Consider the following 60816-nt stretch of genomic DNA (forward strand, 5'->3'; position numbering starts at 1 on the left):
TACGAATACACGAGCACATATCGGTATGTGCCGATACGTATTTTAACCGACGAGAAAAACCCAGAGGTCTCGTAACAAGTCGTCCTCAAAAAGCTGCACGACAATTTATTATGAGAGGTACGTAGGAGCGCTTGTCCCTGATTCATCGACACGCTTACCTGCATGGCAACACCGGGAAACCCCAAACGTCGGTGTCACTTACATGAATAGACAGATTTTATTTGTGTATATGTAACGATGCTTGTATTAATTTTACTCATTGTTAAACTATGCCAATATTAGCGGCTGCGAAGGTGAAAACTGTCGAATTTCATTCAGCCGTTACGATTTATCTGGGTTGCCAAAACCTACCTGAACTTGGTGTATTATAGTATATATATTTTTTGACAACCTCTGTGGTCGAGTGGCTTTCAATTGATTGATTCATCAGTTTTCATGGTGGCGCCATCTCTGAGATCCCAGATTATCGAATCTCCATCGACCCGTTCGGGTCGACACCAGGTTAATGGAGAAACTAACGTTTCTATATTATCTCGGATCTGGGTGTTTGTGGTACCGTCGTTGTTTCCGATTTCCATAACACAAGTGCTTTAGTTACTTTGGGATCAGAGCAACGTATGTGATGTTGTTGTTATTTAACATCTGATTTTTTTTATTTATTCAATTTCAAAACGGAACAAAGAAAACTTGGAAAGACCCAAGGCAAAAAATCTAGCGGCATTTAAATTTAGTGGTAATGGTGATGGCTCTACATAAAAAAGATGGAAGTATTTGTATTCAATAACAGTGTACTTGCAGGATTTAAAACATAGCGTAACAGCAACCTGTTATGGCAATCTGACATCATCAATAAGGAAAATAATATTTTTCATACAACAATACATGACCTGAGTACCACATATGAGGTTATCAATAAAGATAATATCCATTAACGCAACAGTGACTCACGCCAGTGTACGTCAGAGGTATTCCCGTCGCATGCGCATTTACTGAGAATTATCTCTAATGCATAATGCACGAATGTCCATCCCAAAGTGGGCCTTGTCGGAGAAAGCCTACTTGCTGACGTCAGCCTGACGGCACATTTATTATACAACAACCGGATCGCACTAATATGTATCGTTTAGACTCATTCGGAATTTCATAAATCTTTAAAACGAAGGTAACGTTTATTACAAAAAAATCGACGAAAGATTTGCCTCCTTTGTGTGTAAATGTACCAATCTTTGACATTGTCCCAATGTATGACACTTCTGCAATTAATAAGAAAACAGATATTGATATAACTACAAAACCGTGTTAAACGTACTAGTATGATTGGTGCAACGGGCTGGTGTACTAGTAATGGCATAATATAAATTCCGTTTAGAAGCTTTCATCGATTCACTCAATATTTTTTCAATGTAGCGACTGTTTTTGCGAACAGGTTGAATGTGCGTTGGTGTTCTTACAAAAACCGTTAAGACTTTTGAGTTAAATAGTTTGAGTGCATTTATTAGTCGGAATTTTGTTTGTTATCGGTAAGTGTTTATTAAAACTATTAGATAACTGTACAAATAATTTGTTTTGTTGATGCATATCGTTCATTTTTTTTTTATTTTAGAGGCCTGTCAAACACTGGTGCAAAATTTCAAACTAGTGTCAGTCCAACCATGTCAAGCACTCGTACAAATGATTTTTTTTTTAGATCTTTGCGATTTAAAGCTCTGAGTGGCACTGCAACTGTAATGGACAGGCGTGTAGCTTACCGTCAGGTGCACGGCTAGTTCGTTCCGTCACTTGATATTACAACAAAAATTTAAAAAAATGTGTATGTATTGACTTTACACATTTAAGAAAATAAGGTCTCAAGTCTATTGATACCACCACCTTTCCCACTCTGTAGCTTTCTCAAGCGTACGAATAGTGCTCTGTACGGCACAATGACAGTATGTGAAAATACATAAGTAGCGTATAAATTGCACCTGTACTTCTGAGTGAATATATACTAACAAGCTATTGTCTACAGTTCTAGCTTCCATTGCATTGTTAGCCTATGTCATTGTAACGTATTATTAATATTTAACATTTTCCCACTTATCATTATGCTATTGCAATGAAAAGCTTACTGAATACAAAATTAAAATTATTTAATTTCATTTTCTATCGTCACTACGCGCTGATGCAGGGCAAAACCTTCCCTTCCATTCCTGCACTAATCGCGCCTTAACGCCGCTGCGTTAAGCATCATTTTTTTAAATACCAAGTGACGAGACGAACAAGTCGTACGCCTGGAGATAAGCGACACGCCTGTTCATAGCAGTTGCAGTACCACTCAGAACTTTAAATCGCAAAGATCTGAGAGACATTGGCACGACGCCCGTCACTTTGAGACATCAGTTAATAAGTTTCGTTTGCCAGTAATTTAAAAAAAAAATATCATGAAACATTTTCAGTTCTTTTACATTTTTTTAAATTAGTGTACAGTTCTTAACCTAAGATAGTTACGAACTGTCTAATGATTAAAAAAAAACACAATGCCGGCCGGCATTATTTTTTCCGACATCTTCAACATTTATAGTCGTATTTCAGCCAACTTACCCAAAACCTCAACAAATTACACACTTAAATCGTCCTCATGAATCACTCTGTCTATTGATCGAAACCGCATGAAAATCCGTTCAGTAGTTTTTGAGTTTATCGCGATCAGACAGACGCGGTTGTGATATATGGATTATACCTTACGTTATAGATATGTAACATCTATATTTTATACATAAAATGCCCGAAAGTGATTTAGGAAGATTATTATTATACGATGCGGTGCAGTGCGGCCCGCCATAATGTGCGTGAGCCTTTAGAATATTTAGGTACTTTGAGTTATTTTTTGTTATCATCAGTGAATATTTTGTCACGATTGGCGGCCCCTAAAATCTGGCCGCTCTGGGCCCGGGCTTACTGGGCCTTAGGGCAAATCCGCCACTGCATAAAATAAACATGTGTTTTAGTTTTAAAACAATAATAAATTTACATACGTTATAATAAATTTACGTTATATTTATGGCACTTCATCTCTCATCAACTTAAATTACGCAAGTATTTATGTACGCATAATGTTACAAGTAATGTTTCAAATCACTTTACAAATGTTTCATGTAAATATTTCCAATTAACTGTGTTTTACGTGTGAAAAGTTTTTATTTTCATAAATCACCAAAAGCTGTAGAACCAAATTAGCGTTCACATTGAAAAGGTAAGTCTTATTTTTTCTTTTTTCCAATCTAAATTTAAGGAGCTCTACCTTATAACAAGATAGTAATGTCGCTCCGTAATGCTGCTTAATATATATATCTAACGTAGATTCAGACTACTAAAAAAAAGAAACGATGGCATACTAATACCTTTCATTTCTAAATTATTTGTGTCACTGGTTTCAAACGAGTTAAATGTATTTTTTTTTTCATAAAGGCGAGGCCGCACCTGGAAGCGTAACGTTTGCATAAGGCCATCGTACAATACGCAGCTAGAATAATAATTCAGGCTATTTGTTCTACTTTAATGCATTTGAGGCCAGTATTTGGAATCCTTTTAAATAATAATTGTAAATTAAACATTACTCAATACTTTCATTGCAAAATGTAACAAAGAATAAAAAATAAAACCATTTAGTATTAATTACAACAGATTTCTATCATAATTTTTTTTACTATCACAATTTAGTAAAGAGTGTCTGAGTACATACCTCACGGTAACTATACTCATAGGCATATTTAGAGGCACGCTAAAAAGGGTAGTAGGTCTAGAGCTCCTTGTGAAAGAGTTCGTCCAGGAAATTACTGCCACCTTACCTATTTCAGGAACTTGTCAACTTAAGTCTCAGGGTGTCGGGCAATGCCTCTAAGATCTTTGCGATATCATGTAGCTTACCACCAGGCGCACGACTTGTTTGTCCTGCCACTTATATTATAACAAAAATGTTGATAAGATAACAATGTTCTTATGAATCACTGACCATAATATAAGACCTCAATGCAACCTGTTTTAGCGTTTCTCTAAATATGACTATGAGTATATATCGGTTTAGCGTATCTAAGTACCTACGTGAAATCCAACTCATGCCAAGTCAAATAAACAAGCAATCAACAGGGGAAAATGTTGCGTCACCAGATTCAATTACGTAGAACAATTTTCATTGACCTCATTAGATACAGGTTGATTAGAGGGATTCATGTGTAATATTTGTAGCTACGTCGAAAAACAGTTATGATTCAATGAGTTACCTGTGTTCCAAGTTTCGTAAAGTGAGCTATACTATGTTCCGGTTTTGACGGCCATGGGTGCTGGTGAAGTTACAGGCCAATGAGACTTGTCAACTTATGTCTCAGGGTGACAAATCTTTGCGATTTAAAACACTGAGTTACTCTGAGGTACTGCAACTGTTATGGACAGGCGTGTCATTTACCACCAGCTCACAGATACTTAATATGACTAGGTGCACGACTTGTTTTACCCGTCTTAGGGTATCATAAAAAAAAGACAAAAAAAACGTGGGGGTTGTAGATTTCGTTTCGCTGATTCCAGATCCGTTAACAACTCCATTTCGTTTAAAATGACCATTATATTGTTTATGAGAAGGACGGCAGACTTAACCTCTGTCTCACTTGATGGAAAATGGCGATGAGGTCGACGATGGAACATGCACACCTAAATATAATACCTGTTCAGTCACTCGTTGTTAAAAAGGCCCATGTTATACCGTTCCGGGAACAAGTCTGCAGGCAGGGAATTCCACCTCATAGCAGAGCTGTTCACCATATAAATCGTCGCCTTACTTTCTCAAACTCGTGTCTTAAAGCACAAACTAACTGAAATGGAAAAAGTGCATTGTATATACAAATGTTGCAGACTGATTTCATATCACATTTCCTTTATATTCACACACTAGCTTTTATCTATTCTTAAAGTAATGCATCCAAATTAACACCCTTGATAAGAAAGTTGAAATAAATAGAAAGTTTTGCCATCTCCTGAATAATCACTCTTTACAGGATACGTGTTTGAGAAAGTAAGGCATCGAAATGTGGAGGCGATTTGAAATTGTTTTGAGTTGTTAAATGTTCAACAATATTTTGAATTCTTTTACATATGAGTTCCCTTTTGCTTGGACTGTACTGACTTGTAAATATATTTTTTTTACTACCTACTACTACAGACTGCTTTGCATATTTTTGATAATTAATTTTACTATCACTCAATGTTTAAAAGAAACTAATAAATAACTTCAATGCAAAATACAGAAATATGCATATTTTTGATAATTAATTTTACTACCACTCATTGTTTAGAAGAAACTAATACATAATTTTATAGCGAAATACAGATAAATGCATATTTTTGGTAATTAATTTTACTATAACTCATTGTTTAAAAGAAACTAATAAATAACGTTAAAAATACAGACCAATAGTTGCAGAGATTTGTCTAGCTCCCAAACTAGAATCGTCTGTACTATGAGTAGGTCTTACGTCCGTCAAGTGTGTTGCCTCAAAACAACAATAACTAAGTCTATTATACAATAAACTTATAAAATATGATTAGTAGAACACAAAACAGACGTGGTTTATATTTAATTTTCGTACATTAATAAAGTTACATGATCCAGTTTCAATGTAGAAACACAACAAGAAACAGCCCACTTCAGTCCCAATAAAGAACAATCAAAGAAAATTTACAAAACAGGATAAACTGCACTATTGTTTAAAAAACTCTAAGGAGGGAGTGACGATGAGTGATACTGAGAAATGCATCACCCACTTACGTTTAAGCATGTTTTCTGAATAAATAACCTGTCGACCTACAACTGACGGCCATCATCAAAATCCGGCTCCGACTTTAACCATACACAATTAAACGTGACTTACAAAGAAATTTGTTTAGTGGAGTATTTATTTGACATACTTAAATAATTAATACTAAAGAACAATAATTAATAGCTGCGTTACTTATATGACACATTTCGCGGTCTTTATTAATAACTATAGAGATCTAATTAATTAGTTTGAAATGTAGTTATTAACCGATTTCAAAAAAATAGGAGGATCTCAATTTGACTGTATTTTTTTGCATGTATGTTACGCGATAACTTTAGGTAACTTATCATTAGTGAACCGATTTTGATGATTCCTTTTTTTGTTAGAAAGAGAGTACCTTAGTAGTGGTCTCATTTAAGAAAATATTCCACCGCTAAGGATGGCAAACTACGGGATCAATGACTTTTGAGGTCGGTTTTTTTAGTACTCTGTACTGAGGTTATTTTAAAACTAGATTTCATTAGTGTTGCCCAAAATCAGTCTTGGTCTTGCAGACTTGGTATTTTTCATGGTCTTAATTTTGTAAAAACGCAAGACCAAGACCACCTAATTGTAGCAAGACCAAGATCAAGACCGTACCCTCCAAAATATAGGCAAGAATAAGACTGAGTCTGCAAGATTCTAAAGTCTCGCAGTCCTTTTTTAGATTTTTGCTGTATTTTTATATTTATGTACAGTCAACGGCAAGTCAACCTATCGAAAAATGTTATTCAATTGACATTGAATTCTATGAGTACACGAGGAGTATGGACATACATCATAAAAACGCAAGGTGGCTGTCGTTAGTGTTGCCGTGCATATTTCGACGCTATATTGTTCTCAGCTCCACGCAAATATTATATTTTAAAATTAAAGTTTAAAAGAATCGTTATTAATCGTAATACTTTTTACAAAGCACATCATCGTCAGACATTATGATAACTTGCGGTTTAATAATCGGGAATGATATTTTTGCAGCTCTTCTAGCTGGTTGCAATACATCAATAAGCCTTCTTATTTTCAGGTACATATAAATTATTTTCGAGAACGATCGTCTTCATAATGTATGGAAGGTCATGGTACAGGCCTATCCAATTAACCTTTTTAAATGCTCTAAATGTGTCATATCAAAGTCAGTAAAATTGGAAAATTTTTAACGTGGGAAGGCTCCGAACTGCATTATGCTTGTATAGTGAAGCGTCATGCTTATTATGGGATCATAAATGTTTAGATGGCTACAGTATTCGTATAGACTACATTAGTTTTGATTTATCTATGGTATAGTGCATACGTAAACTGACAGATTTACGTCACTAAATATTGCGAAAATTATGACTTTTTTTTCCTTATTTTCTTTATTGCATTATCAAAACAACTGGAGTCGTTAACATAGATGTAAAACACTATATAATAAAAAAAAATACCGTTGATTAGTATGAATGAGAGCCGTGCGGGGCTAGTACGATGATTGTTGAAATTCGTCATAGTAAATTAGAAAGCGTGCTGGTCATACAACCGTCGATTTTCACTGGAAATACACAAATAAGGATCGACATTTATAGAATTACTATTTTATCTAATGAGGTATATAAACAGCATCTGACATATTACAATGCAGTAGTTAATTACGTAGTTTTTTAAACCAATTAGCGGAAGTTTTGAATAACTTATGTACAACTACGAAAACAGATTTTATATAATACATGCAAAATCGGAATATTTTCGATATACTTTAAAGAAACAGAGAACTAAAGATATATGATCACCTATTAACCACGTATTTCAGATTAGGTAATATATATGTAACATTGAAAAACTTAAATAATTGAACAACAAACAACTCACCGATAGTTGTTCTTTCGGACGCGCTCTTCCTTAATTATCTCCTAAACAACTTAAATTCACGTTTTTTCAAATATTCTATAATAAAAGACGTGCTTGGCACAATCGACAAATTGAAATGGCTATTTTATATCTCTATTTTGTACACTGTTATATTGACGTTGGTTAAATGTTTGCGACACGTAACGTGTTACCAGTGCTCTGAGGCAGACTGAATGAGGGCCGGTTGCTATCCCCTTTTATGTTTGTGTTGGTAAACTGGTATTCATTCGATCGATGCCAGCGCCGGCGCAGCAGGTAAGCAAAATGAAAACAGTTTTTGTTTAGTCGCCCACATAATGCGTATAGGCGTTAGAACAGTGTGCAGATTAACATCTCAGGTAACTAATAATACAAGTGCACCGTTACTTTAATCCATTGGAGTATTTTTCACTTTAAATAACACAAGAGAGAGTGTAGGTTACTGCGTTCGGTTTTAAAACAGAGCCAGTCTAGCCAGTACGTGATGTTATGCATGTGCGTAACAATCTGCAACGTATAAAATTCAATATCGTCGTTATTTCAATAAATCCCAACTCAAACATAATTCTAATTCACCAAGAAGAAAAATTCCCAGGTTTTCCCAATGTACAAGTAATCAAAGAAGAAGAAAGATACCCAGTTTATAATAAATTACAATAGCAGTAGAGGTCCTTGTGAAAAAGTTCGTCCAGGGAGGTACTGCCACCTTATCTATTTCTGCCGCCAAGTAGTAATGTGAGCCTTATAGCGTTCCGGTTTTGACGGGTAAGGGTGCTGGAGAAATTACAGGCACACGGAACTTGCTCACTTATGTCTCATGGTGACGGTCGCAGTGGGAATGTTCATCTGATCTTTGCGATTTAAAGCTCTGAATGGCACTGTTATAGACAAGCGTGTCGCTTTCCAACAGGTGCACGACTAATTCGTCCCGTCACTACTCCACATTTACATGGCGAACGGCTATGAAGTGGAATTCCCTACCTGTAGACTTATTCCCTGAACGCTATAACTTGGGCCTTTTCAAGGCGACAACGAATAGGTATTATTTAGGTAGGCAATGTGCGTGCTCCATCGTCGACTTCATCGTCACTTTCCATCAGGTGAGATGGAGGTAACAATGTGCACTTACTTTATCATAAAAAATACTAAATTAAAAAAAAATCAAAGAAAAAAAACGAGGCAGCTCGGCGAATTTGCTTACGTTTCCGGACATGGGTTTCAGATTTTTTAATGCTCATTTGTCTTAGTTTTGAGGCTCAACATGAAACTATCAAAGTTAATTTATACAAATCAAATATTAGCTCAAACAGATTATCGATTGATTTAATTTATTTTGTGTCTCAGAGAAAAAGTATCAATCAGTAAAAAAGATGACCGTTTAAATTTTCTTGCCTGCTGCTTTTGCAAATTTAAAATGATCATGTAAATACGTGCTTTTGTAAAGTACTTATAACTTCGCAGGACTGTATCATCATAAATAACAACTTTTGTTCGATGACTTTTAATAATTCATCATATTTTTCATTCGTACAAAAATAACAATATTTACACAACAATACAACATATTTATTCGCTAAAAAATGTAGTTTCACTTTTGACATAGCATGCATTTCAAATTAAGTTTTTACAACAGCATAAACAACAATTAGAATTTAATTATAGTAATTTATAAAAATAGGAAATAAAAAATATTACAAATATTAATTAAATTTTACATTTAATTTTAGTAACTAGCAAACTATGCAATTTCATTTTAAATTGTATAATTCAATTCTTTTATAGCATCCGGAATTCCTGTTTTAATCTTGTGTTTCTATGATACCTAGTTTTGACTAAATTAGTTGCCTATATTGTTTAACAAAAATATTGGTCTCATAAATGTACATCGACGGTAGGGTTACTATCTTCAGTTTTTTTTAAATAAGGTACGCAACTCTCTCACTGACTCACACCAAACATGGCCCGAACACATTTCATCTTTGGTTTAAACAGTGACAAAATATCTGTTGCAGCCACAGCGGCGTTTCCCCTTGCAGTAGTCACGAAGTCATATCACGAAGTTGAGGCTACATATGCGTGATAACCACATACATCAGTTTGTTGTGATGTCATTCTTGTCAGATTTTTAAGATCACATACGCATTTATTAAGTTTAGTACTTAAGTTATTGATATGTGTCTTCCAGCTGGAATATTACGGAGTAAGTGGCAAGGCTAGTCATACTTTAACAGTCATATAGAACTAGTCATATTTTAACAGTAGAATTCAGAAGGTACACATAAATGGAGTGACTTCTTTGGGTTCTCCGGTAAATATGGGTGTTCCGCAGGGCTCAATACTTGGACCTTTCTTATTTCTTATCGGTATTTTACAGGATATATCACGGAGAGTGTGCGTTTAACTAGGTAAACGATTCCTTTATGGGGAACTGTATATACATTTTTACAATAAGATTTCGGAGCATATATTAAGATTACCATTTCCACAGTTTAAACCTTATATTAAAAGTATTTTAATTGAAAAGTCATATTATAAAATTGAAGACTACGTGTTAGATAAAGATGTATGGAAAGATAACTTGAGTCTAGATTCCACACAAATATGATTCAAAGTGTATTCTATAGCATTAAAGTTTATTTCAAAAGAGCAATCCCTAGAGTTTCTTGCTCAAGTGTGAAAATGTTACCTATGGAATAAATGATTATTTGACGTTGAATCAAGAGTAATGCCCAAAAATGTTGTCTCATCAACCTGACCATCATTTAAAAGTAATAATAAAATTAAATTTTTTGGTCTCGATTGTGGCATATAGAATTGTATAAACTTTGACAAATCTAAATTGCCATTTTATAGTGTCAAATTTGATTAATATTCATTAAAATTGGTATTTCTATTTACCACAGAGGAATCATCAGCAAAAAGTACCATCTTTCGGTGAACGTGGTCTTGGAAATCGTAATATAGAGAATAAATAAAAGTTACCCGAGAATACTACCCTGCGGTACACTCTACAATTCTTATATGTGAATTAGCTACTTTGTCCGTGTATTTGTCCATGTATGTAATGTGTCTCGTTGACGATTTAAATAGATCGCTCTAAAAGGTGATAACTCCGTGCGGTAACTAAAGAAAGCAGAAGCGTAAATACCAGTCCGATGCAAAACGCAGGAACGGGGGTGGACGATTTCACGTTTGAACTTACATTTATACGTATGGCATTACTCTATAAATTTACCAAATACAGATCCACAAAGAGTTAGAGTACACAAACAATCTTAAAAGTTTATTTTTGGTAAATTTATAATATAGAAAATCTAAGAACTCGATATTTATATATTGTTTTATTAAAAACCTTTAAAACAAAAGTTATTATTTATGATGTTAGTAATATGGTACTGCAAGGTTGTTACTATTCAAAAAATAACCCAGTGTAAGTGCCCTCGTGAAGGCCGACGAGTTAGTTTTAGACACTGAAATTACGGCTCTAGTAAAGTGTCAAGAACAAACACATCGGTTTGACATTTAAGATTTAAATTCCACTCTATGCTTCTTAGTATAAAAATATAGGTACCGACTAGCGTTTAACGTCAGTATTTGTGTTGACGGTAGACAAGGTTAATTGTTAGTCTCTATTAAATTAATAAATATTGGGGAAAACACTAAGCACGTATATACGACGAAATTGTTTTCGTAGATAGGTACTTGCATTCCTCTATGAGTTTGTGTCACGATTATTCGAAAATGTTACATTAGAAATATAGATAGACGAATATATTCGTTAATAGTCCAGCAACTTTCAATGAAGTTGTGCTTTCTTACAAAACAATAATGAGTCATTATAAAATAAAGGTGAAAATCCATTGACCTAGGTCAATGTTAAAATCCAACATTTTTCAATCGAATTTCAAATTTGCTCGAAGCTCATTGCGATGGGGTTCATTTTTATAATTATTTATTTATTGAGCATCAGCGAAACTGCCATTAGATGAAAATTTATAACTAAAATTTGTAAACTCTAGTTTTTTTAAAAAAACAAAAACTTTCTGATATTTTTTGAAAATTCGAACGCTATCCTAATGTTGAAGCCTGTCTATACTTACTATTACAAATATAAATAAATTTGCATATTATTTAGGTTTCTGTACCTACTTTGTGTTTGGATTACATAGATAACTAGTAGTTTTTTTTTTCTATTGTATGCAAGTTATTACGGGAAAACAATCCGTACAAAAACCACGTAAATACTTGTCGTTTATGTGTAATTTTCAATGTAGATACAAAGGGTGATTATCGCTAAGTATGCACTTAGATTTACCTACACTACTTCAAAAATTATTACACATTTTAGATAAAGGATTCAGGCTTTGTGAATCACGGATTTACCCGATGACAGCATGTAACAAACAATGCCGACGCATAACATTGGCAATGTAATTAAGCCAGGCTAGTTTCAAAATGGCCACCCTAAAGATATAATGATTTCCAGCGAAAAATATTAGAAAATTAAATTATTGCCGAAAAATTACAATCTATCAATAGACATTTAGCATGTCCCGAAGGACGAAAAATTTATTACTATTCAACCAGCCTAAAAGGAACCAAATATAATCTCAGTACAGAGTACTAAAAAAACCGACCTCAAAAGTACGTGGAATTAAAAAAAAATCAAAACGTAATGTATAGCAGCCTACGCAACTGTGCAGCGCACATAGGTATAGGGGGGCGCCGAGCGTTGGTCGCGAAGCCTTAAAGCGCCTCCAATATCATGTATAATTGCACCATTTGCTCCCGAATTTAGGGAAAATACGTATGACTGTAAATATTCCATTTTGATTGCATACCTGCTAGAGGTCTCTACTAGAGGGCGCTATGGTAATCAATAACCTGGCACCCGTACGCTACATGGGCTAGAACCGGTGCTGCACGTACGTAAAAAGTCCTGCGCCCGATTCCCCATAAGGGCCAGCGCCAGGTCTTTTCGAAATAAGTCTATGCAATAAATAAACTGCATATTCGCACCAAGGCGCAGTATCCAGAAGATGACGTAACTCGTAGGGATAGACGAATGATATAATACTTATGCTCTATGGTTGTTATTGACATTATAAACGTTTTCTGTAAAAATAAAAAAAATGCTTAAATTATACTACCAAAGAGCCAACGTCAGGTCATTTAGACATATTAATTGCAGGTTATCAAGTAGATAGGTGGTTATCAGACATCGGTATAGCGTGGTTTAGGTACTAAAGCGGAAAATAATTATTGCATACGAGTTCACCCTTTATTCCTGAGTTGCAAATAGGATATAATACACTATATTGTGTTTAATAATGTAAAGTTTACACGACAATAAGTAAATCTAAATATAAGCAATAGTATCTATATTGAAGTCTATGGATTTAAGGGAATTTGCAATTGCATTAACGACAGGGGAATATGTTTAATTTTGCATTACATTTGTGAGAAAACAGCGTATTTTCTGTTTTCTACAACGTAATTTGTATTTCGGCAGCAAGACATTATTTTGCATCCTATCCTGGCGGACTAACATCTGCCAAATTACGTAAACCATAATATAGGTGTACGAAAATGATGGGTTTATGTAAATGCGCATGCGCAAGGTTTGCTCTTAAATTATGTAATGAATGAATTACATATTCAAATAATATGGCAGATAACATGAAAATAAGCAGCCCAACCAAACCGATATTATCAGTGTTGCCAGTAGCAAAAAGTTGCCTCATGTAGCATAAATCCTAAATCTAGAACTCCGAGGATGGAAAAAAAACGAAAATGTTGCAAATTATGAAAATTTAATGTTGTAGAGTACAGAAAATTGCGCTGTTTTCTCACAAATATAATGAAAAACGGTATATATTTTTCATAGCATTTGCTCGTACGTATGTATAACGTGCAACAAAACTTTAATCATACAGCCTAGGGTGTGATTATTTATTATTTTATTTATTATACATATTTATATTATAATGCGACAAAAAGCCGGCTCGGCTACCTCCGCGCCTAATTTGCGCCGTGACCCCAAACAGCCATGCATTTTGTTGACAATAATATAAATACTTATCATTAAAGCCTTCACCGAGTAAAATAATTGCCATTAACGCCCTTATAACACAATATACTTATAATGTAATGTATTACGCATCTTCGCCAGTGGGAGAAAAAGTGCGGTAAGAGTGATTAAAAAAAGTAAAATTGAGTAACATATTTTATTTATTATTCCGTACTTATGTACTTCATAAACGAAAATCGACGCCAAAATCAACAAATAAGACTCAGTATCTTACCATAATACAAATGTATTCTTAAATTCCGTAATTACTGTAAAATCATAAAGTTATTATTTATCAAATATTATGTACATAAGGCACGTACCTATAAGAATATATAAAAACAAGTTTAATTATGCCGCGATATAATGCTAAATATATTGTACTTAATAGGAATGTTCCATTATGCTCCGAGTAAGTTATTAAGAACGAAAACTTAATCTTTACCTTAGTATTTTAACAGTTTATGCTTTTATAAGCTCTTGTTCGAGAAATCGCTTGGATATTATATTTTCCGTACAATAACATAGCACATAAAACATTGTCCTTTTTCAACAAAAAAATCTTAGAATTACTAAATTACCGGCAAAGTACTTAAAAACATAGGCTTCAGGCAGTTTCATACCAATTTTTTTTTATAACACCAACACGAAGTTCTTTTGTGGTTCTTTTTTAGTTGGATGGATCTATGATAGCCTGTGCAAAGTTCGCCAAGTTAGTTCCTGTTATAGATTATGGTTAAGTGAGTACTCAATTTGCAGCTTTCGGTCTTGTTTGACATTATTTGGGAAGCTTGCCAACTTCGTACATGTAAGCTGCGAACAGTTTTATCTGGAAGCAAAGAATGACAAGAATAAAAATCGACCCACAAAAAATAAGAGTACTGAATTTAATGTCACATTTTGAGAACGGATTCACAGGATTCTCACAGTGTTCTCTTGTAGTGTAAAAGCAAATGGTAGCGACACGATAGGGTGGCAAGATTGCCAAAATGCCAGTGTGCCCTAGCCCGAAAAGGCCACGACCCGAGATAGATGACTGATAAGGTGACGAAGACCTAAGAGCAAGATTGGCAAATTTTTTGCTACTTGCAGCCCAGAAGGGCCACAGCTTAGGTAGATGACTGGTGCGGCTGAGGACCTACAAGCACGACTGGCAAAATGCCAGGGAGTGATGAGGCGATGAGGACCTAGGAGCAAGATTGACAAAATGCCAGGGTTCTCTAACCCGAAAGAACCATGGCTTAGGTAGGTAACTGATGCTGCTGAGGACCTACAAGTAAGATTGACAAATGACAGTCCCCTAGCCCAAAAAGACCACGATCCGAGGTTCGGGACAAAAAAGTCGTGCGCCTGGTGGTTAGCGCCACGCCTGCCCACAGCAGTTCCAGTGCCACTCAGTGCTTTAAAGATCTGAGAGGCACTGCCATTGCGCCGCTAACCCTGAGATATAAGTTGACAAGTCCCAATGGGCTTGTAATTTCACCAACACCCTTACCCCTCAAAAATAGAACGCAGTAATCCTCACACTATTACGACATATTCTGCCGTCAAGCAGCAATACGAGCATTACTACGTTCCGGACATGAAGGGTAAGGGTGCTGGTGAAATAATAATAATAATAATAAATATCTTTATTTATCTCCACAACACAATACAAAGAAACGTTACAATTACAGTAAATATACATTATTACGTAAGCTTAGAGTAATGTATTGTGGGAGACTGGAGCCCAAACTAAGCAGAGCTTGTAATATGGGTCTCCAGGCACCCAACCCCTAGGATAGTCATGTTAGTAGTAATGATGAGATACAAAAGTACTGAGGTGGAAGTAAAAAATAAGTAAAACAAATTATGTGTGCGCGCGTGAGCGCGTGAGTGAGTGAGTGAGTGAGTGTGTCTGAGTGCGTGAGTGAGTGTGTGTCTGAGTGTGTGAGTGATTGTGTGTCTGTGTGTGTTCGTGTGTGTTTGTGAGTGTGGAATTGTGTGGTTATTTGACGACTTTTAGTAGATTCTCAGTCTCATCATACAGGCCCCTGAGTGTTTTCAACGTATGTCTCAGGGTGACGGGCACAGTGGCACTGCCCTTTGAGCGGCACTCATACACAGGTAACGTTTACCATCAGTAAGGCTGGCACGATAAGGCGTGACTTGCGCGAGAGCGAAACAAAGCGCTATATCTCTATGCGAGGATAGCAGTAACTCGCGGTTTATGTCGCTCTCGCGCTAGTCGCGCCCTATCGTGCTAGCCCGTCACTTAGTATTGTAAATAAAAGCAAAAGTATGAATGAATGCTATCACTGCCATTCCACTAACAGTACTGAGACTCAAGTGCAATGATAAAAGAGAGAGAAAATTAGCAGACTTGGCGCCCTGGTATTTAGTAATGATAACGCTTTTAGTAATGATAAGCCCTATAAATGTATAATAACGCACACACTCAACATAGCCCCGCACTAGGAAAACCCTGTGTCGCAGGAACCATGGGCACATAAATGTATATGTGTTTAACCACAAATTACACTCAAACTCAAGATTGAAATAAATGTAGGCCATACAAATATTTCTCCCGGCCCGGGAATCGGACCTGGGACCCCTGCGTGGCATTCCGGCATGGTAACCATTCGGCCACGGAGACAATAAATGTACAATAATACTTACACCCTCAATATAGTTGCGCACGTTGAGCTTCTCGTTCTGCGAGTGCGCCATGTCGTCGCCGGCACCCATGGGCAGCAGCAGCACGTTCTTGCCGCTGGCTTCTTGCAGCGTGATCGTCACCGGAATGGAACCACCCTCTCGGGACATATCCGGGTCAGTCTGAAGCAGTATACAAGGCAACATGGTTACTGTACATTCTAAAAAAAATCGCTTTAAAAATAAATCTGCTAACATAAGAAGTTTTCACCATTAAATATTATTACCATACGGGAACACATTCATTTAGTTTAGACATCGCAACTATACTATTAAAATTCTAAGATTGAATTGTATAACTTTATGATGATTGCAATATAATAATTTATTGAGGTTTATTTTTCTTTTTATTGTTTATTTCTTTCTTAACATTTATTTTACTTGTATTAGACCAAGTTATAATGAAATCAAATTATTATTATCTTTATTAAATAAAGTTATTTAATTTAGCATGTAAAATACTTTTAACTCTCTAAAAAAATTATGATTTCCGTACAAGATATGAGCGAATGACACATTGGTTACCATGAGTATAATTACCAGCTGAAAACTGGACCCTTTTATTTTGTTTATTGAGAATATTCCACATAGAAAACACTACACATTAAATAAATACTGAGCATAATAGCTTAAAACTAAGTGCTTCTACACTTAACCCGTTTATGTGCAGTACTTAAATAGTATCGCTATTTTTTGTTATTTGTACCTTAGTGAGGTGAGGACATTATAACGACCCATTTAAAATAAACATTCCGCGAAAACCAATAGTTTAGAAGTTGATTTTTATGTACTTTTTAAAAATTTTCTACTTTAGTCACTAAAACCACTCTAGTTCGAAAACTATTCAACTAAATTAATTTAAATTTGGTATGGAAGTGGTGTGGCGGTGTAGCTAGCATGCAATGAGTCATGTTTGTGTTTGTTCTTAGATTGCGTCGTTATTTTAGACCTTTAGGCGATATTTTATTTATTCACGAACAAAATGTTAAATTTTCGAAAAATTCCTGACTGAAAAAAGTACAATCCTAATTTCGTCGCCTTGCTTTCTCAAACTCGCATCTACTATTATAGATATAGATATTTCATAAACGCCGTTACTGTCCATGAACGGGGTTAAGGAACATCACAGCATGCAATAATAACAATATACAATATTAAAAATTCATGCTACGTCGGGCGCACTATAAGTTTCCGGAATGAATAAGATAATCTCAGTCATTGACTTATATCTCAGTACAGAGTACTAAAAAAACCGACCTCAAAAGTACGTGGAATTACATCTATTTGCCAAGTTTTATTGAAATCTGTTACCGGGAAGTGCGCAAACCCGGATTCATCCCCTAGTTCGCCACTATACGGAATTTGACACAGGAAATAATAAAAATCGGTTCTCACTACTCAAATATATATAAGTATATTGAGAGAAAAACGCCTTGAATTAGAGAATAGCAAAATCAACCATAAGATAATTGCTTTTCATAATAAAATTTAGGCGCTATTTATAAAAATGAATCTTTATGCGTGAACAGCCACCCTTAGAGGTGGATGATTTTCTTCAAAATTAAATGGGACCACTATGGAGGTACCCCCTTTCCAACAAAAAAAGAATCATCAAAATCGGTTCACAAATGGCGGAGTTATCGCGTAACATACATACAAAAAAAAAGAAAAAACATACAGTCGAATTGAGAACCTCCTCCTTTTTTTAAGGCGGTTAAAAAAGTACTATAAATGGTCAGAAATTAATTTATTGTTTGTCAAAATATTCTCCGTTAGCGTTAAAGCACTTTTACGAATGAACCAATTTTTAAAACATTTATGCCAGTCCTCCGTGACAATTTCTGAAACATATGTTTCATATTCTTCGACAACCTCTTCAGGTGATGAAAATCGTTGACCGCGTAACTGGTTCTTAATTTTTGGAAATAAAAGTCACAAGGTGCCAGATCGGGACTGTACGCGGAATGGTTCATAAGGTCAACGCTGTTCACCTTCAAAAATTTATTTGTCTGCCTGGCCATGTGAGAAGTGGCATTATCATGGTGCAAGATGACACGGCGTTCACGGTTATTTTTACAGAGTTTATCAATAACTTTCGGCAAACAAAATGGTCCTGTACCAATCACTATTCACGGTACAACGATTCTCCAAAGCAAAAGTAGCCCCGTGTCCAGTTTTATTAAAAAAAAGAAGCAACCATCCGCTTAGAGGCATTTTGCACGCGCGCCACTTTGATTGGTTTCAGCTCATCTCGAAAGACCCATACGCTCGATTGCCGCTTTGGTTTGGGATCGCAATTATAAATCCATGTTTCGTCACCTGTTACTATGTCCTACACCTAATTTGGCACCCCTTCGTTGAATCTGGTAAGCAAGGCATTGCGCCAAGTGACGCGATCCGTTTTTTGAGCCTCAGTCAAATTGTGTGGGATCCACCGAGAGCACAGCTTTTTCACACCAAAATGTTTGTATAGTATTGATTGTATTTGACTCATGCCTATGCTTAAAGATGCCGAATCTCATGGTATGCTACATGCCTGTCTGTTTTGATTATACACATGGCGCATAGTATCGATGTTTTTGTTGTTCACAGCAGTGGACGGGCGACCATCACGAAATTCGTCACAGAGATTTACACGATCGCGATTGCTGAGCTGTTAAATTACACTTAAAGTCGTAGAAAATCATACTACGAAAATTTTTACGAGTTAATCCATGGTGATGTAGACAACCAATTTCTAAAATGACACCACAGTGTAAAAACAATGTAAAGACAGTCAGATGAAACAAACTGTATTCTACAGACAGAGTCCCATTTTCCAATGTTGTAATTACTTTTTAAATATTGTTTATGTAAGTGGCCAGTTCCGGAAACGTATAGTGCGCCCTGTGTATTAAAAAAAATTAAAATTAATTATCTTCAGATAATCGCAGCGTACAAAAAAATTTATGATTTAAAAATTAATTGAGCGTACTACTTTTCGTTATAACCTATATCGACGACTTTCTGCAATAACAGTCCATCTTAAAAACACCTAATTAATAAAAAATAGTAGATTAAAAAACCCGAGGTATATCTAGCTCGCGAAGCGGACAAATCGCCGCCTTACTTTCTCAAACTCTAAGTTACTGAAGAGTAAAAAATGGTTTATACATATAAATTTTGCAAGCGTATTTCACATCGCATTTCCTTCATATTCATACACCGGCTTTTACCTATTCTTAAAATAATGCATCCAAATTATCACCCTTGATAAGAAATTTAAAATAAATAGAACGTTTTCCCATCTCCTGAATAATCACTTTTTTTGAGATACGAGTTTGAGAAAGTAAAGCATCGAAATCGTATACATTTATAATGTTGTCACGTGATAATTTTCATCAATGGAATGCTCTGTGTAACATTCACACTTATTAAGCATATTCTTAATACCGCTGTGTATTAATAAATAATTGAACAATTCACTATTTTGGTTTGGAGTCACTATTTTTTCAAGGATATGTGTTGCTACTGCCGCAAGCTTCCCGACGCTGACAAAGCGTGAAAGGCCCTTGCACACACTGCTGTACCTATGTGTTTTGTCCGATCACTGCGTGACGTTACAAGAGTCTGCAGCTAGCAGTTGGACATCAACAATAAGAATATGTCAAAAAAAGACAACCGAAAAGAGATTGTATGGTCAAATTACATTATACTAACATATGGAAACTGGAATAAACGCGTTTAAATACGAATGGGTACTTTTCACACCTACCTAGTTTCACGACGTTTCGGACAGGTTGCACTCGCCGTGGTCACGGGCTGACTGATTCCAAATGTTAGTATGTACAATGCAACGCGAAAGTTTAAAAGTATACAAATTACATTATTCTAAATAAACGTCATACTCTGGACAAAAGTTTTAACAAAGCTAACGAGGGTGAGTGACTTAGATGAAAAGGAAGGGCTAGATTCCCTTAGACTCCTCGTCAACAGTTGTTTCCAAAGCGGGAGATTTTGTCAGTCACGAAATGATTAATAACAGTTATTAATGTAGTTCAACGAGTTAAATTATTATTTTACAATATTAAATGACGGGACGAACAAGTCGTGCGCCTGATGGTAAGCTACACGCCTATCTATTACGATTGCAGTGCCACTCAGAGCTTTAAATCGCAAACATCCGAGAGGCACTGCCACTGCGCCCGTAACCCTGAGACATAAGTAGACAAGTCCCATGTATCTGTAATTTAAAAAATATTCACCAGCACCCTTACCCTTCAAAACCGGAACACAGAAAACAACAAGGAACACATTATAATATTAATTAGTCTGAAAGTGGTGATGAAAGTTTTATAAATTATATTGATAATGCTATCAACCTGGTAAATGAGCTTGGTGGCCCTAGCAGCTGCCTGGTAGTGCGGATGATTGGGATCCTCTGTCCACGAGCGCCCGCTTTGTGCCGTGATTCGCATTATATTCGGGGACCCGCGCTCCGCCCACTGAAATGTAAACATTTATACACTCAGCTACACATCTAGTGATTCCGAGATCAATAAGTCTAGGATCGGCAGATTTAGCTTACTTTTTTATTATTTATATAATGCCAAGCGACGGGACGATCAAGTCGTGCGCCTGGTGGTAAGCGACACGAGTATCCATAATAGTTTCAGTGCCACTTTCGAGTTTTTAATCGCAAAGATCTTAGGCATTGCCACTGTGCCCGTCACCCAGCAACATAAGTTGGCAAGTCCCATGGGCCTTTAATTTCACCAGTACCCATACCGGAACGCAGTAATGTACACATTATACGGTTTAGTATTATATAAAAAAAGGAAGTCGCTTAATTTACTCTGCACTCGATTTCATATTAAAGTACAAATCAGTTGTGCTACACGACACGCGCGCAATTACTGTACACTGTGTGTCGTGTTTGTATACCTGCACCTACCTACCTAGGAGAGGGGGTGAAGGAAGGTAAGTGAGGGAAACATTTATTGGCATGAAGAATTATTTTTGCGAATTGAGCTGCTTGTTCACATAAACTTTCATATAGTATATGAAACTGCCCACACTAATCTTTCCATATTAAGTGATGTACCCAGTTTTTTTTCCAACGTCATTAAATGTCAAATTTTAAATACGTACCTTCTTATTAATATAATCGAAGACGAGATTCTCTACTTCTTCCGGTTCCTGATTGGGCACAATACGGATGGAGAACTTTCCGATCACTTTGCCAGGTATTACGGTCTTCGCTCCGGGTTGGAAAGCGGCACCTGCAATAACAATTATATCTAGAGCGTTATAAGGCTTCAATAATACTTTAAGAATCTTCAGCTCGAAAAAATTTAATAGCTGAACTTATTTTACTATCCATGATATTTCATGTAAATACATGACATAATTGTAAGGAAAATCAGTGTTTTCTTGTTTGTGGTTAAGTTGTTCAGTGAAAATATTTTTTCTTATTACATTGTGGCGCACATTGCATAAGCCAAACGCTATCGCTTTGCAAGTGAGGCCACACCAAAATCATACGATCAATGACGTCGGCGCCTGCACATCGTACGATGAGTGACGTCGGCGCCGCGCCTGCACATCCCTCGTTGCCCTTGCAAGCCAGGCGACCCCCGCGGCCGCCGCCCCGCCTCATGCACCTCATCGCTTCAAAACCCAGCAATGCGCGCCGAGCACCGAGCCTTCGCAATAAGGTGAGACTGTACACGACCTGCATCCGCCCAATCATGACGTACGCCAGCGTCGCATTCGCTCAGGCAAATCCCGCGCTAATACACCGCCTGCAGGCTCTCCAAAATAGATTCATGCGCAACGCGACGGGTGCCCCGTGGGACCTGCTCAACGCTAACCTCCATATAGATTTACGGCTCCCCCCAATAGCCCAATTCATGAAACAGGCATCGAGGAAATACTTCGACTCTGCTCCTCACCACCCCAACCCCCTCGTGGTGGCTGCATCTTCTTACGACCCCCTCAGGGAACAACCCCACCGCGTAAATAGGACCCGTCGGCCAAGGGAAGTCCTCAACGACCCTGACGACCTTATCACTCTCGCCACTTTGAAGGCCAACCAGATCGCTAGTTAAAAAAAAAGAGCACCGAGCACTCTGCTTGCTTCTCGCTTTGGAAACAGACGCGCTTTCTAATTCTTATATTGCTTTGTATTTTTACGCTGTTCTTGTAATTTTTAATTTCTTTAAGTAAATTTCCTTTTCATTCCTTTCAATAATATTATTCATTAGCTTCCGTTTATCTTTCTTCCTTCCTTTCGCTTTCTTGTCATAGTTTCAAGTATACGTAGTTCGGGTTCGAGTCCCGAATTAACAGATAGGAGAAACGAACACACTCCGACAACACCAAGTGACGGCACGAACAAGTCGTGCGCCTAGTGGTAAGCCGCACGCCTGTCCATATCAGTTCCAGTGCCACTCAGAGCTTTAAATCGCAAAGAACTGAGGTGCACTGCCACAGTGCCCGTCACCCTGAGACATAAGGTCACAAGTCCCATGTGCCTGTAATTTCAGCACCCTTACCCTTCAAAACCGGAACGCAGTACTTAATGCTCATATAACTGCTTGAATCGGCACTGCAACTGCTATGGACAGGCGTGTCGCTTACCACCATACGACTTCACTTAATATCATTAAACACATTTGGTCGGTTCGATACCAAGATGAGACAAGCAACTTTTTCAAGTTTTTGAATGCAGTATTACTTACTTTTAAAAATAAAATAATGTTTCCTTGAAACAATATGTACAATATTGTACATTATGCCATCTTATGCGCATACAATGTGTAGAAAAATGATATTTAGCTATTTGATTATTTTGTTTGCTTTTGTAATTTATATTTTCGATTCATTTATACATAAATTAAATACTAGACAACTGCACAAAATAACCTTTTCAATGATAACTATGATAACACAATGTATTTTTTGAAAATATGATACAAAATCCTGTTTTTGCACTTTACTGCAGTAACTTGTACAAGTTATTATTATATAGTACTGCATGATTGACAACCGCGCTATCAGTCGAACAAACGAAGACTGTTGCATGATTGACGCTCTGTATACGATTTTAACGCACTATAGGTGCGGACACTTTTTATAGCGAAACCGATGTCCATTTGTTGGTAGGTCAATGATATTTAAGTACTTTTTATTTCAATATTGGATTTTTTTAAATTAATAGTTTTGGCTTGGATACAAGTCCTTTGAGCCATGTCTTCGTTTAATTATCGGGATCTTCAGTAATATTTGCCATTGTAGTTCTAAATTCTAATACGTTATGTTTTCACTGTCTCTCAAATAACTTAGGTCACTTATTTGGGTTTATTAAATAGCCTTTTAAGCGGCGGGAGTCAATATTTATTTATTATTTTTTTCATCACTATTTCTTTCTTCGTTTTTTCTTCGTAATATACCTAAAATAAAAATAATATTTGTAAAAACTGTACCTGTAACTTCAAAAGCCCGCCATTTTCTACAACATTGGAAGTGACACGTAAAAGAAAGTAAAGTTGTAGTGCCATATCTTTTTAACATTTATAATATGATTCTTATATACTTCAGGTGTTATTAATGTAATTTCACCAGCACCCTCAAAACCGAAACGTAGCATTTATTTATTTATTTTGTCTTAGAGCGTACAAACAGCTTATAACATGACACTGACTGGTAAGCAAACAGTTCCCCGCCGATAGAAATTAAGTTAGCTAAAAAAGCATTCCGTTTAGTTACACACCAATCATTGGTTAAACAGTCCGTTTAGAAAAATAATAAAAACAATTTAAAAAAGGTATAATAAAAAAGACAAAATACAGATAAATAAAAACATAAGATTAACATATTGTAACTTTTGCGACCACACAGTTATTAATAATAGTAATGGTCACATTACTGCTTGGCATCAGAAATAGGTAAAGTAAAATAAAAAAAAGAAAATAAGCTAAAGTACTACTTCCCTGGACGGACTCTTTCACAAGGAGGTCTACTGCTACTATTAGTGTTGTAAGAGATGGCCAATATAACTTTGCCTGCTGTCTATGGGTAAGATACACTAGTTCTTAAAAGCTGGAGGAAACATAGACAGAGCGACTCTGGCGGGATATTACCAACTGAAAATACTTTTTCATCACACTTGCTAGTAAACAGTGTAGAATAGTTTTATTGTAGATTGATGAAATATGTATTCATACATAATAAATTAATGTAATAACTGATTCCTAGCACATAACAAATAGTATCGTATGTGACCACTAGATGGCATTGTATTGTATAGAATATTGGTGACAAATAAATGGCGCTATTCACAATTGCATAATGTTAAATTGCAATATCAGTTCAATTCGAAGGAAAGGTTTACAACCAAATAAGTTTTATTGTAGATCGTTAAAATAATTATTCACACTTATAATTTTAAGTATTTGAATATAAAGAGTATTCAATTTTACTTAATTTTCTCATCAGCTAATCGGCGGCCGTTTCCGTCACATCCCACCCTGCTACTAAACTGTAGGGTTGAGTGGAGGGACGGGGTGGCGGAATCGGCCGGCAGTCATGTGGTGGGCAGGAGTCCGAAAGGCTAGACGAGTAAATTACTTACATAAAGTGATTGTACTACATTGTTTAAGAACGTGTGATCAGTTACGGAAAATATAGTAATATTTCTTATCAACTTGGTATTATTTCACGCCCACGAAGAGCGCTGCAACAACAGTATCAATCTCATCAATCATCAATCTTTGCCGCAAAGGTAATTTGGTGGATTAGTCTTTGTACGAGCTCCTATAAAAATTTTTCATTATAGTGTAAATATTGCAAATTTGTTATTAAATTTGTAACGTAATCTATTATAACTTTCCAAATTATCATTTTGTAGTGCATTACAGTGTATTATTATATAGAATTTAAACAAATAAGTGCTAAAGGTCTTAGAGCGTCACTACCTGCATTTATTTTGTGTTCGCGCCCCGCGAGTGAATTTGGCCGTTCCGCCGCTATCGCGCGCGCAGCCTAAGTGTGATAATGGCGTGCGTGCCTCAATCTCGTCATCGCCTTGTGCGCTACGTCAACGAACAAAACTTCGCAGTAGTGTCACCTACACTAAACTACTCAGTGGCGTCTCTCAGGGGAATTGTAAAGTAAAAAACAGTTTTTAATTTTCGATCTTTGTATTATTAATTATAACAAACTGGTGCAGTGGGTGCAGAACATTAATTGAATATAAATTCAATAAATTTAAAACCGTAATCACAAAATTTACATTAACATAATGAATTGTTTAGCGTGTAACAATAAAATAAACCGAGGAGAGGTATTAGCCTGTGCTATATATACATATATATGTAAGGGATGCTATCATTATAAGTGTATAAATATGACGTTGAAAACCTACACTGCCAATAAACATACCTGGCTATGCCCTTCTTGTGTAATGGCTACGAGACGCGTTCGAGGCGATGAGACACCAACCTGTAGACAGTTCCAGCAGCTCCCAGTCGTAGCTGATATGTCTTGCGACAACATAGCTTCCGGCTGCATCGCAACTAATGCTGGTGACGAATCGACAAGCACCAGTCAAGTAAATATTTCTCAAGTTTTAAAGGAGCTTCGAGCATTCAGGAACGATTTTGTTGGCATGAGGTCTGATATTTAAAGAGTGACTGATAGCATTCAGGAAATTAATAAAAAATTTGGTGAAATGGAATCTCGTTTCAGTGACATTGAGGATAGGTTAATAATAAATGAAAACAAAACGGCGTTGATTCCTTAATTAAAATAAGACCTAGACTCAGCTAAAGATTCGATATCGTCATTAGAAAATGAGTTACAGCAACGGGACCAACTAGCTAGGAGGAACAACGTCGAGATATCCGGAGATACCTATTGCTGCTGGTGAGAACCTCTCAATGCTAATACGGGCCATAATTTATATTCATTTCGTTCGGGCCATTAATAAGGTTGGTTACTCACTAGACGACCATGACATCGATAGTGTCACAAGTGTACGGAGGTTCGTAGCGAGCAGTGTGTCTGCAGAATCAAGCGTCTCTCGTCCGTCGGCCATTATTGTAAAATTCACTTTCACATTCTCACTCCTCGAAACAAACAATTATTAAAACGTGCCAGACAAATGAAAACTGACTTGAATTATTCTTATTTATGGGTTAGAGACTGTAAGATATTGATGCGCAAAAACGAAAGGTCAAAGGTTGACAACCTTTGACCTTTCGTTTTTGAAGCCAGGAATGATGCCGACATTATCTAGTTAAAATGACTTCGAAACGATTTTTTTATATTTTTAATCACTAAACAGTGGCTTTTTAATTTATTTACCAAAGTCATCTACATTCAAGACGTTCGTTTCTTATTGCAATTATGTGTTTTAACTGTATCTGTTATTCTACGTTAAGTGATGTGGTAATTATTTTTTCTATTTGTGTACAATGGACACTTTTTCTAAAATATTTACATTCAATCCTATTACAAAATCACTTCTTGCTGCAATATATAAATAAAACTGCATATAATTTAATTACTTCTAATTGCTTAATGACTTTTAATGTTTAATGTTTCTGATGCGGTTTGGAAGGAGACTCGCACTTTCAGCAAATTACTACAAAAAGGTTGTGACTATGCTGTAAGATCGTTAAAAGATTTTTTAGCGTTCACTACAACAGTTTAATGTGCTTATAACACCAATAACAGAATCTTGAACCTAGTGATGAGTAATATTAACGGCAATGTCACGAGCTGCTGTCAACCGTTAACCCAAGAGGATATCCATCATAAGTCAATAGAAATTTGTTTGAATATTAATAACTTTAAGTCTTTAAATTCAGTACCGACCTATAATTATAACTTCTGTGCAGCAGATTTTCTTTTTATTAATATGGAACTTACAAACATAAACTGGCCTGAAATATTTAGAGCTTTAAGCTTAGAGGAATGTATTTAAAAATTTTACTGCAATAAATCAAATTTAAATTAAATCAATGGGACACCGCCGTAGACACAATTTTAACGTTTCACACGTTAACAAGGGTGTGGGGCCGGATGGTATATATCCTCTGTTAATTAGCAAGTGTGCTGATGCGCTGACTTATCCCCTCACTCACATTTTCAAATTATCTATTAGCAGTGGTTGCGTGCCTCAAGTGTGGGAGTATGCTTGGATAACGCCTATACCTAAGGGTAACGTGTGTGAGGATGTCACTAATTATCGGTCGATTTCCGAACGGTGCCATTTCGCCAAGATACAGGAAAGGATTGTTACTGATCAACTGTTCGGGGTTGTGCAGCGCGTCATTGTCCCGAACCAACATGGCTTTTGTAGAAAGCGTGGTGTGGATAGCAATTCGTTAACTTTTACGGAGCTTATACTGTCAGCAATGGATGATAACGCACAAGTAGATGCTATATATACAGATTTTGCGAAGGCATTTGATAAAATTTGTCATAACACACTACTTTTTAAGCTCTGGCAACTAGGAATTCACGGTGACTTGTTCCGGTGGTTACGTTCATACGTAGTCCGGCTGTTACACTCTGGAGTGCCTCAAGGATCTCAATTGGGACCTTTATTATTTATGTCAATGATCTGACAAAGTCCATAAGTCACTCAAACGTACTACCATATGCGGATGATACGAAGTTGTACAGAGTTGTAAAGGAAACAAATGATGCTGCGTTACTGCAAACCGATTTAAATGATTTTGTTGATTTATGTAACAATAACAATTTATTACTGAATGCAGATAAATGTTTTACCATTTCTTTTACAAGGAAAAGAAATCCAAGAATGTACCCTTATAAAATTTGTGGACAGGATCTGAATCGCGTAAGTGAGATTAGAGACCTGGGCGTGGTAATAGACTCCAAACTTTCATTTATCCCCTATATAGATAAGATTGTTAATTGGTCATACAAATTTTTAGGTTTTATATTACGCGTAGGAAAACCATTTAAAAACGCATTTACCTATAAACTATTATTCAACAGTTACGTGGGAAGTCGGCTGGAATTCGCAAGTCCAGTTTGGAATCCGTATCAACAGGTTCATCAAAGTAAAATTAAAAAGTTGCAACGAAAGTTTGTTAAATCCTTGGATTATAGAATCGGTCATCAGCACACAGATTATGACTCATCCCTTACATTCCATAAAATAAACACCTTGAAGCAAAGTCGCGAGATGAATGTCACGTACTTGTCTAAAATATTACATAACATGGTTGATGCCCCTTCCCTATTGGGACAAATTTATTTTCGTGTATCTTATAAGCAAGAAAGAGCAAGTCGTAAAAAAACACTATTTGCCATTAAACCAAGTAAAACCTGCTATGGAAGTAATAGTTTTATAAAGAGAGCATGTACCTTATATAAGTTTCAACAATGTACATTTAGATCACGTTCAAGAATTTACCTTGCTTGGCTTAGTTTTAGATACACATATTAATTGGAAAGCACATATTCAAAAATTAAGATCTAAAATAGGCAAATTTGCTTATGCACTTTGCGAAACAAAGAAAACAACTAATTTGGAAACCGCGCTAACCACTTACTACGCGTATGCCTATGCATGGCTCAACTACGGTGTAATGCTGTGGGGGAACAGCACCGAATCTCCCTCAATTCTGACCTTACAGAAAAAATTGATAAGAATCCTAGCCAACATTGATGCAACCGAAAGCTGCAAACCCTATTTCCAACAGTACAATATTTTAACTTTACCCTGTATCTACATTTTTGAATCCTGTAAATTTGTCAGAAATTATCCCAATCTCTTTAAAAGAAGGCAAGACGTATTACAAACTATTGTTTTAGACACCAAAACAGACTTATGTTACCAAAATCAACGATCTCTCTCCATTCATCAAGTCCGTTTGTAACGTCTATAAAAATTTATAATAAGTTACCGAACTCCATAAAAGAAATACCTCACGACAGCAATTTTAAATCCCATCTGAAAAAAATATTAGTAAGTAAAAGTTACTACCATGTAAACGAATATTTCAATGATAAAGGAATATGTTCCTGATAAGTTACATTAATGTACCAATATACTTACCTGTACTTAATAGAAATACATACATAAATACTAGGCGTAAAAATATTGAGATGTTTGTTATTATTAATTATTTTATTTCTTTGTTAATGGAATTCATAGACATTTATTGTACTGACAAAATAATAATATTAATAGATTTTATTTGTAATTTAAGAATTGTATGCTTATATAAATTGTAATTATTGTATGTTTTTTTGAAGATTTTATTTGATGTTGAAATGTTTATTGATTTAATTTAATTCAAGTAAGTGAAATGTTGCCCTCTCTATGTACATTGCTGTGCCCAACCGGGTCCCAAAGCTCTAATTTAAGCTCTAATTTAAGTGTCCACCTGCTACAAATGTAAACTTTTGGGAATGCAATAAAGAATTGAGTATTGAGTATTGAATAGCAAATTAATGCGTATAGAAATATTTGATAAGTCGCTATTAAGATTTAAAAACCACATCACTGAACTTATATAAAATAAAACTAATACTATGTATTACTATGGATAAATAATGTTCAAACCGTTTTTGTGAGTTCTTTGTTTTTTTTTTGTTGTCTGTTATTGTAGTGTGACTTGTCTTGTTGTATTTGCACTGCTTCCTCTTGTTTGCGTATTATGACGATGGTTGTGAGGTATACAAATAGATTATAGGTTCTCCTAGTAACAAGTGAGCCGCCTTGAGTCTTGAGCTTTATAATGGAATCAGGAGTCCTGCAGTAAAACAAATAAATAATGATTGGTGCTTAACATTTACGTAATACTATCAAAAATTATCAAATATATCAAAATTTATAATCTTTCTACAGTAATATGTAGTAGCAGTATAATACGTTGTTCTTACCTAAAGTTTCTGGCCTGCATACCATCCATACTCATTCCTCTTGATAAAGGGTGACACGCTCACGTTTAACATCTCTGGATTTGATTGAAAGAATATTAATTATGATTCATGTTATAGTAATTAATTAATTGTAATATAATTAGTTAACTATTGTGCTTACCTTAAGTGGAAACCATGTTTTCTTATGTTATTTCTAATGTAAATGCTTCCGGGGTTCTCGCGTGCCGTGATAGCAATATTATTATTATACATTGTATATAACACAGTTGTAAATAGCTGAACTGGTTCACTGATGGATTGCAAACACTATACTTCTTTTTATTTAACATTTTTTCTCACTCAATGCATTGTTAATAATTTAATAATGATTGCTCAATTCAATTACGACTTGTGTTCCGTGTTTACGTAAAGACACGACAAGTCCTGAGCGCAAGGAGTTACCTCTGTGTGCACTCTTGCAGTGTTCGGAATACGAAATATGCATATTGCTGAATATGTTTGTTCTGTTTCGTTGTTCCTGTGCACGATTTTTTTGTGTTGTAGGTGTAATGTCTACATGTGTGTGGCTATATCTATTCATAACTTGAAGTTGTTTATCGCAGATCACATAAATACTTTTCTTTCTTCCGTGTTGTTTATTGTGGTGTATCAGATTGTCTGTTTACCTACTTTTTGTTTTATTTAATGTATATTTAGGGGTAAGGAGCTTTTTTTATTTGTAGCACGATATACATCCATAAATAGTTCAAGTTCAAGTTCAAGCAAAGAGGTTACTTAACTTCAATATTATATTCGCTTAAACTGTTATCTAAACAGAAATTTAATTGCAATTCAGCCACATACTACTTAAATTGACTTTAATCATTTTCTATATAAAAATTTTGCATTTTTTTTTGCAATCCATCATGGCAGTATGCGTCTTTGCTTTTTACATCATTTTTCGAGTTGTATTATCTATGGAAGAATAGCTGGCCAAAAACGCGAAATTATACGAATCTCGAACTAAAATACCCGTATCGGCCCGTTCTAAGGAATCCCGAGTCAATCCAAGCACGCCGTCTCAAATTGCCTACTCTCTTTGTGGCGGCCATATTTACAGAAACATAATTAAACGAAGACATGGCTCAAAGGACTTGTATCCAAGCCAAAATTATTAATAAAAAAAAGCTAGCTGGCCACCTGTTGATTAAAAAAAAATCCCGCCATTTGCAAAATTCGTAATTGTTGTGAACCATATTTATTCATACAAAAAATAAACATTGCATTTATTTCTCTCAAAGTTGATGAAAAACATTGTATGTATCACGGACGGTAAAAAAAATACAAAACTCCAGTCGTTAAAGATTCTAATGAACCCTCTTTAGTACCTCCTTATTTACTTAATACACAATGTACTTTTATTCTTCTTTTATTATCAATGATAGGTGTTGATGTGGTATGTGGAAATTTGAGAGTTACCACACTTATCGCCACGGGATCGCATTAAGCCGGTCATAAAAAGTTTAAAAAAAATATTGAATGAGAGCGAAAACGCCGATGGCGCTTCGCATCGGTTCGTACCATGCAGTTCGACAAAGGTCGTTAATGAAAATGCTTCTTGCTAATTATTTTTAACCGACTTTAAAAAAGGAGGAGGTTCTCGATTCGACTGTATGTTTTTTTTGCATGTACGTGACGCGATAACTCCGGTATTTGTGAACCGATTTTCATGATTCTTTTTTTGTTGGGAAGAGGGTACCTCCATAGTGGTCCCATTTAATTTTGAAGAAAATCATCCACCTCTAAGAGTGGCGGTTCACGCATGAAGATTCATTTTTATAAATAGCGCCTAAATTTTATTACAATGAGCAATTATTTTAATGGTTGATTTTGGTATTCTCCAATTCTAGGCATTTTTCTCTCTTAATATACTTTGAGTAGTGAGAACCGATTTTTATTGTCTCCTGTGTCAAGTCCCGCATAGTGGCGAACTAGGGGATGAATCCAGATTTGCACACTTTACGGTAACTGATTTCAATAAAAGTTAGTAATTATATGTAATTCCACGTACTTTTGAGGTCGGTTTTTTTAGTACTCTGTACTGAGATTATATTATTAATTACCGAACGCAAACTATGACGGCTGAATGGCGACACCCAAATGGTACCGTCGACATTCGAATGACCGCGTCTATGCCCGAATGGTTGCGTCGATGCCCGAATGGGTGCGTCGACGCCCGAATGGCTGCGTCGACGCCCGAATGGCTGCGTCGACGCCCGAATGGCTACGACGACTTTCGAACGGTGGCGGCGTCGCCATCCGCACGACCACGTCGACAGCGAACCGGTTTAAGGCCGGCCACATACAATCGGAATTCCGTTTCTGAACTTCGATTCGGGATTCCTTATATACATTACACACATACGTTTATTTCCGTTCGGAATATCAAGACAAGGTTGAGAGACGCGAGACATTGAGACCAAATGTTCTCGTAGCAAAAATACGTACGGAATTTGTGACTTTGCGTTGCGAACCTACAAAATTTATGGAAGATTTTAATTAGAATGGCTTTTTGCGTGCTGAATTCCCAATTCACAAACGACCACATGGAATTTACAAAACGGACAGTATTTAGAACAGTATAGTACTGTGTGTTACAGGTTCATGGTTTGTATAGTTTAGCTGCCTTCGAAGTTCCGAAACGGAATTCCGTAACGGGATTCCGACTGTATGTGGCCAGCTTAACGCTATATGATCGCCTCTAGCCGATCCCGCGTTGATAAGGATCGTGCTTCCCTTATGTATACTTCAATAAACTACCATCTACGTATCCATTTCTCATAATCTTCCTTCGCCACAAACCGTCCACTTCGGTCTTAATAGGGAAAAAGACGAAAAGGTACTGTCTGTGGACCAATGTAGACTAGTGTGACCTACTACTAAGCACCGCGACATCTGACAATCAGTGTTTTAATACGAAAATAGAGAAAGTAGTATAGCCTGTGGTCTGATCATGTGGTATCATGTTGATGCCTATGCCACTAGTTAGGAAAATCGGTACCTTCAATTCCATGAAGAGACAGGCTTGGGAATCTCCAGCGATGCATCAGAATCTTTTCTTTGTCACCATTGTGGGCCAGTTTCTGAGCCCCAATAGAGGTTCTGCAAGAAAAATTACTTAATGTAAAGGGATTCTTTAGTTGGTAATGTATAACATCACAAGAAAATAAAGTTTTAGAGTCATGAGCTTTGAAGGACCAAAAGTGATAGCTGATGCCGCGCATTTGTGTGCAGCAACATATCACATCACTATGCTGTGATAAGCAACAACTTAACTCCGATATAGGACATTTTTGTGAAGCCTGCGAGTGCGCCACCCAGCAAAGATTTGCTAACATAATATTGGGTCCTCCTGAGGATTGACATTCTATTTCGAATCACGATCTTCATTACCACCAAGATCAGACGGCCGATATGTCACCACTAGCCCGCGTCCAGCGAAGCCTGATTCCAGGTTCCAATTCCGAAAACATCGTGAACGACTCACGATAAACCGTACGATGTAAAGTTGCTCTCTCCATCACCGTGACTGTAAAGATGCGCACTTGAATACAAGATATATCGAGTGCCAACGTCTATCACTTAAAGAAAGAACATCTAATTCAAGAACTACGAAAGCAAGCATCTGTGCTTAGATTTATTTATTTACTATTAATATTCAGCTATTCGCTTCGCAGAATAAAAAAAAATAGAGAAGAATAAATCCATAAGCAAGTCGGGGATTTAATACTTATAATAGTCATAGTTTCACTAAAGTCAAAAGTCAAAAATCATATATTCCATAGGTAAAATAAATTTACTGAGAGGAACGAGCAGAAACATTTGTAGGTTGCTGTTTTCAAATAAACTTAAATGCCATGGAATACACTTTAAATCGAATTTTTGTAGAATCTAGAGCCATGTCGTCTTTTGATAATTATGCTTTATCAAAATCGTAGTCTTTTTTATAATATCAAGTGACGGGACGAACAAGTCGTGCGCCTGTGGTAAGCTACACGCCTGTCCATAACAGTTGCAGTGCCACTCAGAACTTTAAATCGCATAGATCTGAAGGGCACCCGTCATCTTGAGACATAAGTTGACAAGTTCCATGTGCCTGTAATTTCATCAGCAACCTTACCCTTCAAAACCGGAACGCAGTAATGCTGACAGTACTCATTGGCGGCAGAAATAGGTAAGGTGGCAGTACTTCCCTGGAGTTCGTCCAGGGAGCTCTTTCACAAGGTCTACTACAACTAAGTCTTCAATTTTGTAATGCCTTATCAATTAAAATACTTTTAATGCAAGTTTGAGTTATAAGTTTCAAACCAGCCACCTAACCACTCAAGACGAGAAACAACTCAATTTCATTAGACGATGACGCGGCAACACTGCGCTGAAGAATAGCAATATCATAGAGCTGTTTATCGCCCTATCCACGATTTAAAAAGACTTAGTAAGCCTTATCACAAACTACAAAGAGTTACTAGGCCTTATCAAGTTAGCCTTCAAATGAAGTGTAATTATCCGAAAACTATTCATTGTTAAAATGTAAAAACGTACTTGTAAGCCTCTGTGTCGAAATCGATGGTAGTATAAAGCTTCTTCTCGGTTTCAGTCAACGGGGCTACGGATTTGTAGATATCTGTGACCAGGATCTTGCCATCTTTGTCCACTAGGGTATCCATGAGGTATATCAGGTCGGACATCGCTAAAAACATTAATTAGGTACTTTGGTGTAGCTACATTAATTGAAATTTTAAGTAGTTATTTGTGAAATCCTTAACAGAATTAACAAGCCAATTAACAATATTGATCGCCTAACATTTAAGGATTGCCACCTTTAGAGGTGGAATATTTCCTTCCAATATGAATGGGACCACTACTGGGACACACTTTCCAACAAAAAAAGAATCATCGAAATCGGTTCACAAACCGCACCCTCATGGAAGAATGGCATAAGGTTATGTCAACAACCTTTAATGCTCCATTAGATACAGAAAAATATAACTCACATCCTCTCCAATTCTTATAACTCTATCGACTAGTATTTTATATGTGGGTTATATTTTACGTATCTAATAGAGCAATAAACATTTTTGACGTAAACCACTTTATGTCATTCTTCCTTGAAGGGTGCGAAATGTTGGGAGTTAACAAAAATATAGACGAATTGAGAAACTCCTCCTTTTTGAAGTCGGTTAAAAATGTAACCATGTGTATCCCAGTGCCACCAACATAAAATAACGGCATTCCATATTGGAATTTTAGAAATATCAGTTACACAAATCCATTAAAATTCATAATTAAATAAATATTTATTTAGTATTACGAAACTCCCTGTACGAGCAATACCACATTAAGTTGACTCGAGTACAGTCATAAATAGTCTCACGTAGGTACATTTATGTACGTGACACTTACGTACTTAATTTAAGGGGTACTAATATGCTTTTGTTGTAGTCGACAAATACATCATAAATTACTATTTTCAAATATTGGCTACGATCTACAAACATAAAACAATAGTTATTTGTTATGCTAAGCTGCAAAGCTGTTGTTTGATGAGAGTGCTTGTATTGTAACCTGAGCAAGCGAAGGTGGATAAGACTGAACCACGAGCGAAGCGAATGGTCCAAAGATAGACGTAACATAGCGTGAGCGTAGCGGGGGTTTCAAGGCATGAGACGCAAAACAACTTTGCAGCCGAGCGAAACACACAACTATTCACCTTACTATAGGGAGGAAAATGGTAAATTAAAGAAAACAGTTGAACTTTATAACATCAGGTTTTTTAAATAAGAAAAAGTTTATCTCCGTATGAGTTCTGAACTTACACCTCATCAATTCTTATTCTTGCTTATACTTTTAATAAATTAATAAACACAATTAGTTATCATTGTCAATTTAATGTCAAGAACAATAAGAATAAAATATGCCAAAGGATTTATATTACATAAATAAGTAATGTACGACAAATCGCGTAGTTGAACATGTCATTATCTTTTTTTATCGAAAGAAAAAGTTAGGTGCACCACGGTCCATCGTCAAGTTCGAATTTTAAAAACCTTTTCCACGCTAGCGTGCTAAAAACGCTTTTGCGCGCAGATTTCTAATGAGAAAGAAAGCCTTTCCGAGCTAGTGAAGTGAAAATGAGTATTGACACTTATTTCAGATAAAATGAATGGCTTTTGTTACTGGTTTTCATATTATTTTTCATTAAGCATTACCGAAACAATAGGTACCAATTTATATCAATCTTATAGATAAAATTGTTGGCAAGTGTATTACTTGAGATATATGATGATGATAAAACGATATTTAATCTAGTACTAGATTAAATATTGCTTGCGGAGATATACTCAATTTTTGATGGTTTTGATCAATATTTGATGATAAACTCTTAAGATATTGAAAATAAGATAAGATTTATTAAATATTTTTAAGATGAAATTCGTTATTTTGTTCATATTAGGGGCACTAATAAATGAATAGCAAGTAACAGATTTTTTTAAACATACGAAAAAGTTAACAGGAATAAAATAGTAATTAACAACTAACAAGTGCAGGCAACAAGTAAGTATTTAAATCTAGTCACAGTAACCATTTGCTATAAATGTTATAATATTGTTATGCCTTATAAGTCGATGTAATAATTTTACCTGGCCGAAATATACACTTCGTACACAATTAAGTATAACGTGTCTAAGTAGTAATAAAATTGATCACTTAACTGTACTTAATTAAACATTGCACGTTGCACTGTATTGTTAGTTATAAAAAAATATGAAGTGGCTTAAATGCTGTAAAAATAACATGTTTTTGTAATTCATTGACTGATAAAAGGTCGGAGTTGTGCAACTCTGCCGTCCTTACAATAAACAACGTATAATCAACATTTTTTTTTGCGAAATTGAGATAACATAATCTGGAATTAACGAAACGAAATCTGCAATCCCTATAAGTGTTTTTATATCTTATTTAGTTTCAGTTTTCTTGTTAAGCAAAATCCAAGTCAACAAAATGTAAATGCGTTGTTTATGACAAGAAGGACAGTACTGCAGTTTTTCAATTTCTAAATATCTAAAATGATTTTTACTTACCCTCATGTACAGTGCCTCCATAAACTCCACTATGAAGGTCCATTTTGGCACATTCCACCTCCAAGAAATAATAACTAATGCCTCGAAGACCATAAGTAATGCACGGCTTCGTGGTTCCCAACCAGTAGTTGTCAGATATGCAGACGTAATCAACATCTTTAAAGAAACCTTCCGGTTTTAGTTTCTCAATCAAAAGAGCATCTAAACCTTCCGAGCCAGATTCTTCCATGCATTCGAATATGAATTTGAGGTTTACAGGCAACTGTGAAAAATAATTTTGTTTTAAAAAAAATATTTTTTTTAATTACTTTGGCACATCTTAAAAAGAACATAAAGCAGTAATCGCTGGCATTGTTACATATAAATTGGTAAACACTTTTTTGTCAAGAACCTATGAAATTTGGCAATTTTGACATTGGCCTCTTTTTGCAAGCGACATTGAGAATTGGAATTTAAATCTATATTTAGCACTATTCAGCTGTTCATTGTGTTGTTTAACTTTAAAACTGTTCATTCATTTTATTATAAAATTATTGTATGAACAAATTAAAAAAGATCATCGTCTCAGCCCGTTAACACCCACTGCTAGATATAGGCCTCCTCTTTTGCACGCCAGCTCAACCGGTCATGTGCGAGTCTCATGCACAGTCTTCCGGCCATTCCGACGATATCGTCCGATCATCCAGTAAGTGGTCTACCTCGAGGACGTCTCGCTCTTACCGGGTACTACGCAGTGATCGTCTTGGTCCATCGGCGGTCGTCCTGCCTAGCAACGTACCCTGCCCATCTCCATATTAAGCTCGCGATCCGAAAACCGACGTGTACGACTTTAGTTCGCTGTCGTATTTCCACGTTGGATATACGGCCGACGAGGGAGTTAAAAAAAAGAGTTTAAATAATCATACTTCAGCATTTCTAGCCTCTTTCGAATTATTTTACGTGTCGTTTTTAACACCAAAAGCACCTACTACAAGTCCAGAATCCGTAAAGTAAAACTAAACAAAATATAAAAATGTTTTACACACCTCCTCTCCTACGCCTTTGTAAGCATTAATGGCATGAAGCCAACCCAGTACTGGGCCCTTATCATCAGTCGAACCTCGACCGTACAGTTTGCCATTCCTCTCTACAAGTTCAAAAGGCTCTGAAGCCCATCCATCTGACTTAAGAGCTGGCTGGACGTCTAAATGACCATATATGCAAATTGTGTTCTTCCTTGTATCCTGTATGAGATGATAAAAATACTGTAAAATATCACTTTTACAACACCTGAATATACTTCCAAGGTTCAAAGGATTGCAACATTTCATCATTTTAAAAGGTTAAAAGGTATATACGACCATGCAATAAATATGAAATTATTACATTTGTATTTCTAGGTATAATCGTAGATGTTAAATTGCTAAGGGGTCCACATATTACAAGTTATCAAAACGGCTCTATTCTGACAGTGTACGCGATTTAAAAAATACGAAACTTTCAGACATAGAACAGCTAGATACGTTTACTTCAGCTACTTTCACATTTTAATGGCAAACGACATCTTGCTCTGAAGTAATGCCGCCGATATTAATAGAATCTTTGTCCTGCAGAAACGTGGTTAGGGCAATTTTTTTCTGGGCCCCAGAGTGTGTTTGAGAAACAAGTTTAAAGAGATTAACATTCTTACACTAACGTCACAGTACATTTATGAAAATGTTATTTATGACAACAATTTTTTTTATGAAAAATATTGAGATACATAACATTAATACGTGGAATAAAAATAAACTAGCTGTTCTTGACAGTCGTCTTCACAAAGTCTCAAATTCGTTTAAGGCGTAATGTATACGCTTCTATAATATGATTCCGATTGATATTCAAAATTTGCCATTTACGAGGTTTAAAACTATACTGAAACAAAAACTTTATAAGTACTAAAGGTTACTAAAGGACAAAAATCCGTGGTAGTGACCCATTTAGCTCTTGTAGGTAGTCTCAATCTAAGATGATTAAATTAAATATTGTAATGATAAATGTTCAATACTATGTATATTTACAAAGAGCAACCCCTTTTCTTGCTCGTTCTTCTCAGTTAAACTAATAGATGCGCAAAGGTCAATATTATAGGTTGATAGTAATTAATAGGAATCAACTGTAACTGTAATGCTATTAAAAACATATCTTCATAGCAAAAAAAATTCCCAATGTGAATTCTAACGTCAATCTAACTTGAACATCATAATATTCTCTTATTCCAAAACAAGCCTTACAAGCGAGATTCATGTATTTACCTAATGAACGAACTAATGAATTGAACTGTTTTGTTCACATTTTATTGTTTTAGACATGCATGTCACTAATTCCAAAGCTATTAATAAAAATTTATCAATTGAAACAAGAGTCATCATGGTACACTCAGCTACAGATGAAGTTAGATAGAAACGCTACAACATTGGCGTAAAAGGAAATAAGTATTTGCAGGATACAGGGCTGATAACGGGGTCAAAGTGTTAGGACAAAAATAAAGCTTTATTATGACGCTCTTTGTTGTTGATGCCTTTGTTTTAGCATTGCAATACTGTAGAGTATCTATCAAATGTTATTACGGTACTCTATCCACTCAATCAAAGAGCTTATTGTTATCAAAAATCTTTCTCTTTTCTTTTTATATTTAGTTCATCCATGTTTTTTTTTTTTTCAATAATATCAAGTGACGGGACGAACAATCGTGCGCCTGATGGTAAGCTACACGCCTGTCCATGACAGCCTTGCTGGCCGTTCCGTCAATGTGGCTGTCAATATGCAGGGCGCGATGCACTACTCAAAGCTAGGGAGGGGCGGAGAGTCACCATTCTCGTTACTACTTTATAGTCTGCTTTGGTAAAACGTTATCACTTATCAGTTAAAAGTTAAGTTAGGTAAAAAAGGGTATTAACAGTTATCTAGTGCATTTTTTTACATGGCACCATTAGAATTACTTTAAAATCCAACTTCGACTACCTAGGTCAGTAGTTTAGTCCTACGGTACAGTAAAATCATTTCTGGAAATCCATAATTCGAAAAAAGGAATTAATTGTAGCTATATCTATACATGTATCTATATCGTGGAACATCTTTTTCGGACCCTTGATTATTATGTATATATTACTTTATAGCATAGTTTCCCAAAGTGGGCCCTACCACCGCCCTGTGGGCGGGCGAACCAATTGGGGGGGCGTTGATACTATCCAGGGGGTGCGACCGAATTTGAAACAGAAAAATCTAAATTATCTATATAAATTACACTACAGTAATTTTTTTCCTTGTGATTGTTAGTGTTATTTTTATAAAATAGGTGTTTTCAATTATTTTTGTGGTGGTGGGACGTGAATTCTTTTTCCTGCATATGTTTGCGGTGAGCCACAAAATTTGGGAACCTATGGTCTATAATAAGCAGGGATCGGAATAGGTAGAGCTTTTTTACCTAAACTTCAAAGAACATCACAGAAAATGGAGACTGACTTACGACAATATTTTTTAGATCCTGGACCTTTTCGGGATTCTTAAATTGCTTAAGAACATTAAAAATTTATGTAATTAGGAACAGCCAGGTACACTACATTTATCAACTTTGCGACGCACAGTGGGTCGGATCTGCGATATTGCGGACATTAGATTTTTTTCACGATACCTCTCTAAAAATTCCAATTGAGAGATCCTATTGTCGTAATTAAATATTGTCATATCACATTTTGCCACAAATGTAATAGTTTAGTAGGAAAAAAAAAAAAAAAAATTTTTGTATGGGACTATACCTTTAGTGCCCCTTCATTACAGTCTTAGGGTCGTATTCTAGAACTCTATTCAATGCTCAAGTCAGGATTGCACTGGCAACACAAGCACTGGAAATACGACCCTAATGGCAGGGACTTGAGTATGATTTTGAGTGCTTTAAACCATACTCAAATCCTGACTTCAGCATTGAGTAGAGTTCTAGAATACGACTCTTAGTCGATCCAGTCTTGGAATTTAGTTGTGTTGATTTGTGTTGTGCTTAATTAGTGTGCAAATCTATAGAAGATAGGTCTAATAATACGTCTGTAGTGTCGAGTTCTTAGGTTTTCGCGATTGTTACACATAGGAAATGAAACTATTTTTCCGGATTTCAATCGCGTATATTTGTTTTTTCAAACAAATCGACGTTGCGTAAACAAGTCTGCAGTCTGCGAGCATGTCATAGATAAACCTACACATTCAATGAAGTTTGACAAACCCCAGGTCCTTGCAAAAGAAGTCCGTTATCTACCCAGGATGCTGCGAGAGGCCATTGAAATTAAAAAACATCCTAATTTCAACAGGGAAGATGGTTTCTCCTTACCACCAGTTTGGGATCCAGTATTTCCTCTGATGAAAAATCCCAAACAGACATAAATCAGACTGCAGTACTAATTAATATGTTTTAGTTTATTCTAGTTTCTATTATTAATTAATAATAAATTGAAATTAATAAAAATTCCTTCAATAAAATAATTTGTGAAACTTAATGTAGCGTAAATTGGAATGTTTTCTTTGTAAAATTAAAAATAAGGCATTTAATTAATAACTATTATAACTATAGTGAAAAAATAGGGTGGTTTGCATTAATATTAGACATAACTGGTTGAAGACTGTACCACCTCAGTCAACCTTGACCATGGGGCCCGTAAAGGGCCCGAAACGTTGGTTTGTTTGAAAAAACAAATATACGCGATTTAAATCCAGAAAAGTAGTTTCCTACGTCTGTAGTGATTCCAAGACTGGATCGACTAAGACTTTGTAACAATGGGGCATATGAGTATTGGTTGTATTCAACCAATAATCGTATTTATGAGCAATTTTTGCACATTTTCTGATTTGTATAAGTAGTGCATAGGCAGATCTGGGCGTGCGTTTAGTGTGCAAATCTACAGAAGATAGGACTAATAATACGTCTGTAGTGATTCCAAGACTGGATCAACTAAGACTTTGTAATGATGGGGCACTAAAGGTATGGTCCCATACAAAAAATACACATTTAATTTTTTTCCTACTAAACTATTAGGTTTATGGTAAAATGTGATATGACAATATTTAATTAGGACAGTAGGATCTCACGACATACATTTTTTTTAGAGAGGTATTGTGAAAAAAACCCAATGTCTGCAATATCGCTGATCCGACCCTTTGTGTTGTAAAGTTAAGATAAATATAGTGTACCTGCCTGCCCCCAATTACGTCAATTTTTAATGTACTTAAGTGATTTCCAGAATCCTGAACAGGTCCAGGACTTAAAAAATATTGTCGTAAGGCAGTCTCCAATTTCTGTCCATGTTCCACGAAGTTTAGATAAAAAAACTCTGCCAATATTCCACTCCCTAATAATAAGGTATGCATTTATTATTAATGAAAACTAGAACCTCCAGTTTTAATTCTAGAATCCTGTAAAATGGGGTTGAGTCTTTTTAATAGGCCTTAAAAGACTGAGGGTCGTATTCCAGAACTCTCCTCAGTGCTATTCTACTTGAACATTGAGTAGAGTTCTGGAATACGACCCTGAGTCTCTTTCATCACTAGCCATGGAACATCTAGGGACAGTACTTTAAATATTGTAGATAAGATATTTTGCTGCATGAAGTATTACTTACTTATTTAATTTTTGTAAATAAGTAATACATTTGAACATTTTCAAAAAAAAATAACCAAATGTAACAAAACCGGCACATCTATGTGCCAATCGAAAGGGTTTATTTAATTCTCAGATAAGATAAGCAAATTTTTTAAGTTCTACTTACATTTCCCAAAACGCCCACCAACACTGGCGGCAGTTTAATCTCTTTCCCGTCAATGGTTTGGTACCCAATATCCCTTAGTTCGCTCTTGGCTCCAACTTCTTTCAGCTTCTCTTTCATCCACTCCACCATACGAACACAATCTGCTCTGTACTTGACATCGCTGGACACCGACGGGATCGCCACAGCTTCCTTCAAAAGACTTTTATAACTGGAGACATTCTGGTCAACAAACTTGAATATCTGCGGAAGCGACTTCTCTGGGGCCATTTTAAGCTGACTCGATATTAATTGCTGTGACGCGGACTTTGTCGTATAGAGCGACCGGCAATGGAGCGAAATTGATATTGATGCAGGTTTTAAAGCCGGCACTCGTAGTCTAAGACGCAACGTTTTTAACGAGAAGAGAGACATATTAAAACGAAAGAGATGCTAATAGAAAAGTGACAGTGACACTAGAAAAACAGGTGACGTTTGACAGCTGTCTCTTTTTTTATTAATAGTTTTGGCTTGGATACAAGTCCTTTGAGCCATGTCTTCGTTTAATTATCAGGATCCTCAATAATATTTTCTGTTGTAGTTCTAATATATTAATTATCACTTTCTCTTAAATAACTTACTTCACTTATTTGGATTTTTAAATAGCCTTTTAAGCAACGGGAGTCAATATTTATGTTTTACTTTCACATCACATCATCTTCTATTACTTTGAACAAAAACTTTGAATTTGTAATTAATTTAATTATTTTTTAATTATTGTATTAAATATTATATATTTATATTATATTAAATATAATAAATATTATTTTTTAATTATTAATTAATTTAATTAAAGTAATTTGGTTTAAAATAAGGAATATAGTTCTAACTTTCTTCATCACTTTTTCTTTCTTCGTTTTTTCTTCATAATACACTTAAAATTAAAATAATGTTTGTAAAACTGTGCTCGTAATTTCAAAAACCCGCCATTCTTTTCAAAATCGACAGCTGTTTCCTTAGAGGATGGAAAAAAAGCTGTTTCTGAATGGTAGTAAAATTTTTCGTCTTTCGGGACTAGCCAAGGCATCTAAGCCGTTCCGCCCTTGCCAGCTTAGATTTTACTAAAACGACCCATTCACTACCTGCATGGCAGCCCGCCGCGCAGGCAGGAAATTGATCACATACTATCCTGCGTATGGCCCACGAATGGAGTCTCGTAAGACGCATTGCAGGACTGCACGTTGGCTTGCACGCTGTGACTACATTCATTATCCTGCATTACGCGGCGGACAGCAAGACGCAATGCAGTGCAGGATAATGAATGCCCCCTTTTATTAGGGCAATAACAATATCATTGGGGCAATATGTTTATTTTAAACGTGAAGCAAATTTGCCGAAGACTTGCCATTTCATTTTATTGAAAAGCTGATTGAAAATTATATTCATAGATTACTTCTGTAAAACTAATTTCTTTTTTCAGTCTAGCACTGTGGGCAACTGCCCGGTTTTAATTTTATCGGTTATTTGAAAATTTTAACGGCTTTAATCGGGTTAATGATCGAAAACGAGGTCAAAAACTGACCTTGAGACTGTGACACCGTAAGCCCAAATCAGTAATTCGGGGACGTTGGAATCATTTCGGGATAGCGAGAAATCACGCCAGAGAAAGCCATTTTCGTAAAAATATCTTAAAATAATTTAAATTTCCTTAAATATATTTCTCTGGCTAAATAAATATATTTATCGACCAGCAATAAAATGTGTCAGTCAACTTAAGTACAAAATACTTCGTCATATGAAATGTACCAACGTACCAAAAAAATCAACTTCTTATGCGTCCTAAAACCCGCAACGTTTCCGAGAATTAAATGAAATTAAATATTTGTCAACAATGATATTCATAATGAATATTTCTGCAGTCAGAAACATTCTCGGAAATATCCCATCTTGAGAGCTCTTCTATGACCGTCCAATTTTAAATGCGTTGGTAGCCCACAAATTAGTAGTTTATGTTGTATCAGCGCGGTACCAGCATGAATAAGATAAGGAAAAGGGGAAAAGGGTAAAATCGTGGGCTGGGAAAAGAATTTCGTTTTTTGATTAGTTGCTAATGTTAATTTTGTTATTATGCAGCGCAGCAAATGAGAGTCCATAAGATTGTGAGGTAGACATTGGGATTGCCTATTTTACGTGTAAAAAAATATTTTTTAGACCTAAATATTGCAAATAAGTATGGAATTATACCAATTGTTTTCAATTATCATATTATTTAAAGCGTATAATGGTTTCTGCCCTTTGGGCAAAAACCCGGGCGGGGAGATTGGGTTTTAACTTTTAACCCATCTCATCTTTTAATCATCTCTGAACATTAGTAACTTAAATTCTAGCCATAAGTTAGTTATAATAACGTTTGGAACATCGGTTTGGATTGTTTATATAACATCATTGGGTTTGGAATGAAAATTGCAGTAAAGAGAGTCTACAAAAAAAGGTATTCAAAATTTCCAGTTCCGGAAAGTGACAGTTATATTTAAACTTCTTTGTAGCCTTTGCATAAAACAATCCGCCATAAAACTAAAAATTTTTTGTAAAATTTCAAATATGAGTTGAGTGTAATGTTGCTACAATTTCATCGTAAACGAACTCGTAAAATGTAAAATGTGAAGACGCGTAAATAAGGTAGATTTTTGACACACCATAAGATATAATCATAAAAATTTTACTTACCTATCCGTTCTTTACCTGTCATGTAAATGTCCTGGCATTACACTGCAGTATTTTACAATCGATTACTAACCCATTTAACTCGTATCTATCGTTTAGTATGGAAGTAATAAAATGCATAAATTATATTAGGTCTTATTATTATTATTATCATCAGTGAAGATAGGTAGATAATAAGTACATCCAATATAATCTTGATTTTTATTTCCAGAAAACGAGATATACCTTATTTACCTATATACCTTATATTATAGGTAATTAAGTAGAGATGGAGAAAGAAGATCAAGAACAAAATTTAAGATATCAACAGAAGTTCGTTGCGAATGTCGATAGCCAATCATTATTTGTGTACTTTTTTAACTATTTGAAACTAATTAAATTGATGATTTCGAAATTTGATACATATACAGACCAAAGTAAAATAAATTTAAGCAACCTAGCTGGAAGACAAAATTGTGACGATCTCCGAGAAATAGAAATTCAAACAAAACTAGATAAAAACATTTCGCCCAGAATGGAGGTTATAGAAACAAAATTATTATCGTCTGAGGACAAGATCAGGAACCAGAAAGCAGCAGGACGACCAGCAAATGCTAAACAAGTTAATGATATCGTGGAACAAAAAGCTGCTTTGATACTAAACCCCAGATTCGATATAGCGGGTTTAGTTTGCTCAAAGTATATAAATAGTAGGGACTCATGCTTAGTGAGCCCCATGGTCAATTCCGATTTCATTGACAGTAGTAACTCATGCGCAGAAAAGCAAGCGCCCACAAGGCCCACGTCCGAATGCCACTTACTAAACCTGACGAAGACGGATCTAACATCAAATTACGTCAGTTGCAAGAAAATTTTTAACTCTGAAGACGCCATTACTCTTAAGTTGGGTACACTAATACAAAGTATGATGAGAAATGTTCTAAATATAACCCAAGATGTTAACAGTAGTGAGGTTTCAATAGAAGGATTTGCAGTTACAATGTCGATAGACATTAGGAAACACAAGCAAGGTATAGATTCAATTGAATTGAACGATAAAATTAGTAGTATTACGAAACAGTTGGCTGTCCAGTTTAAAGAAGGATTACCAACCATTGCAAACATACAAGATTTAAACACGATTATAACGAATCGTATAGAACAACAACCACAAGACGAAGTACTTCATGACGATCGATTGTTAGTTGTTGAAGAAGAACAAGATATGTTTAGTTTGTTAGATGGAGTTTGTTCAGACGACACATTAACTTTAGAAAATATAACATCGGTAATCGACTTGACTTGTTGTGACACATTAGAAAATATAACATCGGTAATCGGCTTGACTTGTTGTGACGAATTGAACAAAGAAGAATTAAAGATAACAAGTACAACTAACATGGAAAACGTACAACAAGACGAAATATTTTATGTTGATAAATTGCGAGCTGTTGCGGAAGAAGAAATGTTAAGTTTAGTCAATGGAGATTTTTCAGGTAACGCATTAACTTTAGAAAATGGAACACCAGTAGTCGACTTGGCATGTAATAAAGAATTCAACAAAGAAGAATTAAAAGCAATGAAGGCAACTGCTATCGAAGAACTACGAAGACAAAACGAATTACTTCATAGCGATCAATTGCCAGCTGTTAATAAAGAAGAAGAAATATCAAGAGTTGCTGATAGAATGTGCTCAAATGATATATCGATTGTAGAAAATAGAATATTAATACAAAACTTGCAATGGAATGAATTACTTTTTGATGATAAAAAAGAAATTTCAACATTTAAGTTTAAAAAAATGGTAACTAAGGATTTGAATAATGAATTAAAAGAAATGGAAAATACTGAATTGAATAATGAATTATTAGAAATTGTAAATAGTGAATTAACGCAATTGGCAACTATTGAAGAAAATACCGAATTACCTGAAATCAAAAGTAAGTATGAAGTAAAACAATGCTCAACTATAAGTCTATCATACAAGAAAAATTCAAATATTGAAAATAGTGTATCAAGTTCTGAATACGGTAAGAGTAAGAAAACAAACCTACCTGTCAGTAAATATTGCACAGCGACTGAGGATTTCTTACAATTGTTAAGTATTTTAAATGATACGTTTGTCAATGGGCCATTAATGTTTTCTGTCATGGTACCCGCATTTTACTTTCGAACTTGGTATTTCCAGAACATAAGACAGGGATTTTTATTATATATCATGTTAAGAAAGGCAAACATTAGCACACTCAACTATATGCGAAATCTCTACTTTGTAATAATAACAACAGATTCACAAAGCATACGAATAATAGTAAACTTTGCATTACAAAACGCAACATTACTGCATTTCAAAGAACCAGCAGTTTATTTTACAGACGACTGCAGTAGATATGCAGTTTCTGCAAAAGAAGTTCAGCAGATATTTTGTCCCGAAACTGGCATAGTTGAATCTTGTACAACTTACGAAGATAGTATACATTATAGCAATAACACTAACATCCAGAGTCGAAGTGATCTCGTCTCGACATATAGCACTTTGCTGGATGAGAAGACAAATGCCGCTACATCGTACTTGCGTTTGGACTGGTATGACGAGCTCCAAAGAAAAGACGTAGCTGTTGGAGAATCAAAGTTCGAGCTGCAGTCTGACATCTCAAAACTCAAACTAAGCGGCATGTACAGTTCCCGTAATAACACCTGCCCCACAAATGTATTAAGTGTACCGAAAACTGAAATAGGTACTTTTTTTATTCACAACGTAAACGAGACTGTATTTGAACAATTTTCTGTAGATAGATACACCGAAGCGGTCTTTGGTAAGGGTAACTCAGATTTTTACAACATATTTTTTAAGTGTTTAGGTCACACCATAGCTTGTTCCATGTTGAGTTTTTTCATTTCTATGATGTAAACTTCGTAAAGATTTACCAAAATATGAAATAAATGAAGTGCAAAGTTGGTAATGAAATTGTTTTTATCGTTGGCTCCTGTAAACCTAATTTCCTTTATTTTTGGCAAAGAGTTTCTCATGCTTCACACAAAAAAGGTGTAATAGCCAAACCACATTGCAAAGCATCCTCAATCCTTTTTCATTTTTATAACCACTTTTACGTAAAAATAACATTTTTCGCCAAAAGATATTTCTTTGACTAAATTACTAAAGAAAGAAAAAAACATTTATTCGACTATTCACAAATAATATTATAAAAATAACAACTAGATACCTGTTAAAAATAAACAAAGATAATTGATTAAAAAGTAACGTACTCAATATTAGTCGAAAAGGTTAGCTAGCTCAGCTTTGTGCAAGGCCTCTGCCCTTAGCGCTGGTTTCCAGCTGGAGCCTAAGAGGAGATAGACGGTTTTAAATACTTAACATAACTAACATTTATATTATAAACATTTATATTATAAATGTTAGTGATTTCAAACCAAGAGTTGAATAAAATAAAATTTCGAATTACGACAAATTAATTAAAAACAGGAATATAATTAAAATGATCCTACGAATGTTCATTGTGCTCATAAAACTATTAACCATTCCAATCATCATCTCAGCCCGTTAACACCCACTGCTGGTTATAGGCCTCCTTTTTTGCACGCCAGCTCAATCGGTCCGGTGCGAATCTCACCCACAATCTTCCGACCACCCGGACGATATCGTCCAACCAGCTGGCAGGTGGTCTACCTCGAGGACGTCTCGCTCCTATATAGTAACACACAGTGACCGCCTTGTTCCATCGGTACGTCGTCTCGCCTAGCGACGTATCCTGCCCATCTCCATTTTAGGCTCGCGATCCGCATACCGCCGTGTACGACCCTTGTTCGCTGTTGTATCTCCACGTTGGGTATACGGTCGACGAGGGAACTGCCGAGTATGGTGCGCTCCGCCCTTTGTGCTACTGTGATTTTGTGCATGCATTCCTTTGTGAGCATTCCAATAAGTATAACAAAAATGTCCATATGTGTCTGAGTATATAATAATTGTTACAACTGTAATAACTGTAATAAATGTAATAACAATATGCGAGTAATAATTGTAATAACTAATAAATGATAGGGAAAAAAAATTGATTACATGGATCCTTTCACCGTTTATCTGTCGCATCAATGCTATTTCCTTACTTTTTCTACGGAAGCCCGATACAAAAACTGCGTTGCGTATATGAGGCAGAGATAGTCGCAAATCTTCGCTGCGGAGCACTTGAAAACTCCCCTGAAATGTTGCCGTTTGTAAGGGACAATTAACCGACTGAGGCGAAATCGCGACGACCATTTTAAATTTTTTAACCATTTCAAACAGGTATAGCGGTTTTCCATGTTTTATTACACCAAAAAGGAGAGTGGCAAAGTAATCGACGTGAAGTCATAAAATATTGAATAGTTTTTCTCGAGCTAAATGATTTCTAGGCGGTATTGTATAGCAAAAATCTTAGGCATTCTTTAGGCGATAAAAGCATACGAGTATATAACTTCTGTTATATGGGATTGAAAACGCAGCTAGGAATCCATTATGAGTCCCAGATAGCACGCTTCACGAATACTTGCTATTGCCTCTCCGTATATGATTAGTTTGGGTACCCTCGAAACCGTTCTATAAACTTGTTGTCTTGAGCCTAATACAATGAACTTGAACTTGTTGGGGTTTAGTGTGAGCGAGTTACACTTTGACCACTGGCAAATCCTGTCTAAGTCTTCATTCATCCTTTTCACTGTTGCATCAATATCACTTGATTTGCACGACAGGTACATAGATTTGTAGGTCATCAGGGTACAAGCTATATCGGCAGTTCTATATGAAGAGTAGAGGTCCCGAAATAGAGCCCTGGGGGACACTGCTGTTAACATGAGCAAGAGACGACAAAGACACAGAACCATCGCTCCTACCAATCTGAACATACCGAGAACGATTAATTAGGTAACTATCAAACCATTTGACCGTAAGTTCGTCAAAACCATAATAGACTAGTTTTTTTACTTAATTTTGTAAGGCAAAGAAAAATGATTCTTTGTGCAGACTGATTACAGATTAATGTTGAATATCATTAATATTATAATTAATATAACTGCCTCCGTGGCCGAACGGTCACTATGCCGGACTGCCATGCAGAGGTCCCAGGTTCAATTCTCGGGTACGCTCCATACTCTGTAAGACTATGGAGCGTGTATTGAACAGCCGTCTCCTTGGATACCTCGAAGATAACGATCTCCTCAGTGATCGACAATATGGTTTTCGCCGTGGACGATCTACTGGGGATCTTCTTGCGTACGCCACACATTTATGGAGCGAGGCTGTCGAGAAACGCGGTGAATCGCTTGCCGTGTCTCTCGACATATCAAAGGCCTTTGATAGGGTTTGGCATGATAGCCTGTTAAACAAGCTTCCAGCTTACGGAATTCCTGTTGGCTTTTGCACATGGATAGGCGATTTTCTGAAGGATAGGTCAATCCGTGTAGTTGTAGATGGTTACTCGTCTGCTCCTCATGGTATAAATGCCGGTGTACCTCAGGGATCTGTCCTCTCCGCCACTCTATTCTTGCTGCATATCAACGACCTGCTGCTGATGCCCGGTATCTTTGGGTACGCAGACGACAGCACAGTGGCGGTGAGTTATGTGCCAGACGCCCGAGACAACAGTGAAGAGATCCGGTGTAAGCGAGAGGCGATGGTCACCCGGTTGAACCTGAGTCTGAAAGCTGCTTCCGACTGGGGAGATGCTAACAGGGTCAGGTTTAATGCGGCTAAAACACAGGCGTGTCTTTTCTCATCAAAACGGAGTCCCCTACACCTTACTCCGACTTTCCGAGGTGTATCCGTGCCGATAAGGGACCACCTTGAGCTACTTGGTCTGGACTTATCATCCAACCTCAACTTTGGGCGATACATCGAGTGCTTGGCAAAAACTGCTGCCAGAAAACTAGGCATACTTTTCAAGGTCAGGCGGTACTTCACACCTGAACAGCTTTTAAATCTGTATAAAGCACAAGTTCGATCCTGTATGGAGTACTGCTGCCACCTTTGGGACGGCTCTGCCCAATACCAGTTAGCTGCCTTGGACTCGGTGGAGCGTAAAGCAAAGAGACTTATTAACAATAATCCTCTTGTGGAGTCGAAGCTCCAAAATCTCGATCATCGCAGAAAAGTAGCCTGCTTGTCGGTTTTCTATCGGATACATTTCGGGGAGTGTGCGCAGGAACTTTTCAATTTGGTTCCGCCCTCACCGTTCCTCCTTCGGTCGACTAGAAGGTCCGGAGCACTCCATTCTTATGTCGTTGATATTCCACCTATTCGCACTAAGCGCTTTGCCTCCTCCTTTCTGATGCGTACGGCAAAGGAATGGAATGCTCTACCTATGTACTAAATCTATGATGTGTATTGTTAAAAATTAACAAACTTCACTCGACCGCGTATCACCATGAAACTATAGGTTCGTTAGAGAATACATATAAAAGTTTAGGAGCGTTTCTTAGGATACAGTATAGTAATAATTCGACTGATTGGTGCACTTGGCTACCATTTTGGTGTTTGTCATATAATACGACCGTACATACCGAGACACAATACACTCCATACGAACTAGTGTTTGGAAAACTTTGTAATTTGCCAAATAATTTGTTGTGTTCTGATGTAGAACCTTTATATAATCCTGATGCTTATCCTTTACAATTCAGATACAGGCAGGGCTGGGCAGTATTTGAATTACTTGTATTTGAAATACGTATTTAAAATACAAATACGTATTTTGTATTTGTATTTCAATTACTCCCTAAAAATGTATTTTGTAATTGGTATTTCAAATACCTGACCGTAATGTATTTTGTAATTTGTATTTCAAATACTTTCGTTGCAAAATACATTTCAACAAAATACTTTTTTCTTTTCAATGTACAGCCTATTTTGTGACGTGCATAGATTTATATCAGTGTTGGGCATTGATAATGATAATATATTTATTGCAGTTTACATAATATAAATAATACAAATTTTACACTATATTACGTATACATGTAATATACTGTAAGGGCATAGCAATATAAAAACTTATATATGGTTTATATTGTGGTATGTATTGGCTAAACTTAAATATGGTTTAATTACATTTCAAGCCTTAGCAATAATTATTATTACAAAATTTCTTATTATATTTCTTATCATATATATAAACATATTATTAATTGTACAATTATGTGTTATACTAGTTTTAATTCGACCATAATAACATTGAATTTACTCCATTATATAACATTTTATCTACTTCATTTTATTTATTTGTTCACATAGGTACAATGAAAGACATATGAATCCTGTAACATGGATATGATAATAATGGACAGCAAAATAGGAATGAGGCAGATCAACGCTATAGCAATTTATCATCAAGATATTGTTGCACTGTATAGTAAGTTTTATTAGAAAGAATGTTTTTTAAGTTATTTATAAAAATACTTGTTTTATTTTCTTGCTTTATATGCTCCGGTAGTTTGTTGTATTATTTTTATCGACATTGAATGTGGGCTCGATCTATGCATTTCCAATTTTGAGAACGGTGTTACAAGATTATTTCCGTATCTTGTGGGATGGTGTCTTGGTTCGTCTCGCAGTTTAGTGTAAAATTGTGGGTACTTTTTTATAAATTTGCAAACTTCCAAAATGTAAATTGATGTTAGGGTTAAGATTTTGTATTTTCTAAAGAATGGTTCACAGCTCTCTGTTCTTGATATATTTGCTAGTATTCTTACGCAGTTTTTTTGTTTAATAAAGAGGTCATTTACAGTTGTACTATTGCCCCACAATATGATGCCGTATGATAGCCATGCATAAGCGTACGCATAGTAAGCACTTAGGGCAGTTTGTAAATTTGTTGACTTCTTTATTTCTTTTAAGGCGTAAGTAAAACTAGATAGCTTTTTTGTGATTTTTTGTACATGCTGCTTCCAATTTATATTTGTATCGATATATATTCCGAGTAAATTAAATGTATTGACGGTTTCTATTTGTATTTGGTTATACGAAAAATTAATATTTAGTGATGGTTTTTGATAGGGTCTAAATTCTATAATTTTGGTTTTTGTGAAGTTAATTTCTAAATTGTGATCATTCATCCATGTTACAATTGTAGTTAGTGTATTATGAAGGGTTTGATTTAAGTGGTCACTATTTTTACAAGAGGTTAATATTGAGATGTCGTCAGCGAAAAGAACACATGAATCGTTTATTACTTTTGGGAGGTCATTTATATAAGCCAGGAATAGTATGCACCCAATGACGCTTCCTTGTGGTATTTGTAAGTCGCAAGTGTAGTTGAACGATTTTTCCGAAAACCATTATGCGACTCATCAAATATATTGTACTTTTCACAGAAAGAGCGAGAGGCGGCTACACATTGCCTTCTCAAATACTTTCGAAGCCGCGGGCAATAATGCAATCGGTCTGTAATTACTCAGATCATACTTACTTCCTTTTTTGAGGATCGGTTTTATCAGGGATTGTTTAAGAAGATCCGGGAACACACCCTCGGGAAAAGACTGATTGACAAGCGTATAAAACGGAAACGTCAATTCGTCTGCACATACCCTTATAAGCGCGGATGGTATCTCGTCTATTCCATAGCTGTATTTATTTTTTAGATTACGTATAATTACGTTTATTTCGCGCGGTTCGACCGGGCTCAAAAAAAAATGTGGAACGCTTCACGATTTTGCGTGTCATCCTTGCGCAGGGGCCATGCTAATCTTCTCTGTATCGTTCCAATTTTAGTATATGTACTGCCGAAGCAAGTACGTTAATCAATTAAATTTAAATCAGATTAAAAAATCTATTCAATTGCAACTGATTTCGATTGAATTGATTTTAATTGCAATTAGATTAATTTTATTAGTTGTTCTAAGAAACAATTGAAACTAACAATTAAAACCGAAACTATCAAGTAAAAGTGTCATCACGAATATGGGTTAGGGGATGGGTTTGGGGTGTGTTAGGGGGTCGGTTAGGGGGCCGATTGAGGGTCGGTTAGGGGTCAGTTGGGGGTCGGTTAGGAGGTTAGTTAAGGGGTCGGTTAGGGAGTCGGTTAGGGGTGCTGGGGGTGGTTCGGGGGTCGTTTAGGGGGTAGGTTAGGGGGCCGGTTGGGGGGTCGTTTAGGGTGTCGGCTGGGAGGTCAGATAGGGGGTAGGTTAGGGTGCGGTTAGGTGTCGGTAGGGGGTCGGTTAGGGTCCGGTTGGGGGGTCGGTTGGGGACCGGTTAAGTGGTCGGTTGGGGTTCGGTTAGGGGGTCGATTAGGGAACGGATAGTGGTCGGTTGGGGGGTCCAAACCGACACCTTAACCGACCCCCTACCGACACCTAACCGACCTCCAACCGGACCCCCTAATCGAGCCCCTATCTGAGCCCCCAACCTTCGTGGTGGTGTTATATGTGAAGAACTACATACAAAAAATATATGTAATTAGATTGAAGTCGTTGTAAATGACGAAGTAAATGCAAGTGATCAATCACTTTTTTGCAAAGAGCATCTATTATATGTATGTATGTGTATATGTGTGTGTGTGAGTGCGTGTGTGTGCGTGCGTACGTGCGTGCGTGCGTGCGTGCTTGCCTGCGTGCGTGCGCGCCTGCGTGCGTGCGTGCGTGCGTCCGTTTGTGTAAAGCGGAACGTTCAAAAAATGAAGTATGAAATTATTTGATTTTTAATTCGGGACTTAATCACGTATAAACATATTTTATTTACCTCGACTTTTCGGACATATTGCAACGTCCATGGTCTCGCAAGGACTGAAGAGGCGGGTGTCAGCATCTTCTAGTTGTGCGAGTTTTTCTAACTACCCGCACTTTATCTTCATTACTTATTTGTGCACTAGGGTTCTCACTACACCGACACACAACACTCACGACATCTTAAATACTCGTATTCAATGCAGTAGAAGCACATTTGCAGGTGGCAACAGTGCATGGTATTGTCAAAGACGTCAAAGTCATCTTTTCGCGGTTATAATTTCGCGGTTATGATATGAAGATCATAGCACCTATTTCTTCAGTGTCTGATGCAATCTTGCTTCAAGAAGACCTTAGTAGGCTCGACACCTTCTGTACCGATAACCAACTCGACCTTAATCCGTCTAAGTGCACTGTCGTCACTTTTAGTCGTAAAATTAACTTAATACAATTTAACTATTCACTGAAAGACATTACTTTGCAACGCGATACTGTGGTAAGGGATCTTGGTGTGTTTCATGATCATAAGTTACTATTTGCCTCCCACATCGATTCGATCGTTTCAAAAGCCTCAAAGAGTCTTGGATTTGTGATGCGTAACTCCAGAGATTTCCATCAGGCTAAGACACTAAAAATTTTATATTGCTCACTTGTACGCAGCCACCTTGAATACGCATCGCAGGTGTGGAGCCCGCAGTATCTAACATATATATCACGAATTGAAAACGTGCAAAAGAGATTCATTAAATATTTATGTTATCGAACAAGGGAGAGGTATGATTCAAGCCGGTATCTTGAAATATGTAGGAAACATCATCTCTTGCCACTAGAGAAGCGACGCCAGATTGCAGACTTAGTATTCTTAAGAAAAATTGCTTCTGGTGCAGTAGACTCCCCAGAACTTGTGTCCAAGATCTTCCTTAGAGCCCACACAAAGACCCTTAGGTTTAATTCGCCTTTACATATACCTTCGGCCTCCTCGAACTATCGGCGAAATGCATATCTCTTGCGTGCTGGTAACAGCTTTAACCAACTATCCAGACAGGTTGATATAGACCTGTTTAACACTAGTGTTGCATCGGTGAAGCGTCTAATGAGTAATTTGTTTTTTGATAGGAAAGTGAATTTGTAAGTGTTGTATATTTACCCATAGTTCGTAATGCGTCATAATAGTTTAGTTGTAATTTAACGCTCAATAATTTCAAATCAAAATGTATCTATCGGCGAGGACCTATAATTGGCTCACCATTATTATTTAAGTTTTTTATTCTATAAGATAGCCGTTGGTCTTCCAATAAATAAAATAAAAATAAAAAATAAAATAACTTAGAGTAGCAGGGTTCTAGGGTTATAGCCGCCATTTTGCGGTTGGTTTAAATTGCACATTTGCATCCTTTATAGGCCGAGTAGATAGGGATAACGTATCGCGTGAGCGACTAATTTGTGTTGTGAACATGTTATGAATGGCATTTACACGTATATACAGTATTCGACATGTCTATACATGTCCTATGAATATTAATAATAATTATACGTACTTCGTGCTCTGAAGTATGGTTGTATTGGTTTAACAGTTTTTTTCTGGTAAAACTGAATATTTAAAACTTCTTTTTCAAGATATGTATTGTGGAAGGAAATCCTTTGAAGGAAATTGTTGGTTTCCACATGTCGCGATAAGTATACTAATAAAGTATTTTGTAATTTGTATTTGTATTTTGTATTTTAAATACACCCCATGAAAGTATTTTGTATTTTGTATTTCAAATACACCTCAAGAAAGTATTTGGTATTTTGTATTTTAAATACATTTGAGGAAGTATTTTGTAATTTGTATTTCAATTAAGATGTAGCATGTATTTTGCCCAGCCCTGGATACAGGTTACAACGAGCACAGGCTGACGCTAGAAATAATGATTAGATGAGAAAAGTTTAAGAAAGATAATTATAAGAAAATATAAGAAAAATGATTTATTTTTGTTGAAAAACCAAGTAGGAAGTAAGTTACATAACATTTATTTAGGGCCATATGTTGTTACTGAAGATTTGTCACCAAAAGTTAAAATTTTGAAAGATGGCAAAGAATATATAACACATAAGAATAATACTAAATTGTTGGTAATTTAATGAGTTAACTTTTGTTTAGTAATTATTAAGATTTTCTTGTAATTAAATTTAAAAAAATGTGTTTTAACAAGTAATACGCAACACACTTTTTTCATTGAAACCTATATATAATAAAAAAATAATGTAGTATAGATAGTCTATATTTATAGTCTAACTGCAACATGTGGTGGGTATTGCTTGGTTAGCACTTAAGTTTACTTTTATTTTAAATTGTATTATTTACTTACTTATATTCTGGAGACCGAACCCACAAATGCATTTTTGAAGGTGAACAACGTTGACCCAAATGAGCCATCCCTCGTACAGTCCCGACATGGCACCTTGTGACTTTTATTTATTTCCAAAAATTAAGAACTAGTTACGCGGTTATCGATTTTTATCACCTGAAGAGGCTGTCGAAGAGTATGAAAAATCTGCTTCAGAGATTGTCACGGAGGACTGGCATAAGTTTTCAAAATTGGTTTATTCGTATGAAAAACTGCATTAACGCTATTAACGGAGAATATTTTGAGAAACAATAAATTCATTTCTGACCATTTATAGTATTTTTTTCTTATTCATTCCGGAAACTTATAGTGCGCCTTACGTAATATCATTTAAAATAATATCGTCGAAAAAAATTAAATATGGGTTACACCCCTTTGCGCTGATAGCCTCAATGTTTATTAAAATGTTGTCAATAAAACTATTAAGTACTTACTCAATTTAATAAATTAGCACTTAAAAATTAGTCTATGCTTCTACTGCAACATAATGTTTTACATGGTTGCCACACATCTATCATTCCGGCACTTTTCAACACCTGCTGACAGCAGGTGTCTCAGGTTTATAACCCACTACCTGAGTATAGTTCTTTTATGCTACGAATAAATGAAATAACTGTTCTTTGATCTTATAGTTTGGAAGCGAAGCAGGGTTGATCAAGTGTTAGTCGATAAATGAACGACAACTTAAAATTTCAGAATGAAACCTATAAAATTATGTCTAGATCACTGAAGCCACTTTTATTATTGATTCAAAAATTTGATCAAATTAAATGGAATGCACTTTAGCTAACAATAAATAACTCGTACAGTCTTCTTTTTGATCTAACCACTCTAACAGTTGACGCTCCTTAGGATTCTGAAACAAAAGACATTCCTTATGAGAGTTAATTATAACACTCGGTATATATTATCATTTGAAGAGATTTAAAGCTAATGTTAACGTTAGGTAACCTTTTAGCCCACTCCAATTTAAAAAAAAAATAGAATTAAAAACTCTTAGGTTTTCGCGATTGTTACACATAGGAAATGAAACTATTTTTCCGGATTTAAATCGCGTATATTTGTTTTTTCAAACAAACCGACGTTTCGGGCCCTTTACAGGTCCCATGGTCACGGTTGACTCATGTCAATGTCGAAACGTCGGTTTGTTTGAAAAAACAAATATACGCGATTTAAATCCGGAAAAATAGTTTCATTTCCTAAAAATTAAAAACTGTTTACAATAAGGTATCTTCTCAAAGAATACGTATTGACCTTTAATGGACAATAATGGCGTTTACCGTAAAATTAAATGTGAGAATATGATAAGTACAAGGTAACCCGTTTCGCTATATGGATCTCAAAACATCAACTACGGGCTTTACAATGCGATTTCGAAGTGCTTTCTTTGTATGTGCCGCCTACTGCTTCTCTATAGAGAAGTATCAACAACGTCCTGACAAAATTCAATTATTTGTACGCGCACATTTGTGAGTCATTCATTACATATACACATTTAAGATGTGTACATTAAGACAGTATGACATCGAGTATATAACCAGAGTAAATTAAAAAATGTGACATAAGTACATGTCGGCGCCAGCCATTGACCTTTCTAATAACAAAACTAAGTTTTAACCGAATGTTTTCTCTAAAACGCATATAATGTATCATTATTAATACAAAGATCGAACACGAAAAAAAATCCTTCGATCCGGCTGGATCAACGTCTTCCAAATCGTGTCAGACGCTATGCCAACTAAGTCACGGAACGAACTAGCGGACCTTACGAATTTTTCTATGTGCTTGTTGCAGATCTTTGTTTTTAGTTTTTAACGACTTTTTACCGTGGCGCCATCTATAAGAAATCTATTTCTACACTTAGCCAGGTATCTTTTGGAAAATTAAGTCCACATTTGTCTTAAGAAACAGTGTGTAGCAAATCGCTACAAATCTTTTTCTATATATTTTATAATAGTCTCTTTAAGTTTTATACTTAAATTCTAAATTTAAGCGTGATTGTTTTTGGCGCCTCTTTCTTGACTTTAGCTTTTTTTTGCTGTTTTGCTGTGATACCTACGTAGTGTTTTTCTAATGACTTATTAAAAGCTGTAAGTACATTCTTGTGGCCTTGCTCACTCGTTGTTAGATTCCACCCTTTACCCTTTCACCCATTGATACAGTCCGCTATACAGTGTTATTGTAAATATGAAATAAAATAGTATTCTATACAAAACAGTGGAAAAAGGCTTAAGTGTTTTTTTTTTTGTGATACGAAGTGAAGGGATGAATAAGTCGTGCGCCTGGTGGTAAGCGACACCCCTGTACATAATCAGTTGCAATGGTACTCAGAGCTTTAAACCGCAAAGATATGAGGGTTACTGACACTGCGCCCTGAGACATGAGTTTAAAAGTCCCTAATTTTAACAGCACCCTTACATCACGCTCACATATCTGCTTGGCAGCAGAAACCATAGATATAGAAAAAAAGGGCAGACATGTAATGACGCTTCGGCGCAGACGCACCCGCTTCGGCGCAGACGTACGGGGAGAAGGCGTACGCAGTTCGCTGCTCGCCTGATCCCCTAGTGAGGCCAGCGGGCTCTGGACAGGGACTCCGGAGCCTGCATTGCACGGCCTCACTCGTCTGGTGGGCGGGTCGGAGGACAACCGACTCGCCCCTCCGTTGGCGCGGGAGCCCTGGCGCAAGCTAGGGCGGCCGGGCGGCGTCGTGGTGAATGTGCACCGACCCCACGGCGCTGACTCAACCGGCGAGAGGGAAACCGGGGGGGGGGGGGGGGGGGG

At 36.1% G+C, this 60816-nt stretch overlaps 4 protein-coding genes, 1 long non-coding RNA gene and 1 other non-coding gene across 6 annotated transcripts in view; 1 reads left to right on the forward strand and 5 right to left on the reverse strand.

Annotated features, from left to right (window-relative positions):
- The window catches only part of LOC113233124 (serine protease inhibitor 88Ea-like), a 16762-nt gene extending 8880 nt beyond the window's left edge, over positions 1 to 7882 (reverse strand). Inside the window, exon 1 of the mRNA XM_026468120.1 lies at positions 7674 to 7882. The gene's annotated coding sequence lies outside the window, so the exon portion shown is untranslated. The remainder of the gene's footprint in view (positions 1 to 7673) is intronic.
- A 5824-nt stretch (positions 7883 to 13706) lies between these two features.
- Positions 13707 to 43630, reverse strand: LOC113232763 (cytosolic non-specific dipeptidase). Its single transcript, XM_026467545.1, has 9 exons — positions 43256 to 43630; positions 38510 to 38707; positions 37485 to 37746; positions 34945 to 35092; positions 33404 to 33504; positions 21586 to 21716; positions 20817 to 20939; positions 16420 to 16578; positions 13707 to 14590 (listed from the first exon to the last, which is right to left on the reverse strand). The coding sequence occupies exons 1-9, from the start codon at positions 43520 to 43522 to the stop codon at positions 14540 to 14542; spliced, it is 1440 nt and encodes a 479-aa protein (XP_026323330.1). The 5' UTR covers positions 43523 to 43630; the 3' UTR covers positions 13707 to 14539.
- Positions 30101 to 30580, reverse strand: LOC113232764. The gene is made up of 3 exons (XR_003310650.1): positions 30524 to 30580; positions 30364 to 30435; positions 30101 to 30233 (listed from the first exon to the last, which is right to left on the reverse strand). It is a non-coding gene; the product is annotated as an uncharacterized LOC113232764 (long non-coding RNA).
- Positions 43631 to 45773: 2143 nt separating the features above from the next.
- Positions 45774 to 49292, forward strand: LOC113233412. Its single transcript, XM_026468542.1, has 4 exons — positions 45774 to 45910; positions 46167 to 47874; positions 48310 to 48644; positions 49212 to 49292. The coding sequence occupies exons 2-4, from the start codon at positions 46224 to 46226 to the stop codon at positions 49290 to 49292; spliced, it is 2067 nt and encodes a 688-aa protein (XP_026324327.1). The 5' UTR covers positions 45774 to 45910; positions 46167 to 46223.
- Positions 49293 to 54609: 5317 nt separating this feature from the next.
- On the reverse strand, positions 54610 to 54716 carry LOC113233461. Its single transcript, XR_003310703.1, has one exon. It is a non-coding gene; the product is annotated as a U6 spliceosomal RNA (small nuclear RNA).
- Positions 54717 to 58852: 4136 nt separating this feature from the next.
- LOC113232857 (nicastrin) overlaps positions 58853 to 60816 on the reverse strand; it is a 28645-nt gene continuing 26681 nt past the window's right edge. Inside the window, exon 15 of the mRNA XM_026467712.1 lies at positions 58853 to 58888. Coding sequence (XP_026323497.1) covers positions 58864 to 58888 — 25 coding nt within the window. The 3' untranslated portion in view covers positions 58853 to 58863. The remainder of the gene's footprint in view (positions 58889 to 60816) is intronic.

This window comes from Hyposmocoma kahamanoa, unplaced genomic scaffold (assembly GCF_003589595.1).
Source record: "Hyposmocoma kahamanoa isolate Upper Pololo Valley unplaced genomic scaffold, ASM358959v1 78, whole genome shotgun sequence".
Taxonomy (NCBI): domain Eukaryota; kingdom Metazoa; phylum Arthropoda; class Insecta; order Lepidoptera; family Cosmopterigidae; genus Hyposmocoma; species Hyposmocoma kahamanoa.

What these genes read in the sequence shown, in the direction of transcription:
- LOC113232763 (XM_026467545.1), bottom strand. Translation starts at nt 43,522, where the DNA reads ATGGCCCCAGAGAAGTCGCTTCCGCAGATATTCAAGTTTGTTGACCAG. An exon ending in TGGTGGGCGTTTTGGGAAAT is followed by an intron (nt 38,708 to 43,255) that starts GTAAGTAGAACT and finishes CATCTCATACAG; the next exon opens with GATACAAGGAAGAACACAAT. An exon ending in ACAAAGGCGTAGGAGAGGAG is followed by an intron (nt 37,747 to 38,509) that starts GTGTGTAAAACA and finishes TATTTTTCACAG; the next exon opens with TTGCCTGTAAACCTCAAATT.
- LOC113233412 (XM_026468542.1), top strand. Translation starts at nt 46,224, where the DNA reads ATGGAGAAAGAAGATCAAGAACAAAATTTAAGATATCAACAGAAGTTC. An exon ending in CGAATTACCTGAAATCAAAA is followed by an intron (nt 47,875 to 48,309) that starts GTAAGTATGAAG and finishes TTTATTTTACAG; the next exon opens with ACGACTGCAGTAGATATGCA. An exon ending in ATAACACCTGCCCCACAAAT is followed by an intron (nt 48,645 to 49,211) that starts GTATTAAGTGTA and finishes ACTCAATATTAG; the next exon opens with TCGAAAAGGTTAGCTAGCTC.